This window comes from Achroia grisella, unplaced genomic scaffold, assembly GCF_030625045.1.
Source record: "Achroia grisella isolate CSIRO2021 unplaced genomic scaffold, CSIRO_AGI_Agris_v1 utg15124, whole genome shotgun sequence".
NCBI classification, from domain to species: domain Eukaryota; kingdom Metazoa; phylum Arthropoda; class Insecta; order Lepidoptera; family Pyralidae; genus Achroia; species Achroia grisella.
Genome location: NW_026712647.1, coordinates 116,821 through 185,037, shown reverse-complemented (window position 1 = coordinate 185,037; position 68,217 = coordinate 116,821). Strand labels below are relative to the sequence as shown.

Below are 68,217 nucleotides of genomic sequence, written 5' to 3'. Positions count from 1 at the left end.
AATGCTTTCCTTTAAACAAAATCAGCTGATAGTTCGGCTGGCGGCCAGGGCCGGTGCCACGGTAGATACACTGTTACTTTGGTGCCTCCGCTGCAGACTTGCGCATTGCGCCTGTAAACATATCCGTATTGATATATCGCTATTTACCAAATGTTCCATGAAAACTCTACAGGTCTACACAATTAATATTACCGGTGTTTAACAAAGCACTTAATAATATTTGGATCTAGTTTTCTCAATAAATTCAGTGAAGTATTAACAAATACTTCATGAGTAAAGATGCATGTAATCAATTAAATTTATTTTCAAAATATTGAATACTTTTTTGAATTTTGTGTACTAAATTTATTCAAATCCTTCCAGTTGTTTTTGCTATAATCAACGAAACATACGCTCTTTTCGATTATAAATCCAAAGGTTGTTAAATATTGAAAGGGTTCTCCAAAATGGGGGTTGATTGAATGAATCTTGTTAGAGGTTTTAATGCAAGTAATTTTATATAATATATACTGGTAATAACCATGTTTTACAATTTTACTTGCAAAGTCCATCATATAATTTAAAGTGATCTTACAGTTGGCACCAGAACGAATAGCTTTATAACCATTGCCTGAATTAACCGAGCATAATCGAAATACTTTGTTGTATCGCTTATTAAAATTGTAGTTTCAATTATAAAATTTTATTCAAAATTATCCAGAGCTACTGTTATGGCGTAGAAAAAAAATATTAACATCCCCCATATATAAATTGTCTATCAGCCTTTCACCTTTCTGTTACTATAATTTGAAGTTGTAAACGAACTTTTACTATTTCATTTCAAATATTACGTTTTTTATTTGTTATTACGTTGTTTCTCTATGGTTTTATAGTTGACGATAATGTTTATGGGGCAGTTCGCCGTTATTGACGTATTCTTCATTAAATGAGCCTTACTTCAACTCGCCATTTTATTGTACGGCTGTAATACACGTTGCCATATTTTTGAGAGGGAATAATGAGTTATGATATAATACTACGTATGATAGTAAATTTGGGTTGAATCATTTGTCTACGTCAAACTGTTTTATTCATCTATAGTTTTATTCCGATTATTTATATTGATATAATCAGTATAACAACAGTTACTGTAATAGAAATAAAATTACTTTTATCCCTTACGTCTTCAATGACTTAAAATGCATCTCACATTTCAGTTAATAATTGTTAATGACTGAAATGGACTGATTGACCAGGATAAAAATATATTTTTATGTTTATCTCTATCCCAAATGCTTCTAATATTCAATTGTCATGATATTACTTAAGACAATTGAGCATTACAATGTAACCTACCAACTTTCGCATTAACCTATTATGGCCCAAATGGGCAAAATTTGGCATTCAAGTTTGAATTATTGCCGTACACGAAAGCGGCCAGAAATAATCTGGGCTGAACCTGACCTTATTATTAGAAATTGCCATTTTTGAGATAAAGATATCCTAAATGAAATTATTACATCCTTGTAACTTTCTATCTTCACGTCAAAGTCTCTATCGCACCGCATCGATCGATCAGTGGTATTGATAGTGTAGATTATGCATCGAATTTCCAAAATTGTTGTTGCAAATCTACCCTAATCTAATGCTCGATCATAGTCCTATGTATTCATGTCTACTCCGGTTAATTTAAGCCCGAATTAGTCGCTTCAGTACTGCCATCATTCAGAGCGTAACTTTGTCGTCGCAACCTGAATGTGCGATCGTCTTTACTACAGTCTTCTCTAAATTGCATGCAACAATCGTTACCATTTTATCAAGAACATATGCAATTTCATCTAGTATCTCTTTATATTTCTCGAAATATCCATTTCTATAAAGGGTTTCGTTAGTTTAGGATGCATTACCAGTTTGTAGGTACCGAAATTTTGGGCGCCGAAATCGTAGTAGAATGCGATTGTAATACCATGATGAGAGGTAAGATCTCTTGATCTTACCTCTCATCTTCCGTCGAATACGGATATTCCACAAGCACGTGTAGTTTATTACTAAAGATTTAATGTACATTAAAAGATAAATTGACATTTTGATTAAGAAATTCGTTAGGAATTTTAATCATTTTGTGCATTCTTCATTCTTTTTTAAAAGTTAATATTAATAAATAATTCACGTGCGGACGTTTATCTTTTAAATATTTCCAAACGTATTTGTTAACTAAATTTACCAACAGATATCAGATATCTAAACTAAATGATTTTCTTTAAAACAACTGTTTAAAATATACACCATCAGTGTGTTGGTTTCAGAAATTCGATACCTGTTTGTATAGTGGTGAAATTGGGGTATTCTTTGCTTATTCAAAACCCCTACTGTCAGTTGGGTTTGCCACGTGGCGATTCACTGATTCAATTTAATATATCTTCACGTGAGACCCTTTTCGATAGTCAGAGAAATCCAATCATTTCATAGTTTATAGGATTATTACCGTATGACGGTATATATAGCTGTATCATATGGTTTATTTATATGCTGTCAAAGTGTATACCAGCAAAATCTCTAAAAAATCCTACCTGTCTTGAACTGCAGTAGGTTTTATACTAGAACGTGTATCTAAAGTTGCATTAGCAGGGTCCCACCAGAATTGGTTGAGCAAGGAGAGAAATACGAGCGGCGAATGTAAGATTGATGATTAAAGAGTGGTGATCACAAGTCCCGGGAGGTCTCGTAGTTTACCTCTCTGCCACACGATGTTTCGTTGTACGATGAATCCATGGAATGCTGAGAAGTTAGTCTCTGAGCTATTCTAGGTCATGTACTTATCTACGCATGGAAAGGGAATGAATAGGGCGCTAATAATTTTTGTATATGTTTAACTACAGAATAAGAGGCATTCTTTACATCTTAGTTCACAGGAACGGTAACTATGGATATACTGAGTTGATATTATCACGGAGTGGTATCGATTCTTAACATATCAGACGACGCGATATCCATAGTGTTGTACATAGACGACGGTTACCATTTACAATTAGATTCGTAGTATGAACTACCTGCAGAGGTTTTCTCGAGACTACAGCTTGGTCTCGAGAAAGCCTCTTAGTCGGCAACGCACACAAAACACCTCTGATGTTTCAGGCGTTCATTGGTAGATCGTGTAATGAACTACCTGCCGAGGTTTTCTCGCGACTACAACATAGGGCTTTCAAGGATATATTAAGATTTCTTAAGGGTCGGCAAGGCGCTTCTTCTGGTGTTTCAGACGTCCATATGCTACGGTAACCGATTACCATTGGTCGTACGCTTGTTTGATGTTTAGCAGTCAGATAGTTTGAAATTCGAATTATATAAAGAAATAGATTAGAATGGTATCAATATACCCATCTCTCCGATTCTGCACTGTTTTGCTGATTTCATCGTACTCATTATGCGTGTGCACGCATGCGCTTTCTTACGTTACCATTACATCTTCTTGATTATTTGTGGCAATGGCCACAAGTTTTATCATTTGCATTGTAAACATGGTTTCTCTGAATCGTTTACATTGGATTTGCAATAGATAGAATACTATTTAATTGATGCAACCTCTATTACCATACAGATATATTTGGTTTCTTTAACAAAGCGTTGTGTTGATATTTTAGTCCTTAGAACAAATTATCATGTGGTAACATTAAAATTGTTGACTAATTACTAATTTAAATAAAAATATCTTACGATATTTCACACAGCGACATCTAGTTCTAAGCTAAACAAAGCTTGTGTTATGGATATTAAACATCTGATAGATATATTTAGATTTTTTTTTGTTAATTCATACATAATATATACAGAAACCACCTAGAAAAATTACTCATGAATAAAAATGGTAGTTCCGTGCGAGGAATCGAACACGCCACCATCGGAAGTAAACTACTGTGATAAATCGCTAGACCACAGGCCGTCAAATTTATATACAAGATTTGTTATCGTTTTGGTCTGCATTTCCGTAGCCAGTTAAACATTTTCACCAATTACTTGCTTATTTTTTTACTATTCGCATTGCCTATTATAAAGTACTTACGTTACACAGTAATAAAACAAATGCACCGGAATAAAAAATAATAAGTTGGAGTACTTCGCAACAATATCCCACCAATTTGGACTGCATAGCTGCACCGCGCAGTGAACACGCAACTTGCGTACGCGCTGATTCAGTCTGCGAAGCGCGGGAGTCGCGCGTACACGCCGGAAATCTCGTGTACATTCGAAATTCGAATACCAATTCCAAATACAAAAACGTGTCATGTTTTTTAAAATACAAAAAAAAATGTAATAATTGTGAACTGTGTTTAGCGGCCAGTGTTTTTTTTTAATGGCAAAGAAATAAATGATACTGTTGATTAAATAATTAATTTGTAAAAGGAATGTGTAGAAATCGTTTCGCATCATTGATTGAGTACAAGATCATCATGGTGAAGTAGCTGATGGGTAGTGTACTTTGAATTTCAAGCACCAGTGGTCATTGTTCTATGGTGGTTGCGCCGGCGGACCGATACGGCACCGTTAGTTGCAATTCTCAATGTTTTCCTTTTACTATTGTACATACAATCGTAATTTACAAATACACTAATCATTTTTGCTAAACGTTTATTATAAATGTTAAAGATGTCGTACATAGCGAAACGTGTTAAACATATAAACCGTATAAATAATGAATAATGCATAAGATAATTTTATCTAGAATCTACAGTATAATTAAAATCAAGCTTGATATTTAGAATACCCTGTATGTATGGGATAGCTTTACGGTCAGTAATCACAGAATTGCAAACCAGACTAACAAAATATTTTAAGCATTTCTTAAACCCCGAATGCTCCCCGAGATCCTCATGGCTTAGTGGTTTACCTCGACCTGTCAAAGGTCGTAAGTTCAACTCGGATCAGAAACCAAAAACGTTCTATCAAATTATGTATATTTCCGACTCAATCTCCAGCGATGGAATACGGAAAATAAATTGAGTTCTTAGAAACGGTGATAGGTTCTTTGCGTTTATACGTATTAATATGTGCGAATCAATTTTATTCGCCAAAACAACAGTTTACAGTGCCCAAACTATTTTTTTTTTTATTACAGTCGTAGGCGATTTTTTTTTTTTTAGTGAGCTAAGTACTAACAACACTTAAACACTTAGAAAGTGAAAAAAAGGTGTGCAGAAAAGAAAATCTGTCGGAAATGAGCTTTGTTTTAAAGACTACTCTTACAAGAAAAGGCACTCAGTGAAATGAGTACTTAAAAGTAGTCGATATCGTATGTATGTACAAACCTCTGTCTCCAAAGGCATAAGGTTCAAAATCGTTCAGCGGACATGTTACATAAATTACTGTGAGATCCACAATAGAGTGTTTGTTCATTTCTAAAAATTATACCATCCACTTCGTATGGGTGGTGGTGACTACCAGTTATTAGAACATTATGATTTACAAATTATCATGACAACATGCAAATTGACCCTGTCTAGGATTATAAGCAGAAGTAACTTGACTGATTATTCCAAGTATTGCTATTTTATTCCTATAGAGCTGAAATTGGCATGTCATTTTAACCAAACAGGCCCTAATTTGTTCACCAACTTCTATATCAGAAACGTTGACAGTTGATCCCGCCTAAGTCTAGGATTGCAATCCTGGCGATAGGAGCAAAGGACTTGTCAGTAATGTGGACTGAAGACCTCATTGTCAGCAATGTCCAGGTCAGGTTGACCTCCAACCAGTTCCCACTGAAAACCATCGTGATAAATCCAGATAAATTTCTGATGACTTGCCCACCACTGACCTGACTTAATGTTCACTTTATCATCCTCAACTGGTAACCTGTAGCGTAATCCGTTAGCGCAGCCTGATGCAGCATTCCAATTACATCCAATAAAAAATCCTGAGATAGATTTTTTTGTTGTTTTTAAAAATATATTCGTAACCAATGCTCAAGGAAAGTATATTAAGGTTTCTAAAGGGTAGGAAACGCGGACGTGACACCCCTAGTTTTATGCGTCTATAGGCTACGGTAACGGTCGGCAGGTGGACCGACGATCTGGTCAAGATCGCTGGAAGGCATTGGATGCGAGCAGCGCAGAACCTATCGTCAGGGAGATCTTTAGCCTATGTCCAGCCGTGGACGTCTTCCTGGTTGCGATGCTGATGATGATGATGATGAAAGCTGTATATAAGTTAGACATACGGATTTAAGTACAACAATTTCACGCACTAACCCACTCTCCTACTAATGTAGAACTGTTATAGTTTATAGCTTGGAAATCACCATTACGTACTTACAATATTAAGGTTAATCTATCACCACGAAGACGTACAAATGCTAACGGTCTCCCACTTGTTTATTTGCGCATCTACATTCATATGGTATATAACTGTGCAAATGACGTTCATTTGTCATCAAAAGGAAATGTATTATTTATATATGTTATAAGATAATACATTTTATATATATATTTAATAGGTACGGATATAAATGAATTAATTTAATAATTTAAATTGATTAATAATGTATATAAATAATGCGTATCTACATTTATATGGTACTCTGTAATGACGTTCATTTGTCTTCATGAAAATTATATAAATATATATATTTATGTTTATTATGTGCGTCACCTACCATTTTATTATCTTTAGTTTCTCTGTACACCCAAAGATAGTCTAGAAGAAATTTCTTAGCGATAGCACCGTGTTTTGTATCAGTTCTATTTTATTTTCTGTTCGGTGCAATAGAGATTACCTATACATCTATACATATAAATAAATTGCAATTGTAGTCAGAGGCATTAGAAGAGGTCTAGTAATTACATGTAACGATATTGCAAATCTTCCGTTTACCCAACATATACTCTGTAATTTCACTAAGACATTTAACTCTCTGCAACCCAAACCCAATTTACAACATGAACCGGTGAAATTTATGAGAAAAGCTGCTCATACAGACGTCACTGTAGATACCTCGGATAGATTTGATTTTTATATTTATTTATCAAAATAAATTGCATTTTGTAGGATGACCTCTGTTGTCTAGCGGTTTAGGACACCGCTTTACTTCCGATGGTCGCGGGTGCGATTCCTTGCTCCACTATGCAAACATGTTTCCTCGGACGGTGCAAACATTTGTATTCATGAGTATGATTGTTTGATCTGAGTGTTTTTATGTATATATATTACAAAAAAAAAAAGTATATAAGTATTGACATCAGTTGTCTAGTCCCCATGACACAAGCTCTGCTTACCGTGCGACTAGATGGCGCTGTGTTAATTGTCCAGAGTTATTTATTTATTCATTTAACTTGAGTTGTTCGCTGACTGAGTCATTCTGGCTGACACAGTGGTTATGCAACTGTAAAGGTCGACAACGATTTGACAGCCGTACAGACAAGCATTATATTAACGTTATTAATATCTAATATAATGGACATTTTCTGTGTAGTGACGAAATATCGATATAATGTACCTGTCTGTCTATCTGTCATAGTATTTATCTCAACGTGACTAACATAGAACAGACGCATTGATGTAAGACATTGTAAGTCTCGAAATAAAGACAACACAAAACTTGGTTTGCGAAGTAGATAAGCTAAGGTAGAGAATTTATCCGACAACTGATTTACTATTTTACATAGATAGATAGATAGATAGATAGATAATTTATATCCTAGAACATTGTTTTCTTTACAAAGTAGGTCTTACAATAAAATAGGGTACAAATTGTAGAGAATTTATCCGTCAGCTTGTTTACCACTCCAATTACATCCTCCGCATCTCAAGGATTGACGATAGTTTACAAATAGAACCTTTGTGGTTATTTCCTAGAAAATTCGGTAATTCTATTTTTGTTTTATTTATTTATTTTAAAAATATACAAATATTATAAAGTTGATTAAACATTGGACCCCGCACTAGGCGAACCTGTATCGCAGGAGTCCAAAAAGAATTGCGAGATGATTAATAACATCGCGCAGATCAGCGAGTAGGAGTAGATTTGACATATCATAAGAGCCTGCAATAGAGACAGACAATTCGTCTGTCTCTATATGTAGTTAGATTTTATAAAAAAAACATGCTAGATCAATTGTACATCACATAAATAAGGTAAAATATGGGCTGACTTCATAATCATCGTACTTCATGGTCACCCCCGCCAGCGTATACCGCTCAATCCTCATGTTAAGAAGGACCCATGCCCAACAGTGGGATGATATAAAGCTATTGGTAGAAATACATTAAACGAAATAATTTCGACATGTTATTCGTAATCTAATTTTAGCAATAGTTTCAAGTGGAATATCCAATTCCAATTAAATAATAATCTCAGGTCAAATCACACAGCGCGCCATCTAGACCCAAGTTAAGCTAGCTAAAGCTTGTTTTATAGGTACTAGATAACTGATACATTTACATAGTTTTTTTTTGTAAATACATACATATTATTATTATACATAGAAAACACCCAGACTGATACAAACAATCGTACTCATGAATACAAATGTTTGTGCCGTGCGAAGAATCGAACCCGCGACCATAGGTCATAAAGCGGTGTGTTAGACAGCTAGACCACCGAGGTCGTCTAATTGTAATCGTATATCAAGTTTCGGGGAGCTAGATCTGAGATAAATTGGATTGGACATTCCCATATGTTGCTGAGTATATTTTATAACTTAGCCCACGACTTTGGTAGATTCAAAATACTTTGATTACATGATGCATAGTTATGGTGGGCATAGCGAGTGACAAGTGTTTTTTAGATTACGGTAATATAGTTAGATGTGGTACAGGAATGGTGGTTCGCCAACATTATCATCTTAAAACCTATGTCATTTTTCAATCCAGTACAAGAAAAAAAAGAAAAATCTGTATTCAAAATAAACAATTTTGAACAATAATAATATAGTTATTATATAGTAAAATTGACATTTTGCGGCAACAAATATATTTTTTGTTTCCTAACCGTAATCTTACAGTGTGGTATTGTTGGTCCAGTCTATATGTCTACATGACTTCTTGGAAACAATACTTGCATGCATTATTTATTATACTGTGAGCTATGACGTGTTCAACAAAAAATTTGTACAATAGCGACCACTATGTGGCCATGAAAAACATTTACATTCAGCAACGCGCACGTGTCACTCCTGTTTCAGGCGTATGTTTGATTGCTACCATCGTAGTATTTTTTTTAACCTTCTATGGTGGCAAACAAGCATACAGCCCATCTGATGGTAAACGGTTACCGTAGCCTATTAACGCCTGAGGGCACCAGGGGTGTCACGTGTGCGTTGTCGACCCTTAAGAAACCTTAATATACCCATCTTGAAAACCCCATGTTGTAGTCTCGTGAGAATTATTATATATTCAGTATTACCTAAAAATGTAAAAGAAAAACTTGTTGTTAACAGTTCACATGATTGTTCCGTTGCGTCCTAACAGAGCAGCTCAGACAATTGTCATAAAATTGATCTAGAATGTGCAGATGAATGTAGGCCACTTTACAGCCCGGATAATCAATTTATTATAGTCATGTGAACAAAGTAGGTTATAAACATTCATATTAAGATTATAAATGCAGAAGTGAGTTTGCTTGTTGTGTTAGTTATATACCTCAATTGTTTAGATAATCATAATGGGTTTGTTATTTAACAATCAAATCAAGTCAAAATAATTTATTCATGTAAGACATTTTAGCCGCTTACGAACGTAAAGTTTTGTCCATACCATCCAGTTCAGTATACAAAGTATTCAGTTAAGAAGAACTACCTTAGCGCTGATTTTCAGACAGCCCTCATTACTTCTTATAAATCACCATGAATATGGGATACCTTCATCCGATTAATTACAGACAAGCTGAGAAAGGCGCAGGTAGAAGCTATATCTAAAATGTAGCGTCGTCTTTTTTTGTTATTATACACGTACAGAAAAGAAAATTTTAGAAATATGAATGAATATAAAACCCGCTTTCCATAACAATTTACGTTGGAGGGGCACCAGTGGAGGATGATAATATGAACATGAGGTCAGGTTAGTTAGCGTATTATGACAAATTCACAAGAAATTTATCACGATGCTTTCCATGGGGAACTGCGTGGAGATCAACCTGACATGGTACATTATTCGCAATAAGATCATCAGTCCACATTACTAACAATGCCCTTCTCCCTAGAATATAATATTAACCACATTGTGGAATCACCTTCCAGCAATGGTACCCGATACGATATTGAAACCTTCAAGAAAAGAGCTTATTCCTTTAAAAAGGTCGACAACGTACTTGCACCTCTGGTGTTGCGGGTGCTCATGGGCGGCGGTAATCACTTACTATCAGATAAGCCGCATGCTCCTTTGTCCCCGTGTTATAAAAAAAAGCTAAATGAAAATGGTTAAAGATATATATAATAATATTCTTGGACAATTCACATAGCGTAATCTAGTCCCAAGTTACTTGTGATATTGGTACTAGACTCCTAACATATATACATATATACTTTTTTTTTTTTTTGTAAGTACATACATAATATACGTAGAAAACACCTAGACCGATACAAATAATCATACTCATGAATACAAACGTTTGTACCTACCGTGAGAGGAATCGAAACCCCGCGACCATCGGATGTAAAGCTGAGTGCTAAACCACTAGACCACCGAGGTAAATAATAATAATATATAAAGCTAGATTTGTAGATACTTAAAACATAAGATAATACTCAGCATATCAAGTTTATTATTGTAATATATATCTGAATAGTTACTTGAGAATAATGTAAAATGATATCCGCAGCGCCGCCCACAAAAACATCTGTTATCGAGTTTGTGTTATACACAATCTGCGGATAAAAACAATTCAATTTGCTCAGGATTTAGTAGCTTAAGTTACTCTTTATAATATATCCACTGAATGACAAGCTACAAATTGGTCCATTCGTTTCAGAGATTAGCAAATAAACACATACAAGACAGACAGACAAAAAAAGATTATTTTTCAGTAAGCTGTATTTACTTTCATACATTTAGTGCAAAATGCTGTAAACAGTGCAGTGATGCAAACAGACACTTCAAGTCAATTTGTTTGTATAGATTAAATCTTGACTAAACATTCAGAAAAAAAACGCAGCTTGATTATGTAATGCAGTTACACACAAATATAAAAGATATTAAATTTGATGGATGTGCGAATGCATGATTAATTTCGTGTTGCAAATACAATCTCAATTGTATAGCTAATACTAATATTATAAATGCGAAAATCTGTCTTTGTATTTCTGAAAGTTTCAAGATTTATTTTATTTATAAACTCTTTATTCCACCAGTAGAATTAATGCATTAGAATTATACAGAAAAGAGAGATATATATGTACAAAAGGCGGTCTTATCGCAAGAAGCAATCTCTTCCAGACAACCTTTACGAGTAGGTAGAGAAAATACAACAAGAATAGAAGAGTAGAAGAATATATGCGCATAAAGGTAATAATAGAGATAGGATAATACCAGTAAATATTAAAACAAACTCACATTATACTATATATAAAATATATACATACATATATAAAAACATAAAATGTAAAGATTAATTAATCCTTGAAACGTCCAAGCCAGTTGGCTTGACAAGTCTTAAGATTTCAGTTGAAAATAAGTTTATCACGAACATATTAAAACAAAAAACAAAAAGACAGATAAAATCATGGACAATAGCGAGGCGTATTATAAAAAATCACAGATAGTTCTTTGAAACTGGTATTCGTAGTGCGTCCAACCCAAATATTGATTACATAGTTATCAACCTGCGCAGACGCTGAGACGCCGCGCCGTTGGCCGATACCGGTCTCTCGCACGAATCATGTAACCGACCGAATACTTTTTCGAATCTCCAAACAGTTGATTCACAACTCTCGGAAAGAAAAAAACTAAGACAACTAGCAATTGTTTATTTATTCAAGACGGAATCGAGAGTGGGCTTGAGTTTTGATTAGAAGAAACCACCGGACTGGTATGAAAGTGTATACCCTGTTATTTTCTTTTTAGTTTTTTAATTTCTTAAAATGTATTAAGCTAGAACTTCAACTTGAGTACAAATATCCGCTCTATGGCTTTTGTTTCATGACAGTATAAAAATTGTTTGGAGAGTATTTTTCTGGAAACAACTACGATATTTACAATTCGTGCACTTAATTTTTCATTACATACATATTCAATATTTTTATTTTTTAATCCTTATAATAGATATCAAGTATTTCTGAGTCTATGGTGCTAACTATAAGTTCTGTGGCTGAATATTGAAATTCATATAAATGGTTATTTAGTATAACTATATGTATGGAAAAGGAAGAGCATGCCAAGATACTTTTTTCCATCTATGAAAATGTCTAATCTTAAATTGTTAGTCATTCTATTTTCATCCATTTTATCATTTTAATAGATAACAAAATTGCTAATTAATTATTCATAATTATGTTCTTAATTGTTTATAGTTCATATTTTAGCTTCATTGGCTTTCGAATTGGTTACTTTTGTTTTACCCCATATTGGTTATTTTCTCAGTGCAAACATTTTTCTGCTGATCACCGGTATGTATTTAGAAGACATTAACTGTTTTATAAATAAATGAAGCTTTGTAATAAATATCTGTATTAATAACAGCCAATGCACCAATATTCTTATTAGTTTAACTATAGGACACGTCTTGTGGCCGCTAGCGCCATGTTCACATCCAAACGGGCGAGTGACTCACTATGGAGTAGGTACTAATTATAAACAACATTATTATCGTATCTTACCGCCCGTATGACGGTTGCTTCACAAGTTAGATAATTGTTTTTATTTATAAAACCTAGGTCAAGATCGTGATTCAATTTTACTTTCCACTGTAAAAGATCATAAGTTTTATACTGTTGAATAATGTAGAGGATATTAGCGAAAGTTAATATTTTAGGAGGCTGGTGAAACTTCACTTGCTATTATTTTGATATGAGAAATTATATTTTTATAGTAAACTGAAATAAGCGTGATGAATTATAATATTTTGTCAAAATCTATTGTTATATGAGATATTAAAGATTATTTTACTGATGTAAATATTATTTTGTTTAATCTTAGGAAAATACATAATACATAATGTATTAAACTAAATCACAAAAAGCGAATGCATTTATCATAAGAGGAAAAGCATTTATAACGTTAGGAAATCTTGGCAGTATCTTTGTGTCAGTTGTTTTGTTAATATTTACAGTAAATTATGTTTATATGCAATAACTAAAAGGATTGATTATTAAAATATATTAACATTTTGGCTACAAATTAAGTGACTACTCAATAATGTCAAGAAATCTGTATAGAGAATTGTCCTATAATCAATATCTTTGAAAGGCCCACTCTTTAAAATGATACAATCACTATTATCATAACATTTACGGTCTTGTCTCGAATCAACCTGGTGTCTGGAATTTAAACAATGGATTTAAACAGCATTGTCTGCCATTATCAATAACATTCCGATGTCAGCTATAGTTTTACTTTTTGCTCGCATAATAAGTGCACTTTCGCTAGCATTATAATCGATGCGCCTGAAAATATTTCTTTAGTTTGTTTTATATACAATTATTTCTTCGAATTCATATTTTCATCACAGTTTTATTCTTGAACTTGTTGTCTGTTTTTGCTTATTAAAAATCTCTTTTCTATCAGATTGTGTTAAATTGTGTAAAATCGAGAAGAAATCCATTTGCAGCAAACTTTATGACCCTGTAGACAATGCACTATTGTATTTTTATATTATAGTTAATTATGTATATCCACAATACGTTTTTTTTGTGGTGTAAATAAATACTTTTAAGCTTGGTTACGATTTTATTATAAATTTAGCTGTTTCTGCAAAATATTATAGTCACCCCAGACAACTGCGCTGATGCACGACGTTGAATTTTGAAATGTGTGTGCTGCAAAAAAAGTGGATGTTTCAATGTTCCATCGGCTACATAAATAATACATCTTACATACAGAAGAACTAACCATATGTAACAATTATTGTATTATTTTAAATCACTCTTGCGTTATCTTAGTCTATAAGTGAACGATTATCTTTCGTCTTTACATAAATTAACAGAGTTGAGACTGTTACCGTTTCTTGTTGTAAATTCTCTAGCTGCATAACATGAACGTCAATCTTTATTCTACACTGTAGCCCACACACTATCGTCTTCAACTTGAAGTAATTACATCCTGTTGCAACTAAACATTGTGATGGTCAGCCCACGCTCCTCATTCGTATTCTATGTTGGGACCTTCAAGCGCTTTATTTGGAAGTTAAGTAGTCGAATTCATTGATTCAGCATACTAATGTTTATTGTATAAATATTTTAAATATCATATGAAATGTTTATTATCTTCCGTTATAATAAATATTACTATTTTTTATATGACAAATTGCTTAAGCAAATTGACGGATTTCTTTCATGGACTTTATTTATAAGTCACTAGCTGGCTTACATTTACTTGATATTTATAACCATATTTCGCCCAATTTACGTATCTTTCTTAATTACTGCCTATGTTTTATTCTAATGTATAATGTAGCTACATTGTTGTAAAGTTTCATCAAAATTCGTTCAGTTGTTTATGCGGGTAAGAGTAACAAACATCCATCCATATTCACAAACTTTCGCTTTTATAATATTAGTAAGATAACTGGACTTTATAAATAAAAAAATTTATTTGTAAATTTCAGTTTATTTTACTATCATCATCCAAGTGGGTATACAGAATAATTATTGAATAAAATATAAAATTATACAATATACAATCAATAACTGCTATATCTGTACCCAAAAATAAATAGCACTAACATTTGTTACTAACTCATCAATATATATATAAAAAAAAATGTTATTTCCTATCAAATCATCAAGCTTTGTGCATTTTCAAGAACACGAAGATTTGTACGATCTGATTAAATAAACAAACGGACAGACGTTTAGATTACAAGCGACTGCTGAAAGTGAATGCTGAATTTGATTGTATTTTGTGTTACGCGTTATTTTTACTAATTTTAAACCACTTTCAATGGTTTCCACTTTTAATGGTTCTTTTTTATCGAAGTGTTTACCTCGTGTTGAAGTAGTTTGTTTTTATAGAACAAAATCTTGTACTGTATTTTATCTAATCTTATTTTATTTATATTCTTCGGAGAAAAGATATTGCCTATCTTGATATTACCTAAGTATGTGTTTTAGTTTGTCTAGAATTAGAGTTCCGTGTAGTAAAAATATCGTACCAAATGATATTATTGTCACATTTGACGGTCTCGGTGGACTAGCGGTTTACTTCCGGTGGTCTCGGGTTCGATTCCTCGCACGGTGCAAACATTTGTATTCATGAGTATGATTGTTTGTATCGGTCTGGGTGTTTTCTATATATATTATGTATGTATTTACAAAAAAATTTATAACAATTCTATGTATTTATATCAGCTGTCTAGTACCCATAACACAAGCTCTGCTTACTGTGGGACTAGGTGGTGCTGTGTTATTTGTCCAAGATTATTTATTTATTTATATTGGATCAAAACTACATGTACAGTAGGTTCGTGAGTTCACAGACAACCGCAAACCAAGCTAAGGAAAGCTTGTGCTTCGGTACTGGACAACTGATATAAACAAATACTTTTTTTGTAAATACATACATAATGTACGTAGGACACCCAGACCGATACAAACACTCGTACTCATGAATACAAACGTTTTTATCGTTCAAGAAATCGAACCTATGACCATCGCAGGCAAAGCGGTGTGCTAAAACGTAAGACCACCGAGGCTGACGAACATACTAAGCTATTCACTAATATTTTACAAAAAAACTACAAAACGTCTATAACAACAATTTATCCAACATCTTAAATTTCCACCGACATTAGCCCAGGGTCTAACCAGGCCGTAATTTCCTATTTTCACGCCGCATCATCGCGTTCATGTCAGAATTGTTGACCTCATCCGGTAGGAAATTGCCAAGTGCTTCCCCGCTATACAAAAGCGGTGTCACGGATTCAAGGCTATTCATGGTAACTAAGGGACGTCCGTGTCGCAGTGTCTAGACTTCAAGCATAAAGCAAACTATAACCTTGAGGGTTATGACATAGCTTTATAAAATTATTGTAGAAATTTGTCGTGGATTTCGTGCGGTATTAGTTCAATAATTTGCTTCTATTCTTGAAGACAATCCATTCATCATATCTGCTATGGTATAGGAGAAATAACGACTCATCAACATAAAATATATTACTAATTTTAGAATGGAATGAACTTGGAAGTAAACACTAGCGATTGCAAAAAAGTCTTTCAGTATATGCGAAGATGTCTCGTAAGTTAGAGTCTATGATTCACGCTCTAGTCGCAATAGTGTTATCTTATAAATACGAACATAAAGATCCAATAGATAAGCCTGGTAGCTCAGATATTCAAGATGCTTTATACAAAAACAGAATCAAATTAAGGAATTCTTTCTTTTTTAATTGAATTAACTCCGAATCAATTTGATCGATTCGAAGATAAGTGTACACACATATCTACATAAAACTACAGATCATCTCGATGACATATCAACCTTTTTCGTACCGATATTAATAGTATTCATACACAGATAAATAACTAATACAAGAATTCAACAGCATGTAACAGTAAGTTATATAATATCATTATAACTCATGTCTGACCTTTAGTCAGCGTTTTCTCAGAGATAACAGATACAGTTTATTTCGTAACAATGTACCAAGAAATTTGTCGTATGTTGAGTGAGTGTTTTATGTAGTTATATTATTATGGTACTTTTTATAATAACAGTAGAAACATCCAAATATAATCTAATCTAAAATAAAGCATAGTATATTCATGTAGGTTCATAGTTCATACAAAACTATTATACGTAATTTTTTCTAGTGAATAATAGAAGCAACGAGCTCGATTGCTATTCTTTAAAAAATATGTATATTAAAAAATTTTGGGTAACCGTAAGCATTACACAAGCACGTCACTAAAAACGCCTTCATTTATCATTTCAGATACTGTAATACCATAGCTTTATACGTGATGCGTGCCTCCACTCTCACTTTCAATGAATGCCAATTTCTTATCTACGAACCATCACGTTTCTAGGCTAGTTAATTCCAAAACTAATTTGTCATTCTTTTGTTTATCTTTTCCATAAATCAATGCCTATCCCAGTTTTTAAAGTCAATTTATATTATTTGCAGCATGTACTTTCATGGATTTGTCTTGCCATTTTTTATAATTTCAAACATTGTATGTTTCACTTCTTAATATACTCGTAAATTAAATGGAACGTGAGATTCTGTTTATTATTTATGTATCTTGAGAAGAAATTGAACCAGTTAAAACCATCATTGTATTAAATATGCGTTGTTATTCGAAACTTTGTTTAACACTCACTGACTGACGACTGCCAGACTTCCTTCCTTTTACAATGTAGTGAGCACTAAGAAGTCATTTCCTGAATTTCCCTCGGGGGATAGATAATGGGTTCGCACAGGCTAAGACGTTACTAGATCTACTGCAATGATGAGTGGTGTAGACTGGTTTTTTACTATTACTATTAGATCAAAGGTCGCAAGTTCAATTGTGGTCCATATTAAAAATTTCGAGTCAAAAACAATCTATAATTTGGTAACACCATAAATGTAATAATAGATATGTAAATAAATAAATAATCGGAACTACACCTGTAGGTTCACTTCCTACGTTGGATTCAAATATACCATATGTGTTTATGTGATGTTTTGTACTGATCATGATTCACAATTCTTCATTGGGATAACAGTCGTATATACATATATTATATTATATATTGTTATTGTATAAATAAATGTATTTTTTATACGATCAATAATCTAAAAGCGATGCGAAGCGTTACGTATTTAAGTACCGTATCAATATTCGGTTTCCAGAAATAACTGGCATACATCGTCCACAGAAATATTATACCACCGGCTGTTAGACGATACATATTTCGCACGTTGTTACGTATATATGTATTGTCTCGTCTTAACACAATTATAATTAATGTTCAGTTCCTTCACGTGCATAGTTCATAATTACTCTTTGTTACATGTTATTAGGTAAGTCGCATGTGTCATTATTGTTTCCTAGTTCATGTATCTTATTATTTTTCCTACCACACTATAAGGTTTCGTTCTTGTTACACATAATGATATAGTAATTAGTTATGTACATGCCTTTACTTTTGCTGCAGCCATACTCTGCCATTTCACTTTCTATCGCGTTCGTATTTCATGCTGCAGCGTTTATTTCTTTCGTGTCGTCTAATTAAATTGTAATTGCTTTCTTTAATATTTTAAGTGATGTTGTGTAATTAAGTTCATTACTCTCTAAAAGGAGCTTCTTAATTGTAATATCTACGTTATCTTGATGTTTAGGAATAATCTAACGCCGACGTTTGATTAAGTTCATTGTTTTTTTTATATTACCTCGCTTGACTACAAACTCATATTCTTATATTTCATTTTATTAAATATCGTAAGAATGTAACAAAGTAATATTTAATAACTTTAAATGTCATTGCCTAAGTACGCTTTAGTACAATATTGCTAATCTCGTTATTAAAATCTTCTATGAGTTGCTTATGGTGCAATCTTCGTTATAGATACTCCAATTTCAATTAATAAGAATGAGAGTATATTTTTGTCCCCAAGTACATACTCACATCAGATAAAGGTAGTAATACGAGTATGTATAGCATATAGTTATGGTATTAGATTATTATCTCTAATTCTACCGTCGCTCGTTGACACTTCATTGTCACATCAAGAATAGAGTATCGCACTTCCATGTATGTAACTTAAATATGTTTCTATTTTTTACAATCTAGTTGATAACTGCATCACTAAATAATTATTGTAAGTATATTTTTATTTTTTTATAATGCTTTGTTCGACAATATAGAATGTCTGTATTCTTTGAAATATTGTATTATTTTATTAAAAAAATATCGTTTATTCACTTTCTGTTCTCGATTTTGTTTAGTAAGATATTTGACAGGTTTCAGTGTCAACAACGCTCTATTTAAATTACTTCTACATGTATTTATATTTTTTTTTTTTTTTTTTATTTCCTTTTTGTAATTATTTGTTTCTTTTATGCACAATAAAGAGTTTTATTATTATTATTATTATTATTATTATTTTTTGTTCAATATCTCGTAAATGTTTTCCATTCCTAGCAATTAAATCAAAGAGCACTCAAAGCCACTATAAATTAGATTTTGCTCATAAAATTGATAGTTTCATTGATGTCTCTCATTCACTAACTTCCAAACACGCCAGCGTTCATCATTAAACTTTGTAGTATCTTTGTGTGGTATCTTCACTAGCTTACATAGACGTTTATTACCATTCCACTTGTAGTGTACAGTTGGAACTAGATCGGAATCACCCACTGTGAGATACATGTTAACTTGTTGACGGGATGGGTGCATCGTAACTTACCATTAAACAGTTCCTTAATGAATCTGAATGATTTATATTATTCTCCTCGGGATATAGTACCAAGAAAACTTATTTGTCATCACTATGTACAGTCAATGGTATATCGGTTTAACAGGCCATCTTACTACTGTTAGCCGTGGGTTCAATTCTCACACTGTATAATTATATTTTTATTTACTCTATTGTTTCTTGTTCAGAGCGACCTTAGGTCCTGCAGTGAAATGTTAATAATTTGTTTTTTGTAATGTTGTAGTAACCATATCATACGTACTGTACTGTACGTTAGTTATTGTTTTTTTCCTTTATCGTCTTTTGTTATTGTGTCACCTTTGTCCCTTTATCGTTAGGGTCAGAGAATGGTTACAATATTTATTCTGTTTACATATCGAATTATTTCATTATTTAGTATTATGAAGATATGATTTGTTTGTAGTTGATAAATTCAAACCACCTATTGAATTCCACATTATTAATAGTAACATATTCGGGATTAAAAAAAATACGAATCCCCTACAAGTCTACGGCCTCGGTGGTCTTGCGGTTTAGATTCAATTCTTCACACGATATGATAATTTGTATTCATGTATATGATTGTTTGTATTGGTCTGGTTGTATTTACATTATGTATGTATTTCATCCGCTTAATGTGGGACTAGATGGCGCTGTGTGAATTGTCCTGGGATATTATTTCTAGTATTCGATAGTAATACTAGGCTAATATATTTCTCCTATCCTAAATAGTCGTGCAAAGGCAGAGCGGTTTGTTAGTTCGTATTTAATTTAATATGATTTACTTCTGGACGAGAACGTTAGATATAATATGAAGGTCGTATTGAAGCATCAGCACGAGTAATATTATTATAAGTAATACTGCATTGCAGATCCGATGCACCAATCCGTGCACTTCTTGAATATCATCTAAGATTACAAAATTGCGCTTCAAATGTAACTCTTAATAAAGTTATCGTTGATTTGTAAATTTATTTCCATCAAAATCTGAGCGTGTATTTTGTTAAGCTCCAGTAATGACGAATTGCCCCAACATATATGTAAGTACGTCGTCTGACCGACTTAAATGGTTTTAACTAGAGACTCTATGACACGTTAATTAATAAACGTTGTTACAGTATTAATGATTATTTTAATGAAAAATATGATCATTAGTCGTATTTCGTACAGGTTTGGTGACATACATACATCACTATGAATTTGACTGACCCCTTGTATACTGTATAGTATTTTTTGTAACATCTTTACCTAACCTATGACCTACAATAAACATATTTGTATTATTGTCGACGGTCTCAGTGGTCTAACGGTAAAATACCCCGCTTTACTTCCAGTGGTCCCGGGTTTGATTCCTCGCATGATGCAAACATTTGTATTTATGGGTTTGATGGTTTGTCGGTCTGGGTTGTTTCTATGTAAATATATTAATATGTATATTGTGTGCTTTTACGCAGGTCTAAATCGTATGTTCCCAAATAATACAAAGTACTTAAATTGTTTCACTTCACTTCATAACAATGTGACAAATTACTTCAATTAATAAAATTATGTCATTCGAAACGTAACATTTTTTCTTTGTCTGATCTTTACTGTTTTTCTCTATGCTCAATAGAACTATCATCATTTCGCTACGGCGTGCCATTATGTTTTATTGTTGCGTTTTCAATCTATGCGAGAGTTCTTTCATACTATCCTCTACCTCAATTAACTTTCACTTTCTATAGAGTAATCTTTTTTGGTAATAAATCTATCCCAAGATTATCAGTATAAACCATTTGCTGACGTTTGTGTATCATTCGATTATGTTTTGCATTTAGTTCTGCAACAGTTATTCTTAAAACAACAATCAGTGAAAGATATACAACAGATGCTATTTCCGATTCAACAGCAAAACGCCTTGAATGTAATTACCGGATATAAAGTTTACTTCTACAGCAATTAAAGTTTTCGTAGTGTTATTCTTAAACCAAACCCGCAATGATTTACTACTACTATAAATGTTAATACATTTAAACGAATATATAAAATTGAAGGTTTTGTATGTTTGAATACGCTAATTATTGAAGTTATTAGTCGAATGTCAAATTTTTTTAGGCTTCAAACAAATTATTTGAAATCTTATAGGCTAGTAACTTTTACCTTTGTACCTTATTTTACCTCCATCCAGAATTTTTTTTGCATAAAATATCCGTCCCGTGATACATCTACTTTCATATCAAATTTTATTGAGCGAATCTCAATAATATTTAGTTTCGTGAAAAACAAACAGACAGACAGATACGCTTCCATATTTATAATATCAGCATGGATTTCATTTCACACTACGATATTTAGCATCCAGATTAAAGAAAAAACCAAAAGAACCACTTTTAGCATAGCATAGGGTTACTAACATAAACTGTTGCGTGATAACTTGGGAATACCACCCGGCTTTTTTTTTTTTTATTAAACTACGTGGCGTAGAATTTCGCCGACCATGATAGTACTTACGTACAATAGACTTATTAACCTCATCCATCACGTTTATACCGAGCTAGTCTAGACCCGGCGTCTCAGTCCAATTACGATAATGGTTGGGTGCATCGCAAAATTCCATAACCACACTTTCACCACTGTAAGTGCCCGCTTTGCTTTCATGTGTCTGATGCCTACAAAGAATGAGACATGTCTATTCTATTGTCAGTTAGGATATCTTGTCACTTTTCCTTCCTTCCAAATAAAATCATTTTTGTTATGCTTAGTATATAGCATGACGTTTTACAACGGAAGAGAAGAGCGGCGACGCGTCACCTAACAATGTCTATTGACTTTTTTGTGTCCTTACTATTCATATACTCCTGATTTTTTTATGTTCTCTACTTATTCACAATCAATAAGAACGTTGTATTTGGATTGGTTAGTATATGAACGAATCTGCAGTCCATTAACACAACTCTTTATTTAAAGAGATTTTGTAGTTAAAAATTAACAACAGGAGTTTTCTTCAGAATATGTGTTCTTTTTTGTTAAAAGGTTGCCTAGGTTAGCTCCTTAAAGAGAACTCTCATTCATCAGACATTAATAAACTTCTCACATACTATGTGGCATCATCCTCCACGTTGATTTATATTAATGAAGATACAACCTACTACCGAAGATTAAATCATAACATAAATAAATTATTATTTAAAGTTATAAATTAATCTTCGGTAAAGATGATGATGGCATTGTGTGAATCCCCATCTAGGCTAGTAGTAACTAAACAGTGCTATGGATATATTTTATACAACTTATGTAAGTCATTGATTTTTTTTAATAAATACACATAATATGCACAGAAAATATCAAGATGGCCACCATACTCCATAATAGAATTTCCTGTGCCACCCGAGAAATCTAACCCGCGAACATAGGCAGTAAGGCGGCGTGCTAAGCTACTGACCACCGAGGCCGTAAAATGAACCATAGCACAATCTGCGTATCATTTAAAAGTTCATTGTATAGAATTAACTACTCCTTAACCATTAAGGCGATAATGTCTTTAACAGTGGAGTTCTTTTCAAACGAATGCACTATATTTAAACCGACTTCCTGTAACTAAAGAGTTTTGTCGTCGTACGTGTGCTCAGTTTCGTTTCCCCCTTGTCTAAACTTTTTTTACAGCACGTGTACAACAGATACAGTTTGGTTTCAGTAGGGATTATGTTTGAATTCTAATTATAACATAAAATTCATAGCGCTAACATTATCTAAATTCACAAAGATTCAGAGCATAGCGGTTCTTCTGTTCATTGTCGCATGCCTGTATGGCTAATCCTTGTTAATGTGTATTTACATAGAACAAAAATTTATTTAAAACAGCGACATCAAGAAACTTCTTGCACATTTTTCTACGTTCCGAATGAGTGATAGAGTAAAGATTATTTCTATTCTACTCTGTAATCTACTTTTCTACTAAGAAGTAACTGATAACTAGCTAATAATTATAGTGGCTAATTTGCCTGGCTATCAATTTTTCAGTTAGTTTGTCCTCTTGGCAGTAACTATTATATATATTTATGAGCAGAGATTTGACCAAGTTAGACTTTGTGTAGTCTGTCCGCTTTACACATATACGATTATGGACATCTGTATTATGGCATGGCAGGGAAATTACAAGATACATAACCTTCGACTTTAGAAGTGACAAAGTTGGTATACCACGCAGAAATCAGCGCATATATCCACTTTCGATGTGATAAACTGTACGATTGTTTACTAAACCAATTGCATAATACTGGTAATAGTTTTTGTAACATACAGCTCCCAAGCTGGTTATTTTTCCCTAGGCCATCCATAAATTGTGCCACGCGATTTGTTATCACTGTTTTCGTTAATTGAAATTTAGTGTTTAAATATTTATATTGTCTATTCGATTTTTAAAATATGAATTTAGAGAAAATCCGTGTCAAAAGAAAGGGATTCTTCCTTCCCACCACGTTGTCAGCCAATGTCACTTTTAGTCAATACTCCTCCCTGCTTTTAACCTATGTCCTAAGTAATAGTCCCTTTCGATGTTAAAAAGCTCAGTGTTTACTTTATGTTGACTTGTGTTATGCCACTTACGACCTAATTTAATATTACATTCAACCGCACCTCCGCACAAGCCTTGTACGTGAACGTAATCATTCGGAACATCGACCTTTTTGCTAACGTTTTCAATTACGTAATCCGTAAGTTCGTTGACACTGAATAATGCATCATTAGGTGCTTTTGATGACCCACTTTATCTCATTTGGACCGCCTGTTTGTTTTGACCAAATCTGGTCGCCCTTTAACCATATGTGTAGCAGTAAACATTTGTGTTTTCACTTATCTAGTGTAGCATATGACACTTTCAATTAAAGCAAGCTTTAATAAAAAATGTGTTGAATATTTTGCCGACGTGTTTACAAATATTTAGCGACCCGCCCGCTTTGCACATGTACAGTTATGTAGGGAGTCTTTCTTTTTTTCTAATAAAATTCAACGCATGTTATTTCAAAATGTAACTTTGTACAAGTCAAAGTACGTTAATTTGGCTAAATTGTTAAAAAAATTAAAACACTTTCTATCTTATGTGAATTATAATGGAATGGAGCAACCGCATACGGAGTACTAATAAAGAATGATAGATTGACCGAAATCAGATCAGTTAACGCTTCGTATAGATAGAATAAAGATAAAATTCGTCTAAGATTGAATTTGTCGCGATGACCAAGAGGAAATCGAACTGGCATGGTATGGGCCACTATTCCCCATGACTAACACTGTCCTGTGCCCACTATCTTTTCTATTTATAGGCATAATTTAGAAAATGTGATAGGTTTTTTATCTACCAAGCTCAAATTTTAACATAAATTTGATTGAAGTATCTTAAGGCTAGTAGAAAAGGGTCATCGAGATGTCGTCAAAGCAAGCTCGGAAAAGGGGTCGAGAGACTTGAAATAACCACGTAAATTTTATGTCGCAACGGCGTTGTCTAAAGTTTTCTGTCTATTTTTATTTTGTATCCCATAAAATGAGACATGTTTAACCTTGTACACATCCAAAATAAACAAATATACCGGATTTATTTTCATCATTACATTTACGAGCGGCCTGTGTAATGATGTATTTTTATTCATCTGTCTGTCACGTTTTGAGGGTAACATGTTTACCATATGGTATACTGCAATGTATTTTGTAGCTTGTTCATAGGCAAAACTTAATGTCGCTGATAGTAACAGTGAATCACCTATTTTGACATTACACAGATTGACGTTAGGTCTATGAGCATGTACATTCCTAAAGTTTTTTGTAATTGGTCTAAACACTTAAGAATAAAAGCAGTATATTTCGGATCTTCAATACATAACACGGGCGTATCTTTATCATCAAACTCTGGCAATATTCCAGTATGAAAATAATCTCTCAGCAATAAATAAAAATTGGTAACACCTACAAGGGCCTTTCTGTTTCTAATACACGTTGTTTATTGGCGACCTATTTTACATTGCGATCTAGCGCAAGAGCGTTATGTTCCATAACGTCACCTCGAAGTGGAACAACGGTTTACGGCGAAATTTTAGTGCTTACAGTTATGAAATATAGTGGTGGATTGTACGATTTGAATAGTGATAGGGTATTTATAATGCTACTCACGACGTTATCCAATACACCCACATTCACTTTGTATCGGCCTCCGGCGCAACTACCATAGATCTTTCTGTTTTTTACAATGTTGTAATTGTAGCTTACAATAATTTAGCATGAAACATATACGAAATATTTAATACATAAACAGTGGAATATAAAAATGAATTCACGTGACTATTACAAAGTTACGTACAGCACTATAGACTCTGATAGAACATCAATCGACAATGTTCTCGACAATGATACTGAATTCAATGCGAATCAGTTCAAGTTGTACGATGATTTCACAACGGATCTGCGTATTAATTTTAATCCAATAAGAAACAATTACCATGAACTGGCCAGGACAGATGGTAAAAGGAGGGGCGATCCTAATGACTCCGGCGTCGATATGGAAAATGGCAACCCTCTAGATGACGTAACAAGGTCTAATAACACTGATTTGGTAAGTACTTTAGCTGTATGAATCGATTTCTCCTTTTTAAAAGGGATAGGATTTGATTTCACGTTTCCTTTTGTGTTATATATAGTTAAATAGAAAATGTATTATATTTTAAAATAATAATACAATTATGGCCTTCGACATTGATTTGATGTAAATATCCAATAAAACTATTATAGCTATTGTACTGTTTTATCCATTACTAGCCAGTCGCCCCGACTTCGCCCGGGTGTACATGTATTATATATATAAACTTTCCTGTAGAATCACTATCTATTAAAAAACCGCTTCAAAATCCGTTGCGTAGTTTTAAAGATATAAGCATACATAGGGACGGACAGACAACAACAGCGACTTTGTTTTATACTATGTTATGATTATCTGGCAATTTTCTTAATTAGAATTGTAGCAAAACACTCTGGAAGTTAATATAGTTCTTAGTAAAATTAACTTTATGAATATAGATCGTTAATGTGGAAACAAAAGTTGTGTTTTTGTTTTAATTTTTACCACAAATATTAATTTTATATAATTAGGAGATCTATGTGGTAAACAATAGAAAATTTAACCGCTCATCATGCGGTTTTAAATTGTAATAACTGCATCTATTGATATATCCTTGATATTGTTTATGCTAATTGCTATTGTTGTGTGTTATGACAAGTGGAAATACTGTCTATTAGTTTACACTAGAAACTAGGCTATTGAGGCACATTGTCTATTTGATATATCCGACAAGTCACAATAACAGTACTATTTCTATGCCAAAAGTTCTTAACATATACTACTACTAGGTTTTGCTAAAATTTGTATAAAATTATAGAATCAATAGAGTATCTATTCTTTTTGTTATTTGTAAATATAATTTTATGTTTAGTCTCTGAAGATTTGAGAAATGTTTTTGTTGTTTCTAAACAACTATTTGTAATTAACAACCATATTTTAAATTCATTCAATCTATCTGGCGTTGTTCACATATCATGTTTTAGTTTAATTATTCAAGCCACTAAACTCCTAAGGGAACTTATTTGTGCCACAACAACTGACGTAATGGCCCGGCGTAACTCATTATGGCAAGTGACTCACTGTGTCTCGCTTGTAGATATTATGTCATCTCTGTCTGTTTATAATTATGTGTATCTGTTATTAAAGCTTTCAATTATATTCAATTAGTTTTTTCGAAGTTTTCTTTAAATTACAGAAGTATCCTATAAATACTATAGTTTTGTTTAATTATTAATACCCATTAACAGCACTACATTCAACGACTTATTCATTGGTATTTTACACACGTTCAAAAACTCCGTTACGTTCCAGCCTTAGAGTTTGTAATATCAATTTACTATTTCAACACACAATGTATTTTGAACATCGATATTCAATTATGATGTAAATTGATCTCGCTAATTATACAAAGATTATTTTTTGTATTCGCTATGAAATGCCTGTGCGTGCTCCCGCTTTCGTGCCAATAACCGGAATTTTTTATGCGTCCACAAATAAGCAATACCTTAGCAAGCGTTCCGACCGACTGACCTTGACCAAGTGATTAACTTCATTACTTTTTTCGGCATTCGTCTTAAGCTGATTACCTTACAACACTTGCAGACCTTTACCTTGACTTCTTTTCCCTTAAACAGTCAATAAACTCTCTCTTGGTTTGTTGCAGTTGGAGAACGAAGTGATGGTAGATCCCTGGAGCAGCATGGACTCCTCCAATTCACCGTTAACTGACTCCGGACCATCTGCCAGTGAAGACTGCACTCCTTCTACCTCAAGTGAAACTCCTCGCGGACCTTTAGACGTGTCTCCTACTTCGCCCGATTCGCGCCGCCTACAAATCCCAAAAGATGTCAAAACACTTCCTACTAGAAACGTTCTCCCGAAGACAACAGACAAGGCGCGCTCTCGGGACCTGACACTAGATTTAGAGACACTAGAGTCCGACTCGCTTCCACGCCGCCCACATTTCCTCGATGAAGATTACCAATTACCCTCCAAATCAAACATCGAATGCCGAATTCCAAAACCACATTTTCTGGATCATTCTCCGTCGCCCGACGAATTCGACGAGCGTAGTGATATAACAAATCCTAACTTTCTTGATGACGAAGTCGATGGCGATGATAGTCTTGGACAGAAAAAAGCCGGTGCTTTTCCAAAAAGACCACAAAAAATTCAACCTTCATATTTGGCCCAAGATGATCGGCCTCATACAACCACTTACAGAAGCAGTCTACATTATGGCCTTGAAAGTGTTGCAAGATCGAATGAGCGCGACAAACGAGCATCCCAACTTTACAGAGGGACTTGGCCGGGAGAAGGCGACGTCTGGACGAGTCATGATGCTTCCAGCGTACGCAGCTTCTCTAGCAATGGATCAACAGAAGGTGCCAGGCCTTCTTCCAATTTAGAAAATAAAATGGAATGTGTTTACTCTTTAATTTCTCTTTTGAGTTTATCACCCGAAAATAACGCTGATCTAAGTGGGCCTCTACTAGAAATGAGCCGTTCCGTGGAAAGTTGTGTAGCAATGAGACAATCTGGATGTATCCCTTTATTAGTCCAGTTAATACATTCAAAAGTGCCGAGGGAAACTCGAGACCGTGCTGCTAAAGCACTACGTAATATTATCCTCACGCAAACGGATGATAAAGCAGGTAGAAGGGAAGCGAGAGTATGGAGATTGTTAGAGCAAGTTAGGGAATATTGTTATGTGTTAGAACAAGTTGTGGAAACCAGAAAAGATGGGCGAGAAGTAATAGAAGACGATGTTAGTAAACATCCGAGTCAGAGTGTCGCCGCTTTAATGAAATTGTCTTTCGACGAAGAGCATAGACATGTTGTTTGTCAATTAGGAGGCTTGCAAGCGCTTGCCGCTTTAGTTAGCGGAGACCAAGCAGCTCATGGTAGTAGAACTGATGACAACACTTGTCTTACTATGCGCAAATATGCTGGAATGACCTTAACTAACCTTACATTTGGTGATGGAAACAACAAATCTCTATTATGTTCCTTCAAAGACTTTATGTTAGCTCTAGTTGAACAACTAGAATCTCCCAACGATGACATGCGACAGGTATTCATTTATTTATTGATTTTAAAGTGATAATATTTTTTTATATAAATTTTTCATTATTTTCATTAATTTGTATTTTATTATTATAGGTGACAGCCGCAGTACTCAGAAATTTGTCTTGGCGTGCTGACCCCAACAGCAAACAAGTTTTAAGAGAAGTAGGTGCTGTTAAAGGTCTGACGAAGGCTGCTATGACGTGTCAGAAGGAAGCTACTCTAAAATCAGTGCTGTCGGCCTTATGGAATTTAACCGCCCATTGCTCTATGAACAAAGTAGCTTTGTGCTCAGTAGATGGCGCCTTGGGATTCCTCGTGGATATGCTCAGCTATAATTCACCGACGAAAACGTTAGCGATAGTGGAAAATGCAGGTGGCATCATGAGGAATGTGTCAAGTCACATTGCCGTTCGGGAAGATTACAGGCAAATTCTCCGTGAGAGAAATTGTTTAAGTGTCTTACTACAGCACCTGAAGTCTCCAAGCTTAACAGTAGTGAGCAATTCCTGTGGTACTTTATGGAATCTCTCTGCAAGGTGTCCCCAAGATCAAGAGTTTTTGTGGGAGCATGGGGCTGTACCGATGCTAAGAAGTCTCATTCATTCTAAACATAAAATGATAGCCATGGGCTCGAGTGCCGCTCTCAAAAATTTACTTAATTCAAAACCAGGTAAAAATCACATTATATCATTAGACGCCACGGCAAGAAGTATGAATCTTCCTGCGCTGCCGACGCTTGGCGTACGAAAACAAAAAGCTTTAGAACAAGAATTAGATCAAAATTTAGCTGAAACTTGTGACAACATCGAACCAGTTACATCGCCTACAACAAGTAATAGAGAAGAAAAGAACCTCTTCACAGCCACTGAGAGACAAATGGCTTTGAATTTGGAAAGACACAGAATGACATCCAGCTCTCCGTTAATGGGGTCTTTGGCGTCGCAAATATCGCTAAGCCACAGTGCAAACCTGGCGAGCTACCTGAGTTGCAGTAATACTTTGTTAAAAGGCGCGCTGGTATCGCGTTCCACGACAGGTGGGAGTTCTAATACTGTAAATAGATCTGAGAGCAAAGACTCTGTTACAAGCACACATTCAGACTCCGTTTTCGAAAGGGTCATGCGCACTGGGAAAGTACCGGTTCCGACACCGAGAAATAAAGACTTAATGAAGAGTGAAAGATTGAGCGATGCGTTCAAAGTAGGTACAAAGGCACATACTAAAGAAAGCAGTTATCTCCGGTATCCCACTCAACCGCCTATACCACCTCCGAGAAGTTCGACAGACATGAGAACAAATTATACAGAATCTGGTTATGACGTCGACCAGGATTCTTGTGACCAACCAGTTGATTATAGTCGAAAATACTCGGAAACCAAATCAAATGATACTGAATCTATTGACAACAAATCGAAATCATCAGAGGTGTGTAAGAAGTATTCTAAAAAAGAGAGCCCGAACACTTTTGGGGATTACCAAGAGACTGATCTAGACCAGCCGACAGATTACTCCCTACGTTACGCGGAACACCAGTCGGAGACCGGTTCAGACTTATCAGAGCCACCAGGTCCATCAGACACTATCAAACACTTTGCAACGGAGGGAACACCTTACGAAACTCCGATTATATTCTCGACAGCTACATCAATGTCGGATCTCAGAGTGATCGGCAAAGACGGCAAGCAGAAGACAATACCGCACACGAAAGAACACCCAGAAGCAATGACCCATTCGGACGAGAAGGACACTTGTTCCATAGAAGACCCGCCTAGACACGACAACGACAGAGCGGCCACCACGCCCCAAGCCTCGTCTGCAGCTGAAACTAATCAGAAGAGGGAGGTATTTGACACCAAGTTTAGCTCAGGAATGATAAGTCCTGAGAAGCCAGTAAACTACTGCGATGAAGGCACTCCAGGTTGCTTCTCGAGAGTCAGTTCCCTTAGCAGCGTCGGGGAGCCTACCGAGGAAGACAGTATAGCTAAAAAGAATGCTATGGCTACTATCAACGTGGAACCGAGTCCTCAAGAGCCCAGCTCTGGCAGTATTTCGAAGGATAAGGAAGGTTTGTATTTAACTTTACAATTCTTTTTTCTTGTACAATATGATATACAATCTGACCTTACATGAAATAAATTAGAATTTTAAATTTCTAACAATACATATATTACAGTATAGATATAAGTAATTGCCCAAAAAAGATGCGTTGTCATAAGATAGCCTATTACATTAACGTTACCATTTTCTAATTTATATAATGCCATGTAGTGCAAAATTATAAATATATAATTAAACAATTATATTTGTATGCATGTTTATTTGTTAATTGAAGAAAATAAAACACCAGAACACTCCAATTGCGCAAAGTGTTTTTCTATGTAATTAAAATATTAATATTCCATGTGAGTTTACGTAAACCAAACATAACGGTTGTATTTTTATTTTTACCTATTGCAGGATCGAAGGCGGTCACGTTCGCGTCGGAGCCGACGTCGCTGGGCGCTGGGTCACCGCGGTTCGTGGAGGACACCCCGCTCATGTTCTCTCGGTCCAGCTCGCTGGGCTCGCTGCCCGACTGCGGCCCGCACGATGACCAGGGCTCCGTCTTGTCGGAATTCAGGTAATACACGTACCAGAATACGTCATCAGTCATTAGAATAAGTAAAAATTTTGTACCCCTTTTTAAGAAAATTGCGCGGACGGCATAGTATGAAATTTCGCACACTTATAGTTAATTAGCTGTCTCGGCAAACGTCTTACCATATAAATTAAAATGGCTATTAAAAATACGGGTTGGTGATAAAAGGGTGATATGATAGGGTTGTATGTATTGTAATGTCACATCATAAAAAAATAAAAATGTCGTCCAAAAAAATAAGTGTTAAGGTTTGGACAACCCTTATTACTTAGGGATATGAAAAGTAGATAGTAGCAATTCGCAGACCTACTGAATATACTTATAAAATTTCATAAAAATCCATCAAACCGTTTCGGAGGAGTATGGTAAGTAACATTGTGACACGAGAATTTTATATTTATACTAGCTTTTGCCCGCGGCTTCGCTCGCGTTAATTTATCCCCTTAGGGGTGGAATTGATCAAAATCCTTTCTTAGGGGATGCCTACCTCATAATAGCTTTATGCATGCAAAGTCTCAGTCCGATCGGTTTAAAATTGACAAAGTTTCATACAAACTTTCATCCCCTATTAATCCCCTTGGGGGTAGAATTAATATAAATCCTTTCTTAGCGGATGCCTACGTCATAACATTACCTGCATGCCAAATTTCAGCCCGATCCGTCCAATGGTTTGGGCTGTGCGTTGATAGATCACTATGTCAGTCACCTTTGAGTTATATATGTATATATAGATTTAAGATATAGTGAAGAAGTTCAGAGTGCTAATATATTTTTTAAATTGTACCTGAAAACTACCTTAATGTACTACCGAGGCCGCAAATAAAGTATATTTTTTGTTTGTTTTTTCAGTCGGCTGCCATCTGGGTGTATCTCCCCGAGCGAAATTCCGGACTCACCAGGACAGAGCGTGCCCGCCTCACCGCCGAGCCTTGCGAACCTCACACCAGGTATGTCTCCAGTTATATCATCATCTTCTTTATCCCATATATTTGTTGTCGGCGTAATAGGTTTTTCTCTTCCATTCATCCCTGTTCGTCATCCCAGTCGTCTCGTTATTCACTCCCTATCCTGCTATATCATCTTACACACTGACAGTTTCTTATATTATTAAATTGACGACCTCGGTGGTATAGCGGTTAGCACACCGCTTTACGATCGATGGTCGCGGGTTCGATTCCTCACAAGGCACAAACATTTTGTATTCATGAGTATGATTGTTTGTATCGGTCTGGGTGTTTTCTATGTATAATAAGTATGTATTTACAAAAAAAAAATATCTATGTATATGTATTAGTTATCTAGTACCCATAACACAAGCTTTAGCTAGCTTAACTTGGGTCTAGATGGCGCTGTGTGAATTGTCCTGAGATTATTATTATTATAATAATAATAATTATTATTATTATTAAATAGTTTACAAAGTGAAGTACTCAGTTTCGTTCACTTTAATTTGTAATTTGAATTAATCCTTACTGATATTATAAATGCGAAAGTAGCTCTGTCTGTCTGTCTGTCTCGCTTTCACGTCAAAACTACTGAACCGATATAAATGAAATTTGGTACACAGATAGTATAGATACTGAGAAAGGACATAGGCTACTTTTTCAAGCGAAAAAAGGGTTGTAAGGGATTGAAAGAAGAGATGAATAATTGTATTGAGGTATCGTCATTTTAGAAGCTTGAAACTTATTTTTTGAGCTGTTAATAAATATAAGTAAACGACACTTTTTTCTTTAACTTTTTTGGGTTAGATATTTCACCCGAACGAAGTCGCGGGCACAGCTACTAACTTATAAAAACGGTCAATCCCCAGTCCAATTAAACGGGGATAGAAATTAAAAAGGCCTGAGACGAGGTTTGAGACTAAAGTTACTTTCCGTAAGGAGTTGGCCTTCAGCCACTCCATAAGTTCTTCCATGTGTTTCTTCCATCTCAACTTGCCCCCAAATCGTTCGGTGAAGCTGTAAAGACCAGCTGCGGCTGATAGCATTAAACTAGTCCGGAAAAAAAAACAGTGGCGCTCAGTGCATATGCGGCTGCGTGCGCTAACTCTCGTCTAAACGATTTTAATTTTTCCAGATTAATATTGTTATATACTACTAAAAAATCTATAAATCTTTAACGCCTATTTCTGCCGTTCAACAACTTGCTTTAGTTGTGTCTCAGAAGGGTCAATGGTGATTATACTGCATGATAACTTGGGGACTAAGTCATCAATCCGTAGGGCAACGGGTCACATGATGTGAGGACCTTATTGCTATTTATGTATATCCAAAGATGACGGTTGATATACGTCAGCTGTATGTCATCCAATAAAGCATAAAAATATACGAAATGTTTAATATAATATTTTAAAATAAAATGTAGTATTACTTTTATAATGCAGTAATATTTAGAACTTACATTAGGTATACACATAATCTTATATACAAAATTCTCGTGTTACAGTTTTCGTTCCCATACTTCTCCGAAACGGCTTGACCGATTCTCATGAAATTTTGTGAGCGTATTGAGTAGGTCTGTGAATCGGCCAACATCTATTTTTCATCCCCCTAAATGTTAGGGGTAGTCCACCCTTCATTTTTTTTTTATTTTAAGGCAAAACAATGTTTGCCGGGACAGCTAGTGTAATATAAGAGATATGATGGATTAAGTGATGTTGCGGGTGAATAATAAGATGTTGTTGGTCGAGACGATGTATATTACAGATGATGATAAACTGACAATGTGTACACAGAAATAATGATCTTATATACTAAATAACAATAGGAAAATGTAAGGTGGGGTGACACAGTTTTAGACACAGCAGTGCTTAGTAGACAATATTGAATTTGTCTTACTAGACATTATTAAATGCAATTATTATTTTGATGTATCTAGGTGACTGTGTCCCATAAGTGACATTATACATAGCAGTCAATTTGATGATTTCATTTAATAAATTATATAGATATAAACATTTTCTTATAAATACTTTGGTGGAGTATATTGGCATACATCACAGGCAGCTAAAGGGGAAGCTTTACGACCTTTAGCTGACTTACCCATCTAGTAGTTTCTGATGCAATTACTACAAGTCATATTAAAAATCAAAATGTAAAATGTAAATAACAAATATCTGAATAAAGGCTTTATTATTATTATTATTATTATATATATTAAAACCAATTTTATAACTGTTCATACAACTTACTGAGAGAAGACTACAATACTATCTTGAATTTACGTATTATGGTCACTGGGGTACATTGACATCTATGCAAAACAAATTAGAATTGTTTTTCTACTATTTTCCGGTTCTTGTACGTTTGTTACGTATAATTACCTTTTGTTACGTGACTCAGTATTGTTGACTCATTATATTAATGATCAATTCTATTCAGTTTCTAAATACTACACTACATTCATTAATGATCATCGAGAATTTATATAAACAAATGCGCGCTTACTCGTTTATTAAAAAATTTTAGTGTTCAATGAACAGAGGTAGACTTAGTAAAGTTAAAATGATAAAAAAATATTAACTTAGTAAAGTTGTCTGTTCGCTTTGTAAGCTATGTATGTGTTGGTTATATTGTATGATAATAATAATAATAATCTAAGGAAAATTCACATAGCGTCATCTAGGCCCACGTTAAGCTAGCTAAAACTTGTGTTATGGGTACTAGACAACTGATACAAATACATAATTTTTTTTTGTAAATATATATATTATACATAGAAAACACCCAGACCGGTACAAACAATCATACTCATGAATACAAATGTTTGTGCCGTGCGAGGAATCGAACCCGCGACCATCGGACGTAAAGCGGTATGCTAAACCACTAGACCACCGAGGTTGTCAAATGATGATATGAGACAATGAAATTACTGGATACGAAGCATAAAAACTCAGTCCTCAGGAATTGCCGAGTATCTCTGCACTCCAGGTTGGCGGGTAGAGAATGCTATAAGCATTAAAATTTTGTACAATAGGCTACTATTTCATTAAAGTTTAAATAAATAAATGGTCACGTATGAGTGGTGTCATGGCTATGTAGTTATTAAATACATTTATTTTGTATAATTCGTAGTCTGGTCGCTGAATTGTCAACTAGGGATCCAAACTAAATCCAAACCCTATTAATTGCCTGATGGTGCTTTTTAGAGAGAAACAAGTTTGGCAATATGTGTGTAAAGCCGATAACGGTCGGAGTTTGATCAACTAGTGGGTAAGGTCTTTTTTGGATGATAATGGAATGGTGCACCCGCCTGTGCTAACGGTTTACGCTGGCGGGGCACCAGTGAAAGATGATAAGATGAGGTCAGGTCAGCCCATCGTGACAAGCTCACCAGGAATTTATCACGATGGTTTCTAGTTGAGGTCAACCTGACATGGTACATTGCTAGTACCATGTTCCCCTTTCCCCCAATGGGGAAGGTCGTAACACTCCAAGTAGCACACATTCTAATACTCACGAAATGAAACAAAATAATATAAATGCATTAAGTGATGAAATGAACTTCAAATCAAAATATCTTTAAGCAAAATCTACCGTTAGTTGAGTGCGTTCAGATAAGTACTGATAAGAAACTTAGCTCTTATTTTGAAATGAGTTTATGATTATGAAGTCATTTCTATATTCAACTAGCTGAGCCAGCAAACTCCGTTCCGCTTCAGAATTAAATAATATGTCATGAGTTTTTTGAAGTTTAGTAAAGCAATAAATATCTGAACGAACCCTGTTTGACAGGTTAGGAACATTTTGTATGGGAAAATAGCATGTTAGCGCAGGCGCACGCTCCATTCCATTATCATCCATAAAAAAAACCATTCTAGTCGACTTTAAAGATTTATAATTTTTTTCTGTTGGTGACGATGATGTAAGGAAATGTACGATGAGCAGATCGTTCGCGAGCGGGGGCGCAGTCGTCGCAGGCGACGGAGGCGACGGAGGCTGCGGGGGAGGCGGGGGCGGGGCCGGGCTCCGTGTTCGAGGAGCGCGTGTCACAGTTCGTGGTGGAGCACACGCCCGCACTCTTCTCCGCGGCCACCTCGCTCAGCAGCCTCACCATCGACGACGAGCCGGCGGTGAGTGAATTAATGAATGAATGAGTAGAATTACTTTTATTAAGTAACATTTTATCTATGAGCCCCACTAGGCTGCACTAGTGCACCTGCTATATCCATTAGCTGTCTTTACACTATGCCCACACTTGTAATATTTCCGTCAACACTCGGCAGCCTTCCATTTGTTTACGTCTCATAATTAGATTTAAGTACAGTGTAAACTCTATCTTATATTTCAAATGGCGGACATCTGACTATGGAACAAAGGAAGTAATAATAGAGTTATTGATAATTTATAAAGCATTGGAATAAAAAAATTAAGATATAAATCAGAATGTTAAATGACATGAAATATACACGCTAAAGAGATACAACACATAGTATAATGATCACAGGCAGGGGCGGATCGTGAATTTGTGGGGCCCTGGGCTAAATCTACTTAGGGGCGTACCTACCGAACCTAATTATATTACTCAACTAAAAAAATACACCGACCAAAAACAAGCGACCAGAAATCCCCCGTTCCTTTCCATAGACGCGCACTTGCAAGGGTTGACTGATCTCAGGGTTCCCAACCTTATGATAGGTTTTTTAACATTCTAGATATTTTTTTATATTCTAAATATCGTTTCAGTGGGGACTGGGGTCCCTTTGTACCCTCAGGGCTCTGAGCTACAGCTCAAAAAGCCCTTAGGTAGATCCGCCCCTGATCACAGGATTGCGCGCCCTGGCTTTCCAGCGCTAAATCGCACGTACTCTTGATTGCTCGTGAAAAAACGTGTCGTGTAAAAGCACCTAATGTTGACCACATTATGGCTTCACTTACCGATCATTCGATTAGTTACTCTATTTTCGCTACGTGCTCTATGACTGTATTGATAAAGAAAAAGATATTAGTTTTAACATATATCTTTCGTATCCAGAGATCTTACTTTTGTCTATTGAGATAAAAAGCTAATCCAAAAACTCAAAAAAAATTGTGACCAACTTGTGAGTACAGTGTATCTTTCTTTTTATATCGGAGTTATGAATTTACAAATTTATTAAAATAAATAAAATTTCTAAAGTAAATTATTCCTTATAACATTAGCTATCTGCGAGTAAAAGGCTCAGCAATGGAAATGGGTCCAGCCGTTACAGATTTAAATTTTCAGATTAGATGTTTGAGGTGTGCATAGTTGGTATGTAATGTGATATTTATTGAAATCCTTATCCTTACCAATATTATAAAAGTGGAAATAAGGATGTTTGTTACGCTTTCACGCAAAAACTACTGAACAGATCATCATAAAATTTTGTACACACGTTCTTGAAAATATTAGAATGAACATAGGATACTTTTTATTAAAAAAAAACACTTTTTAAAAAAAACAACAATAAAATCTCAACACTATGCTACTTTAGCATCATATAGCAGCCCGTAATGAACTTATGCGAGCGAAGCCGCGAGTAGAAGCTTGTATTTTAATAAATAATATAAAAATGATCAACGATCTGTTTATGTATATGTATATATATATCTGTTTTAGAGTATCAAACATTTATCTTCTAATAGACATTATTACAATATTTATCACAAAAATACATGTAATATTGTTATCTCTTTCCAGCAATCAATACAGCTGCCTGGTATGACACGTCGGGAGAACAATAGAATCATCACAGATCAACTGGATATCAGCTCGCAGGGTGACAGGTAACAAATATCAAACATATTACACACCGAGACAACTTGAGTGTATTTTTATCAGTTCACAATAAATACATTAATTCTTATTAATATTATAAATGTGAAAGTTTGTGAGTACGGACGGACGGATGGATGTTTGTTACTCTTTCACGCAAAAACTACCGAACGGATTTTTATGAAACTACAGTAATATAGCTTATACATTAGAATAACACATAGGTTATAGTTTAAAAAGATATGTGGATTGGGCGAAGTGTAATGATAAATGTCAAGTGTGATGCAGACGAAGTTAGTATTTTGATATTATTGGGTCTTCCATGTTTATTTTAGCTAGTATTTTGATATTGTTGAATTTTAATGTCTTCCAATGTTTATTTAAAATATGATAAAATATATCTCTCTTTAAGAGCAAAACGACTGACCTTTCCGTATATTTTTTGGAATATTTTTTTAAAAGTGCTTTCAAACATTAATTTACGGATATTATTTCATATTAAAATATGATAAAAAAATAAATAGCCTAAGATATCATCAACACCTTTTTTTTTTTTTTTTTTCTCTTTTAAGAGCATGACGGAAGTTTCGGAATGAGCAAACATCTCTTCTTACTGATGAGTTTTAATACTGTGTTTGGAATGAGCTAAGGTTAATGTTTTGGAACCATGGGATACGAGGGGTTCACTTTGCATAGTTCTGTACCATATGCCCTTTTCCGTTGATCTTTTATTGAAATATTCTCGCCACATATCATGACATTTTATTTTAAATGTATGTAGAATGAAAAAAGGAACCCATTGCAATCTGAGATCCACTCCACTGTTTTTAATCTCTTTGATTTGTTTAAGCACAGCATAAGCCTTCGATACTCCTCTGTAACCAGAGGTGCATCGAGTCACATGCTGCAATGCACTTTTGCTGTCTGTCATAATAACAATTCTGTGAGATCGCAATGAGTTCCACCGACTTATTTTAGCTCGAATTCTGTAGCTTGTAAAGTGCTTATTAAGTTTTTTTTAACAAACATTATTTTTATTTATAAAATCCATTATATTTATAATTAATTTCCTCTAACACACTATTTTTCAGGGTATTTATTTCTATTAGTTTTTTCGACTTCGTTCGCGTGAAATTTAACAAAAAAGTTAATTATAGAATTTTTCTAAAAAATAAATAGCCTAAGTTACTCCTTATTACATCAACACCTGTTAAAAAAAAGTGCCGTCAAAATCGGTCCAGCTATTTCAGAGATTAGCCGGTACAAACAGACAGACAGTCAAAAATTGTATAAAATGTTATTTTGGTGTATGTACCGTATTTATGTATAAAAATTGTATAAAATGTTATTTTGGTGTATGTACCGTATTTATGTATATTCATACGCATGTAGTAAAAAACGGTTATTTCAATATTACAAACAGACACTCTAATGTTATTTATATGTATAGATGAATTGATCAATATTAAGTTTCAGACCAAATTCAAACGATTTCGTTCAATCTTTATGTGTGTTCTTTATATTTTTATGATTAGGTTTGCTCTTGTGTTGATATCCCTAACTATGTCATATTATGTTATCTGTGTCCCTAACTGAAAATTCATTTAGAAGTAGGTATTGTTTATTTTATTGTTCTTAGTAATGTGGATTACTAACCTTGCTATCAATTTACCATGTCAGGTGGACCTCCACATATATAACATAGAACCTTATCACTGGACCTGTAATTTGTCCGATTACAAGGTACCCCGGACTATAGGGGACCCCTTAGGCTGTTCGTTCTTAGTAATGTGGATTACACAAGTACTTGTTACACAGTCACTTCTAACTAAAAGTTTATTTTTTATGAAAGAATACATGGTTAGTTTTGAAATAGATCTTTTAATATATATATATATAATAAATAAAATATATAGTTTTGTATTTTTTTTTCAGAGTTCACATACAACCGCGGCCAAACGCAATTGACAACTCTAATGCACTAAAAGGTAATTAGATCAAATCAAAATATTTATTCGGAACGTGTGACCCGGGTGTAGGTTTAAAGTGCCTCTTTGCCGACGTCAATACTCACCTTCATCGCTCATGTTCTTCCTAACCAGACAAATCTGGTCGGAGACTGCTAGTGTAGCTTTAGATATACGTTCTGGTATAGAACTCACTGCAGTTCTAGATAGGCAAAAGTCTTATATAATAGAAGATTGTCGAGAGATTCCAGGTATAATTTTCGCTCGCACTTCGACCTATATGCATATAAATTAACCACATGGCCTTTTTTCATTAATTCGTTGATGTAATGTTTTATTAATTATAATTATTAAGCTTAGCAGAACTTGTGTTATAAGTACTAGACAACTGATATAACATGTCCATTTCTCAGTTAATTCGTTATTAATTCTTTTTTTGTACAATTCATACTTCGCATGTAGTCCCAAGCTAAGCAACGCGTGTGTTATGGATAGCAACGCTTGTAAATGCATGCATAATATATGTAAAAAACACCCAGACCGACACAATCATACTCATGAATAAAAATGTTTTTACCGTACATAGAATCGAACCCGCGGCTATCGGAATTAAATCGATTTGCTAAACCACTAAACCACCGAGGCTGTCATTTATTTGCAAATAATGTTATAATTTATATTTAATTCCAGGCACGCAAACACCCAGTGACGTGTGTCGAGTCTACTTCACGGAGGACACGCCCGCCATCTTGTCGAAGGCCGGCAGCAACTCAAACCTATCCGTGTTGTCTATAGACTCTACACCCATGCAACCGCCCATACAACCCCTTCAAACCATGCAGTCCCAAGCCATACATACTACCATACAACCCGCCAACGATTCGTCAGACAGTTCCAACTTGAGCGACGCGGGAGATCTGCTTGAGGAGTGTATACAGAAAGGCATCGCGAAGGTAAATGGTTTTTTTCATTAGGGATGTTAAGGAGCTCCGTAACCGTAACCGAAACTATCGGATATCCGATATAATAAAATATTCGTAACCGTAACCGAATCCGAAATAAAAGTTTCGGATAATATCGGATAGGAGCTGAGCCTAATTGAGACACGTTATGTAACCATTTTATTAGCTATTTGTATTTTACTTTTGAAATTCCTTAAAAAAATAATATCCATAACTGAAAATATCCGAAAATAACGGATAATCCGAAATATTTTCATATCCGCATCCGTATCCGTATCCGGTATAATAACCATTCCTATATCCGAAACATATCCGTATCCGAAATTTCATATCCATAACATCCCTGCTTTTCATTATCTATATCCGTATATCATACTATATCCGTCATACTCGTGAACGAGCGCTGCTTGTAGGGACTGCTCTATAATTAGTAGTAGTCATCTACTACACACTAATAATTAGTTGTGTATGTAATATTTTAACTACTAATGAATCAGTGCTAGTTGATAGTTTTAATTCACAATTTTCAAATTAAAACTGTAAAGTTAACAACAAAATTATTTAAAAGAGCAATACGCATTCTTCTTGTGATGATGTTTTCCGAATGTATGGTAGATTAAAAAAAAATAAGTGATGACTATTCAAAACGATAGTGTCCAACACTAAGAATCTCAAAAAGCTGGCAACATACGCTATATAAAGTTTGTTTCTGAGATATTATGTGTGATTTTATTTTTGTCTGTGTAATGTGTGTCTGTACTATCTAATATTAACTCTAATAGAAATAGAAATAGAAATAATCTTTATTCAAATAAACTCATTACAAGCACTTTTGAATAGTCATATTTTGATTCTACCACTCATTCGGAATGCAGATTCATCACAAGAAGAATGAGCAAGAAACTTGTGTGTTGCTCTTTTTAATAGATGCTTTTTTTATATAAATAATTACAGTGTAACAAGTAAGAGGCATGCGACAATCAACATAGAAATCGCTACGCACTCATTATTAGTGTAATCAGATAATAATTATATATTCTATTTATGTATATGTATTCTATTTATATGTATATATATATATATATATGTATATTAATGGTATTTGTATGTATGTATGTTTAGTATTCATATATTATCTAACTTTTTATAGTGCGCCACCTACCTTCCCCTTACTCAATTCTTCTATCTCCCAGGTTGTCTGTAAGAGATTGCTTTAAGCGATAAGGCCGCCTTTTGTTTGCATATCCTTCTTTTTTTTTTATTTCCTTTTTGTAATTATTTGTTTCTTTTATGCACAATAAAGAGTTTTATTATTATTATTATTATTATTATTGTAAGTGCTATATAATAAAACTGTAATACTAATAAAATGAGCTATAAAACCTAATAATAAAATAAAATATTATTATTATAAAAAAATAGCGACTATAGGTGAATTAAGCAAGTTATATACTCATTTATTTGGTGCAGGTGGTGAAAAACAAGGGTCCACCGTCGGACATCTCCTCCAGCAATATGTACGACAGAGACGATGTATACGTAAGTACATGATCTGCTTGTAGAGTTAGTGGTCGCATATTAACATTTGTATTCATAAATATGATTGTTTGTATCAGTCTGGACGTTTTCTATGTATTTTTTATTTTTATTGGGTTGTTTGGGCTATTGTCAGATGTGTAGCACCTGTAGCACTGCGTACCTACATAGATCTATTGTGCTCGCCCTTTTCAGAGTTCGCTACCTAGACCGTCAGGGACAAGAATTGAAGGATATTCTTAGGAGCGATCGTTTTTATCTCCTCGGGAAAGAGTGTAAACTTTCCAAAGGAGATATTTCGTTTATGCATGAGTGGGCTACAACCACATAGGATGTGTAGCGGCGTTTCCTCTTCAGTTTGGCAGAATCTGCAGATACTTGTCGTGCATTTTCGTGCTTTTCTATGTATACTAATTATGTATTTACAAAAAAATAGCTCTGTATTTATATTAGTTGTATATAACACAAGCTCTGCTTGGCTTGGGACTAGATGGCGCTGTGTGAATTGTCCAGGGGTATATTACATTATTATTATAAACTATGTTCAACAGTTAGCTGTAAGTTTTTTGTTGGATGATAATGGAATGGTGCATCCGCCTACGCTAACGGTTTACGCTGGCGGGGCACCAGTGGAGGATGATAAGATGAGCATGATGTCAGGACAGTTAGTACAACGTGACAAATTCACCAATAATTTATCTGGATGGTTTCCAGGGGGAACCGTGTGGAGGTACAACCTGAGATAATACATTGCTAGCAATAGGGTTATTAATCCACAGTAGCATTCCGCAGAAAATGGTGATGAACTCAATCTATGTATTTGTATCAGTTGTCTAGTACCCATAACACAAGCTCTATTTAGCTTGGGACTAGATGGCCCTGTGTGAGCTCTACAGATTTTTTTTTTAAACGAGTTCACACTGTGTGTGTTATATTGTTGCAGCGATCTCTGCCGCCGTATCTGCGTTCGTCCACTGAAACTGTCAAGTTGTCACATGAACACACCAGAACTGTTCGGGACAGGTAAGAAGTTTCATTCCTCATTGCCTATTAAATACGTACAGCAAATCTATTAGTTGGTGGTCGGTGGTCTAGCGGTTTAGCACACCGCCTTACTTCTTTCTTGCGGGTTCGATTCCGCACTGTGCAAACATTTGTATTCATTATTATAATTGTTTGTATCTGTCTGAGTGTTTTCTATGTATGATTTACGAAAAAAAAATCAATGTATTTGTATTAGTTGTCTAGTACCCATAACACAAGCATTAGCTAGGTTAACTTGGGTCTAGATAGCTCTGTGTGAGTCATGAGATTATTATTATTATTATTAAATACGTCATTAGCATAAGCTGATCATTTTCCGTTTCCTTCCTTCGTCAGATTTTTTTATAAAAATATTTTTATTCCGACCTTGTGATATAATCTGTTTCATTTCAAATTTCATTAAGTACCGCTCAACTATAGTTATGACCTAATGCTGTGAATGAATAGAGTGTACGGTGAGTTTAAAAGCGTTGCTGTCCACAGTCCACCACCGCTGCCGCCCAAGCCGGCTGCCGCAGCTCAACCGCCGCCACGACCACCGCCCGCGCCCGGTACGTTCACCAACTAGTTATTTTTATATTTATTTATACAGGGTTTAAAAGTATTTCCGCCTACACTAATTGTATGCTGACGCTATCCGTTAAAATGTGAAAGTGCTAAATTCAGAAAATGATGCTAAATTTGTCCACATTCTCATATTGATATGATTACTACTGGGCTATTTGTTTACTGCTGTGTGTATTAATTATAATAACCATTCAAATTATTATTTTTCAGGCCGAAATCATGAAAGTTCTCTACCAATCAAAATACAAGGAAATTCATCGGAGAAATCAAAGTTGCCCATCGCCACAAACTTGCTGAGAAACGATTCTCAGAGCTCCCTCAGCTTGGACTCATTCGGCTCCACTGACAGGGAAATATTCGAAGAAACAGTCAAAGCCGGTCTATCAACCGTCAACCCGAGAGCGACCACCCTAGACAATAGTAGGGGCAAGGCACATTCAGTAGAACGACCAGCGGAATCGATACGGCACGGGCGACACCACAAATCTCTGGACCGAAGCGACAAGATCCCCCAGCACCGTCCCAAGATCAAGGACCCGGAGTTCGAGAGAACCTCGCTTCCGGGGTGTACAACTTGAAGCCGTCGAGTAAGATGAAGAAACTCGAACGGGACCTGATCGGTATGAACGCATCTCCCCCGGCGGCCAGTCTGCCCGACCGCAGCAGTTCACTGTCGTCGCTCAGCAACGATTCCTTCGGTTCCACGGACATGGAGGTGTTCGAGCGGAGCGTTCGTATGGGGATGTCGCGCGCGCACCGTCGTCGCGACGAGCGGAAACGCGACACGACGCGACGGCGGCAGGGGGGCGCGCTCGAACGCATGCAGGGGGACGAGTACTCGCGCGACCGAGCCATACTCGAGGAGGCCATCGCGCGCGGCGCGGGGGAGGGCAGGGACGCGAGGGGGGAGGCGAGGGAGGCGAGGGGGGAGGCGCGGGAGCAGTCAAAAAACGTCCCGGCGCCGTCTGCGGCGAGCGCGGCCGCAGGCGGGCGCGCAGGCACCGCGCCAAGCACGCCCACTGGGTGTGACCCCCCGCCACCGCACCACGGATCCGCGCCACGCGCCGACCCACACACGCCACGCGCCGACGTACCCACGCCACGCGCCGACGTACCCACGCCACACGCCGACGTACCCATCGCAGACACGGACGCTCAAATAGCGGATGCGGACACGACTTTAGACTCGGTGAGGACGTTCGCAGCCGACGGTTCGAACGAGTGCCTCGTCCTCGCAGCCGCGGACACGACCGGCGAGTCGGACGGGAGATACGACCTGGACGTGTCCAACGAGTCGTACGCGGACGTCGGCGACGGCTCGCTGTCGGACGCGGGCTCGCCGCCGCGGCCGGGCCGCCCGGACGTCCGGCGCGGCGAGCCGTCCGGCCGGACCGCGGACACCTGGAACGACAACACCTGCCCGGACGACGTCACGTTCCCCACCATCAGCGGGTCCGTCCACATGGTTTCGTCGATCAGGAGCGAGGTCGTCGATGCCGGGATGGCCCTTCCGGATCTCCTCGAGAAGAGCGAAGGCAACATGTCGTTCTCCCGTCCGGATTTAACGAATAAGCTGGACGGTGAGAACACCGAGATGCGACGACTCAGGACCGAAGAAAAAGATGGCGATGTCATGTTACTACACAACGGCCTCGAGCCGAGTTTTACCTCTTTAACGGATGACGGGGAACACAGATTCGACTCGATAATATCTGCCGCCATCGAAAAGGAAGCTTCCAGATTAGCCGCTCAACTAAAGAGTTCGCAGTATGTTATGGAAAATAGCATCACATCTCTAACATCTCTCGACTTGGACAATGTAAAGCCGCCTTCTGATTTAGGCAGCTTGTTATCCCTGAGTGTCTCGGGTCAATGGGACGAGTGTTCCGGTCAAGTATCTAAAAAATCGCAACGCAGTCGCAAGAAATCTCTGCCGGTCGCTCTAATGGTGAAACGAGCCCTGAGCAATTCTTTCAATCTTGGTAGCTCGGAGCATTTAGACAGCAACCCTATTAGTTTCTTAGATAATGTAAAACCTCCCTCGGAGATGGAGAACCTCGATATGGAAAGCAGTATGATCTCGGTATCAAGTATAGTCTCGGAAGTGGCAGAGGTTAAAGAAAAAACTCCTGTAGTGTTTGATTTCAAACAGCCAATACAAGACTTCCCGCTTTACCATAACTTCACAACTGTCTTCCAAGACCTGGATAAGGTTAATCCTCCATCTTTGTTTGATGAAATGGCAGAGTCTACATTAGAAATAGACCAAACCACCGCACAAGAAGTTCTAGATGATTGCGTCTCTAACACTTTAAATGTTGTAACCGACATTCCTTCAGGCTCCGAAAATTGCACCCCAATACCATCCGATATAAGTAGTGTGGAATCTACGCCAAAGCGACAAAGAAACTCTAAATATTTAACACCAAAAGAAAAAAGGGTTGTATCTAAAGATAGATATCAAACATACACAATCATTGATAGCGTAACAGAGAACGAAATTGTTCCAGAAATAGAGGAAGAATTTGTGACCTGGACTAAGTCGGAGAGTGATGCAAGCGGCCCCTCTGACGAGTACTATACTGCCACTTCAGATTCGAAATGTAAGAGGAAACTCAGTGCCAAACAAAGAAGGTTAGAGGACAGAGCTAGGTATCAAACACAAACCGTTGACATACATAATATTTTGGCCCAGGAGTCATCTCAAATCAAAGTAGATTCCAGTATAGAGAATCTGAAACAGCGTCTAGCAGCAAAAAAGACAATGAAACAGAAACGTATAGAGGACACTGAAAGATTCCGAACTCGGACTTTGAGCGAGGACATACCACCGTCGCCGACATTCGTCACGAAAGATGCAAACTTCGAAAATGTTGAAACAACCACGGGATATGACAGTTTGTCGTCTAATGAAATGAATCATCAGCAGATACTTGATGATAAGCACAGAGACGACGATGTATTCTCCAGAGATGCTGACAGCGGACACAATGAAGACGACTTTGAATTGAATTCCACACAAATGCAAACGTACACAAGGAGTTTCAGGAACTACTTACCCGTTATTGAAAGTCCATCAGCAGTCGATATGTGTGTCGTGAACAATCTCAAAAACATAGAGATGACTGCATCTTATAGACGCACTTTACAAATGCAAAGTGACAAGAGTCAAAACCCAAGTAGTAGTGACTTCGCGAGCTACGAAGGGGATAGTAATTCTGAAGATAGGGTACAGTCTGAATCAGATACAGAAACACCAATGTCTCGACCAAAACCCAAGATAATTAAACCGTCACGCCGTGACGAGAGTTTAGACAGCAATGACTCGCTCGAAAAGGAGCCAGAATCTCCTAAAGTTGTCAGAGGTAGGAAGAAAGCTATGTATGTATCGCCGTATAGAAGAAACGTGTCTACGGCTAAGAAACCATCGACACCTCCTAGTAAAAGCACAACAAAAACGACGACGCCTTCCGCAAAAGGCTCTACGAACCTAGCTAAACCTCTAATGACTGCCAAAACTCCAAACAAAACTCCAACCTCTTCCAAAACACCCAGTGCTAATACGTCTCCCAAAAAGTCTCTTATTAACAAGTCTCCTTCCAAAACAGCTCCACAAAAACCGATATCTGTACCTCTCGTTGCTACTAAACCATTGCCATTAGAAAGACAAGGTACATTTACAAAAGAGGAAAGCACTGTTCCACCTGAAGATCTGCCTAAGCCCGATAAGAAGAACGTACCTCGATTAGCGAAAGTTTCGTCGCCGACAAAACCTAACCCTAATACGTCACCATCTAGGTTACCGCAGCTGAGTCGTTACTCGCGGCCGCAAGCAAATCGAAGCAATCCAACGAAGCAGCCGAGTAAAGTGTCTAACATAAAACGTCAGTCAGAACCACTCATGAAGAATTCGCCGTCAAACCACAGTCTCCAAAGCAATGAGAGTGGCAAAACAGTAACTTTAGGATCTCGTGCGTCAAGACAAGGCAGCACGTCTAGTGTTAACTCCGTACAGTCATCGAAAGCGAAGGAAGTTGAGAGCAAAATAGCAAATTTGTGGAAGAAAGTAGAACAGAACAAGAAACAACCTACGAAACCTGACAAGAGGGTGTGGATAGAAAGCGACAAGACTGAAACTCCGAAGTTAATCAGGAGTTCTACGTTTGAAGGACAACCGAAACAGAGCCAGGTATCGTCGGCGCCTAAACAAAAATCTGCTATTGGCATAAGAGTATCACAGATACCGAGTTTACGACCTAAATCGACGCCGGCGAAACCTACTAACCAAGCTAGTGTTAAGAAACCAGTTAACTCAAGAATATTTACTAGAAAACCTATTAATGGGCAATCAACGTAATTTAGTGAAGAGACAAGAACGATATCCCTTGATCCCTTGCTTGAATTTGACCAAAACAATACAAAAATAAACTGGGAAATGTAACTCTAACAATTGATTGATATATGGTCAATTAAAAACATTGGCATGATTATTATGTCTTTGAAATTTTAAAACAATACAACGCAGTATTGATTACTGTTAAACTATGATTAGAAAAATTAGTTATTACAATGTCTTTAAATATGCAATGGGTCGGTTCTTAGTGTATTCGGTATTAGATTAATGTATGTTTGAATAATTGAACCCGCAATATTTATTTAACATTGAGTGAAACCAAATTAGCGTTTAATTACGTACTAATTTGTATATTTGTTGCATTTACTCATATAGGATTTAATTTACGTTATACGACCATCCCGTTCGGTAATTTTGTATTAAATATACAAACATATAAAGACAAATCATTATGTTTTTTAATGTGTTTAAATATATTATATAATATACTTGATGTATTGTAAGTGAAATTTATATTTACATATTTGAATAAAGTGTCATCTGGAGCAATATAAATATATTACTATGAAAGTGGATCGAAATTTCATACTATATCTGTTGTACATTATGTCACAAAATTGTTATAAAAATGAAATCAGACCGTCATAAATTGATCAATCAATAGCATAACTCATACTTTCTCATTACTATTCACATTATATTATTACTATACAATTTGTGGTCAAGAAATATGCAATTTTCTTGCTGGAAATTATATCTATGGTGAAAATATAATTGGAATAATCATTTGTAAATATTTCTCATGGTTAAATCTATATGATAAGTTTTACCGTACTACGATTTGTATATTTTTTCATATAATTATTAATATAAACGAAATGGCCGCCGCTCTTCTGAGTGAAAATGCAGGCATTGATGTAATGTCGTAATTTTTCACGTCTAGTCAGTGAAACGAGTGCGCGGGAAGACATAGGATTGTAATTTTTAAACGGAAACGTGTAAGCGACACCAGTGCATTGTACCGTAGGTTTATATTAGCTGGCTTCCTCTAGTTATTGCTCACAGCTTTGTTTAAATTTTCATTATCCGACATGCGACGGTGAGTGGAAGGTGCCGAAATATCTTTCGTGTTTTCAGGAGATTGTATATGATTTTGAATAGGTATAAGAATTACCAATATGGAAATATTTTAGCATAATATAATTGCTTTACATACAGTTTGTACGCCGACAAAAGTTTATAATTACATTACTGTAGTTAGCGACAGAAGTATTTTAATTAAATCATTGTTTTTAATAGTATATAACCAAGCGTTATTTCCCACTGTAGTGAATCCGCCATGATTTTCAATAAGCCAGTTTATGTTAAATTAATACATACTTAATTAGTGATAACTAAATGGTAATAAATGATATTTACCGAATTCATATGTTTTTATTTTAATTAATATACAATTAAATATATTCCCATATTGTAATACCATTGACTGTGTATATGTACTTACATAACTCGAACGAATTTATTGTTCTATAATTTTACGCACAACATTGCATAACACAATTTATTTTTTAGAGTATTATACATATTATTCATGTTTCGAATGGATAGAGTTTCTAATGGATAAAAAAGTGGAGGACTCTCCATCCATCAGAAACTATACGCTAATGGTAAGACAAATTGATTGAGGATGAAATATCGCCCCTTGTAGCTTCTCTACCAGGAATTGACCACTATGATTTACCAGAGTACATTACATAGTGCGTTGCCAGAAATAGTATAACAGTAACCATGTCAGGTTGACTTCCACGCGGTGTCGCCTTGAGAACATCGTGGTTAATTCATAGTGAATTTGCCACGACGCTGACCTGACTTCATGCTCATCCTCCACTGGTGCTCCGCTTGCATATGCGCAAACGGGTGCACAATTTTATAATCATCTAAGAGTAAAATCCAAACATATTTATTTAAAGCATTACAAATCAAATGTTATTAACTGTAGACATTAAAGCTAGTGCGTTAAGAAATGAGTCTATAACCGAATATTACGGAAAATTGAATTGAAAGATTACAATTAGAAAATTTTAAATTAAGGCAATGCAAGATTGAAACTATTTAGTACTGTTAATTTAATATATGTATACGTTATTGTTGTTCTACAAAATTATTTAAAGGAAATAAAAGAAATCTAAATGCCTAATCTCCTGTCCTATTCCAACGGGGATCGGAATTACAAAACTTTCACGGATATAAACTAGCTGTGCCGGCGTCTTCATCCGCATAAAATTAGCCTGTTATTCTGATGTAATGTTGATGTGTGTTAGTATAAGCTCTATTACTACAAAGTTTTATCAAAATCAGTTCGGTAGTTTTTGCGTGAGAGTAACAAATATCCATCCATCCATACTCACAAACTTTCTCGTTTATAATATTAGCAAGAGGGGGAAGGGGATTGTTTGTAATGTGGACTATTGACCCCATTGCTAGCAATGTACTGTCAGGTTGACCTCCACGCGATTCCCCCTGGAGAACATCCTGATAAATTCCCTGTGAATTTGTTACAATGGGCAAACTGAGCTGACTTCATGCTCATCCTATCATACTCCACTGGTGCCCACCAGCGTAAACCGTTAGCGCAGGCGGGTGCTTACTGTTATGTTGTTCTTACTTATTCACTTAAACCATTGTTATTTATTTAATTATACTTTATTGAGTAGCCATTACAATCAGTTTCCATTCTTACTACTAATGACATCTATCACTAGTGTTGTATCAACAATCAATAATCACGCTAGTGATGTACTCTTACAACATCCCCCTTTCTTTTACAAAACAAAACTTTAATAATATATAAAATCTTCAGATACAGGTTTTCTTATTAATCTACCAGAACGAGAACAATTTTCATTTAAATTATTATGATTAGTTATATTACTACTTTCATCATCAATTACATTATTCTCATTATGATTCATTGATACATTATTTTCATTATACATTGAAACCTTTTCATTTTCCATATCATTATCATTTTTCACACTCACATCACTATAACTATCATTTACTTCAAATTTTCCACATTTATTTAAATCCTTCCTATTTCTTGTTATTATCCTACCATCCTCTCTTTTTACAATGTAAGATCTTGGTCCTTTACCTTTCCCTATCACTATTCCTCTTTTATACCAACCTGCAGAATTTTCATTTTTAATCTTTACATAATCATTTTCATTTAATATATTTAATTTTCTACTTCTCCTATCCTGATACATTTTCTGTTTATACTGTCTTTCCCTCAATTCCTTAGTAAAATCTTTCTTAACAAAATTATCATTATGTATGTATGGTAATATATTCCTAATACTTCTATTGAATAACATTTCTGCTGGAGTTGTACCATCTTGAGATACAGGTGTATTCCTATACAATAACAAACCTAAATGTATATCTTTTTTCTCATAAATTAATTTTTTTAATATGTTTTTAATAGTTTGTATATATCTTTCAGCAAGACCATTTCCTTGGTGATGTTTTGGGCTTATGATCTTGTGATCAAAATTCCATTTTTTACTAAATATTTTAAAGTCTTCACTTGTAAACTGACTACCTGAATCAGAATATACTATATTAGGTATCCCATATCTAGAAAATATTTCTTTAATACCCACAATTACACTTTCTGTTGATAAATTTGATAATTGCTGAATCTCAACAAATTTACTATATGTATCTACTAAAAGCAAATAAGGTTTATTATAAAGAAAAAATATATCAGTGGCTACAATCTGCCATGGATTGTTAGGTATCTCTTTACATATCATTGGTTCTATACAATTTCTATTTTGAAAAGTTTTACATGTATCACAATTTTGAATAAGATCTTCAATTTCTTTTCCCATATTCGGCCAAAATACTGACTTACGAGCTATTGCCTTACATTTTTCCATTCCTAAATGTGAATAATGAATTTTTTCAAGAACTTCCTGTTTCATTGTCTTAGGTATTACAATTTGCGTACCCTTAAATACTAAACCATCACATTCACTTAACTCATCCTTATAAGTATTATAAATTTTTGCATCACTATCAATATTACATTTATTATGAGGCCAACCCTCTCTTATATATTTCCTAACACAATTAAGTACTCTGTCCTTATCTGTTTCTTCAACTAACTTTTTCATTTTCTCATCTGTAATCCTTTTACTTTCTACTATCATAGCAACATGTGCTTTTATATCTGAATCTATCATATCATTACTATTTTCTTCCTTAATGTAGGATCTACTCAATTGATCAGCTAAAAATAATTCCTTACCCGGTTTGTATTGAACTTCAAAATCATATGGTTGTAATGCCATTTTTATTCTTTGTAATCGAGCAGGACATTTATTTAACGGTTTTGAAAAAATAGAAACTAAAGGTTTATGGTCAGATTCTACCACAAATTGTTGCCCAAATAAATACTGATGAAATTTCTTACAACCATTTAAAATAGCAAGACTTTCTTTCTCAATTTGACTATATGCCTTTTCAGTTTCTGTCATAGACCTTGAACTATATCCTATTGGTTTTCTATCCTGTAAGATAACTGCACCTAAACCATCTTTAGAAGCATCCACACTTAAAACAATCTTTTTATTAATATCAAAATAAGACAATATTGGTGGTTCAACTAACATTTTTTTCAATTTATCATATGCAGTTTGCTGATCAACAGACCATATAAATGGAACTTGTTTTTTAATTAATTTACGCAATGGAGCTGTTAATTCTGACATATTCGGAATGAATCTTGAAACATAATTGATTACACCTAAAAATCTTAATAATTCTGTTTGTGATTTTGGCACTTCCATTTCTTCTATTGCCTTAACTCTATCCTTATCTACCTTTATACCTTTTTCTGTAAAAATATGTCCTAAATATTTCACATGAGACTTTTTAAAATTACATTTATTAATATTAAATTTAATACCAAATTCCTGAGCTCTCTTAAGTACTTTTTCAAAAATTTGATCATGCTCTTTTTCTGTTACAGAGTGAATAAGTAAATCATCAATATAAATCTCTACTCCTTGTATATCCTCAAATATTTTACTGAACACACCATGAAATACTTCTGGACTAGATGACAAACCAAACGGTAATCTGTTATAAAAATATCTGCCATAGGGAGTATTGAATGTAGTGAGCTCCTTAGAGTCCTCAGAAAGCTTAATCATAAAAAAACCTGAATTTGCATCTAATGTACTAAATATGTGACTACCCTTTAACTTTGAAGCAATTTCATCTAATGTAGGAATTAATATTTGTTGACGTTTTATTTGAGAGTTAAGATATTGTGGATCTAAACAAATTCTTAAAGAACCATTAGGTTTTGTAGTGATAACTAATGAACTAACAAATGTAGTAGGTTTTTCTATCTTTGAAATTATATTTCTACTTTCCAATGTATCTAACTCATTTTTCAACTTTTGCATTAATTTAAATGGAACATGTCTACACGGTTCAATTTTACCTTGCGCTCCTTCTTTCAATTCAATTTTGTATTTGAAATCTTTAATTTCTCCTATACCCTTAAATATATCTTTGTATTTATTGTATAACTCCCATTCATATATCCCTTTTACAACATTAATTTTATCCATACTAATATTTCTATTTAGTAAATTAAATTTTTGAATAGTTGGCAACCCTAAAATTGGTGTAAAGTTATCATAGCATACTTGAAAATTAACAATCTGTTCCCTTCCATTAAGTTTACATTTTAAATCAATTTGTCCAATAGTAGGAATTTTTCCTCCATTAAAATTAGTTAATGTTAGACTACTTTTTTCAAACTTAAACAGTTTCATATTATTACAAATTTTCAATGAAATTACATTACATTGTGCACCAGTGTCCAATTTAAATTTTGTACTTTGTCCTTGTTGCACAAAATGTACCATTTCAAACCAGCTTGCCTCATCGCTGTGAACATCAACTGAAAACAATTTAACACTTTTTTCACTATCACTCTTTTCTTCTTGACTTGCCATTACAGTTCTGATTTTTCCTCTGCAATAGCACATCTTCTTAAAATGCCCTGTTTTGTTGCAATTTGAACATGTTTTCCCATATGCTGGACAATTATTTCTTTCATGTTTGTATCCACACCGCTGACATATAAAATTATAATTAATCTTATGTCTGTTACTGTAATTTTCTTGATTATTTTGTGTCATATTTCTGTTTTTCTGGTTTTGATAATTTCCTTTGTGGTAAATTTTATTTTGATTATTATTATATACTTGTTTGTTAAATGATGAGTTTCCTGATGAGTTATTACTTCTTATATTTTTCTTGATTAAATTTATTTCCTGGCTGTTTCCTATCTGATTCTCCATTTGTCTTATGTTTTTATTTGTAATTTCCGCTATTTTGCAAATTTTTAGTGTTTTATTTAGATCAATGTCCCCTTCGCTTAATAATCTATTTCTTAATTTCGTATCTTTTATTCCGGCTATTATTCTATCTTTAATCATTCTATCTCTTAGTTCACCGAAATTTCATTGCTGAGCCAGTTTTTTTAAATCTGTGACGTAGCAGTCGAATGACTCATTTTCATTTTGATTTCTGTTCATAAATATATGAGAGTATACGCTTTCATTTCTCAATGGCATGAAATGGTCAACAAATTTTCTCATAACCACTTCATAGTTATTAATTTGTTCCTCATTTAAATCAAAAGTACTATGGATGTCTATACCTAAGTCACCCATGCAATGTAACATAATTGCTATTTGGATATCTCCCGGTTTATTATTCATACCAGTCGCTTTCCGGTAAATTTCGAATCTTGTTTTCCATTTCGTAAATTCCTCCGCCTCTAATTTTTGAAGAGTTTCTGGGGGTTTTAAGCCCATAAAACTATCCTCCATTTTTTCCTTTGTTCTAACAATGGATGATGCAACTTACTTGTTTTTGTATTTTCTGCAGACGAATCACTGAATTTACTTTATTTTATCTTTTTATTTATTACGCAGCGCCATGTTATGTTGTTCTTACTTATTCACTTAAACCATTGTTATTTATTTAATTATACTTTATTGAGTAGCCATTACAATCAGTTTCCATTCTTACTACTAATGACATCTATCACTAGTGTTGTATCAACAATCAATAATCACGCTAGTGATGTACTCTTACAACACTTACCATCCACTAAAAAATATATTACTAATATTTTTTTTAATTCACCTCTCTTGTGGCATTTCTTAAAGTTAATAAAGGATGGTCAGTAAATAAAACACACGATCTAGTCAGATTGTTTATAATGTTTAAGAATCAATTCCATTCGGATTGAGTGGCTTCTACATGAAATGGAAAATAACATGCATACAACTTCAATACGTGAATAGCACTATTATTATATGTAAAACCTATTTCCCTTATAATTACTCTGTTTTATATAACATACAAAATATAATAGGTATATATCAAAGTGTAAAGTCAAAATGTAGCTATACAACAAAATCTATTCAACTGTTTATCTACTATGGAGGCATGCAGAGGTAGTTCGGTACTTTATTTAATAGGTAGTTACTTTAACGTTATCTTACGTTACACCAAAACAATGGAAACTCATAAGGTTTGGCATTTATTATCTATGAAAACGATATAAAATAAAAAATCTGAAATTTAATAATGAAATAATTTGAATACACCAGTAACTTTAAATGACATAACTACAAAAATTATGTTATTGAATAATTTACTCTAACGTGAAAGCATTAAAGTTTCTTTTCCAATACTTGTAATTTTTGCTTTAATCCAGTTTATTATAAAGCGAGTGACTTGTATAATTTTGTGAACAGCCAAGTAATTTTATGTAAAACATCAGACTCAGATCAGACCGTTTTTGGTGGCGGCGCATCACTATGATATGTGATAGCATAATACTACTAATTTGATGTGATGTGCCACTCAAGCGACTCCCCGCTTCAAGCATATCATAGCAGTATCAGAGAACCGCCATGGCTCACCTTTTTTTTTTATATGGTTGCTTTTTTATGTGATTGGAATCACAAACTGCCCGGTCCACCTGATTGTATAATAACCGTCGCATATATGGACAGCACTACAGACATAACTTTATGATGCGACTCCTGTGATTATGCGTTACCATTGAGGTGGATAAAACTATCATTTCTCTTATTCTATATTTCTACATCCATTTGTCACTTTACAACCGAAAAACATCTTACAAAATAAGTTGCTTGGCGGCTGAAAGGTAGTGAGGCACGCGCATAAACGACATTTACAATCTAACTTTTTAATAGGCTGTTCAAAAAATTATTTTCTGAAAATTACAGTACTATCAGCATAAGTTACTAAGGAGCAGGGCATTGTCGACTAGATACAGTCCAGGAGTAATCTAACATTGAGGATGATGCAGCTGGAGACAAGTCACAACGCGAGTTTCAAGGCGTTTGTCGGCCGGTCCCCACCAACATGCGCCCACCTTCATGAATGAGAACCCCGAAGGGGCTGGTGTATCGGCGCTACTGTTGCAGATTGCCGTCCTCAGCGCCATGACCACACAGACGATTTATATATTTTATAATTATTTAAATATTAGTCATATATATGTTAGTCTACACGGTATTTATAATATGGCCCATTAGTAACCTGAATGAAATAAATAAAAAAATAAGCTACCACCAATATGAGTTTCACATTATTTCGATGGTATATTTAACCATTTATTACATGAGTACTTAACAAGTTATGTGGTACATATAAAGGAAGATGTAACAGTGACTCTATTTACAATTAGAAGCTTGACGCACGAAAATACATTTTGTATAACACCTCGTTTGAAAAATCAAAGCAAAAGCTGAATTATTCTTTACACCGGTAAATCGATACATTAACTGCCTTTAAACACACATTCGTTCACGTGCGATAAGAAGCGCGCGTGTTTTAGCGCGGGAAAGACAGCGCGCGCAATCGTGGAATTTCATTTGACTATTCCTTGTATTCACTTTGTCGCGCTTGATTGCACGTATGTTTCAAATACTTATTTTTAATTCCACAGACACATGTAAGAATAACTCTATAATTATATCTTTGACCATAGTCAGATGTCCTCCATTTTGGAATGATAACTATTACAAAAAGGCGCAATGAATCTTCTTTCTCGCGTGAATGAAAGTGCGTGTAAAGGCTATTGAATAAATATAAATTCTGCGCATAAACAACTTATGCCCTATCTGTAGAGCCAATATAATAGACACCTAATTTAAAAAAAAACACCATGCTGCCAAGGGCTTTTTACTTGATTTCTGCTGTTAGTCTTTTTTTCTTCTCGACTATTATCATAGGAGTATTCAGAGGAATAAGACCACCGTCGACAGCGTGGAAAACACGTCATGTCCATATTTCGCTGGTTACATCGGCAACCAACGTGCCAAAGGTCAGCTAATTCATTGAATTTATTATATTTAAACTGTTACGGTGTAAAGAATAATTAGAATATTTTATATACAAATTATTTCACGATACCCAAATAATCGATTATTATTATGCCTGAAAATAATGTCTTATACAGATTACAATATGCAAATGTCAGAAGCACTAAATAGTAAAAAAAAATTTAGCTTACTACACGAAACATCGACCGGGCTAAATGCAAATTTTACAACAATCACTTACTGTATTTATAAAACATACATTTTACATGAACCGGTAACATTTTAAATATTAAAACAAAAAACATATTCTGTGCAAACTCAAAAACACATGTCACTTAATAAAAAATAATGACAATTAATGGAAATTAAAAAAAATAATAATAGGACAAGACATTCAACGTATAAAGTTTTAACCACTTGATAGCAGAACGAAAAATATGTAATAAAAAACTAATTAGATATATTTAGGCAATACTCGCCAACTTTTGTCATACGAAAGAAATTGTTTTGGATTTAGTATCGAACATTTAGGATCAGGATGTAATCAACATTTTAAGAGCCTGATGGAAGATCGTGAAAGTGGCAAGAGCTCCAACAAGAGCGTGACTCTTAAATTATTAATGAATCAAACAAGTAAATGTAAATATACCTCTTTACAATATTTTAGCGTTGTACAGTCAATGCTGTATTTAATGTAACTGCAGTAATTTTACTGAGTACAGTGCAAACTGATATAAAATTGGTAACTATTAACTAAGAGTAAATAACTGTGTTGCTATCGAGTTAAAATAAACGTTCAAATTTAAAAATATACATGGAAAATACTACCGGTTCCGCTTATTATTGACAGCAATTTAAAAGTAACACTAGAGTACAACGAAGACCAAAACACAAGTTTTTTTTAAACCCGGTCAAATCCTAACACCTTAAGACAGATTTAGTTGGGAACTATTTGTACACAGTCGGGTATTGGGGTAGTATTAGACAACCATCAGTTAAGTCGGATGATGTATATCTCTTACTAATCGAGCTATCAAATAACGCTTCCGTTAAAATAGAACCACAATACCCTGTGCTCGAGTCTAACCTAACACCTAAAAGCTAGGGACAAATACGGTCGCAAAGGAGACAATTTAATAATTTCTTAAATTTATTTTTTACAACAGCAACATTGATACTAAACGATCTCGCAACACAGAAAACATTCATATTCAGAAGATACCGCACATTTTCTGTTCAAATCTAATACTATTACACTCATTTATTTTAAATATATGTATTTTTTTTCCAAATATATTTTATATTTATAAGTTTTTCAAACTCTATATAAAATATTCATATTGTTCCCTTTGCGACGAAATTTACATCGAAATGTTCCAATTATTATGAATATAGAAGTTTTGAATAAGTACTATTTATTAATATGAGAGCCTCTGTAGAGGTTAACAACGCATTTATTGTATGACTCCATTATGCTATGTAAAATTCTTACTGTAAGCCCGCGCTGTGGGGACAGCGCGGCGGGGCAGCGGGGCGGCGGCGGGCCGGCCCCGCGCGCTCCCGCCCGTGGGGCCAGCCCCCGCGGGGTCAGCCCCCATGGGGCCAGCCCCCGTGGGGTCAGCCCCCGGCCGGGCCCCGCGGGCGGCGCGCGGGGCCAGCCCGGCCGCGCCCCGCCGTCCGAGGAACCAAACTAGCGTGGTCATCCATGTGCACTCCACTGCCCGCCGGGACGCACCCCGACGGCGCGGTGGCAGTGCGCATATGATTATTGTAAATTCAAGCATGGTGTCAATTCCGACTAGCTCATGCGTTACATCAATATATTATATCTTTCGAATATTTATAATTTTGCATACTGCTTGCCTGCTCGAGGCGCCAATCTTGCATTTTGTCAATTTCGTGTCAAAGCCTATGTTTTCCGCTAGCTACAACGTTATCTATTACAATTTTGCTTCCGCGTTTCTGACTTTTTCCGCATTATATCCCCGACTTATAAGTCAAATTCGAGTTCAAAGAACTCATAATACCTAGCAGTCTTTGGATACCTCTATCACTAAGACCCATCTTCTCGCACTTGTAAATACATATTTCCTCCAAAATATATTTCGGAGTTAAACTTTTTATATTTTTTTTCATCAATATCTCTTTAAATATACTTCAACATTATTAGATGCAGTACTACGCCTGCTAATTTAAGTAACACTGTCTCGTATATATTTTTTTACGGTGAAAAGACACCATTTGTGTTTCTGTTCGCATATGGAACCCACGGAACCCTTCTATCATAATGCCTACATACAACGTGTGACAGAATTCATCCATACGCCAATCCAACCAAATCCAACAACTTGAAAATGTATGCATATTTTAAAAAGTGATACAGCGTTTATATACCTTATTTTTCTATAGGCTCTTCATCATAATTACGACAAAGAAAGACAGTTTGTTCAGTATAGATAAGTTTAATTTACACACATATTACACAGATAATAAAAAAAATCTTGGACGACTCGCACAAAATGAGTCAAAAGAAAATAGAACCCGTGATGATCAGTAGAGAAACTAAACCGCTAGATCACTGACTGTGGATTGCATAAACTCTGTCACATATTGGCTATAGTACCCGGTACCAGCGATACCCTAGTTCCATATGCATTCCATTATGCGCGAGTGGTCGCGTCCGTATAGAGCCGCACGTCTCCGCGCGCTCTTTGTTAATATTTAATCCTTCATAAATAATCTTTGTACTCGTTCATTACATTACGGTCAATAATCTTAACACTAAATATACATAAAAATATCACAGCACTATCGATTCACTTACACTAAAATCACGTCGCTTTGCGATGTAATTTTTAATATAATAATAAAAAAGGAATCGAAATTGAAATGCACGGGCCTGCCGCCGGTCCGGAACGAGACGATTCAATCCACACACGAATATATACATACAGAGTGAAAACTTATTAAAGATTCCAGTGCTCATTAAAGAGCTCTAGTAATGTTCCCTTTCTATCATTTATCTAATGATATTGAAATGGAAATTAGACATTTGCAATTGCGTACATTCACATCATATTTGCAACTATTAGATGGTTTCTATATAATTGCAAAACTTTCAATTACAATCGGTTTCAATTAAGAAATGATTGTGACAATACTATATAATCAATAATATCTCCTGGAATATTATTTATAGTTGCATCAATATACAATATATATAACTAAGAACAATAAATACGTTTAAATCTAGTGTGATGTTTCATATTATTAATGTTTGTAACTTAGTAACAGTTAAAAAAAAAAGTAATTGCAGTTTTGTATATAAATTGCTTTGTTTTATATGAGGCGGACTTATACATCCTAATAAAACCTACAAAATAAATATATACAAACAATTCCTTGCAAATATGCATAAAAAAACATGGGTATCACAGTTTCATAAAAAAAAACCTTCCTAGTGACGGCTGCTTACACTCTGTATATTTTATAGTCTGTGGTCAAACGCTCGCGTACTTCTTAAACATTAAAATTCGGAATTTGAAAATTTGTAATTCCATTTTCAAATATGCGGACACCATTTTGTGAAAGTCCCATAAACACCGGCCGGCGGCCTCCATATCAAGCAAAATTGAAATGCAATTATTAAGTGCCGCAAACAATACCAAATATTTACAAAGCTGTTGTTCACCAATATATCTTAATCTAAACCTTTGGATCGAGTAAATCGAAATTATAATTATAATCGGAATATTATGCTTTCTTGATCGAGATTAGATGTTTCCTTTTTGTGATGACGATACTCATTTAAAACGTATTTTACGACTTTGCGTACGATCAAAATGGCACAAATATACATTAACATTAATAGTAAATTTATATGAAACGATGAAAAATCCCAAAATACTCATCGGATGACACTACAACTTAAAAAACTAAAATGAGGTAGCATAGTTATGAACATGATTAAAACATTACGTAGCACATAACGTTTTGGTGGGATATATGTTATACATGTATAATAACAGTTATATTAAAATATATCCTATGGATTACTGAGGTATATAGACGTTTGTATGAGGTAGAGGCGTGGGTCGGCAGAATGGAGTTCGGCGTCTTCGTTCGCTTCGTTTAAAAAACATTTCGATATTACAAAATAGTCGTATAAATATTAGGTGAATAGCCGATACAGTTCCGCCGTAATATATATGATACAATATATGATTATTTCTAGTGTTGCGTGTATTTGATGGTCCATGATTGGTCAATATTGGCACACAAACGTGTGAAGCGTGTTCCTACATATTTGTCTATGATTGTCCATATTGGAGAGATCATCTACGGCATATATTGTTCAGAATACATCAAGTTTTATAAAAAATATTATTTTATATATATTAACATATAAAAATATTATTTTCGGACTATTTTTGTAAGTAAGATAATATGTTTAGGTAAATATTAAAATAGTAATATATTTGTATTTTATCTATGTTTAATTGGAATAGCAAATATGGTTATTTCCCACCTAATGGTAAGTAACAAACTTTATTATATTGTTCATGTATATAGAAACGGTTGTAACACGACATCAAGTCATCATATGATGCCAGTGGCACCTCATATCTGATGCCATCTTAAAGACTTAGGTATAATGGCTACATGTCCTGTAATCACGCAGTCGAAAAGATTGACAAATTTATCTTTATAGTATATATATGCAAAATTAATATAACATTGCAATGTTTGATAATGGATAGTCCGTCCGTGGGGAAGGAATTGTTAGTAATGGGAAATAATAACCCTATTGCTAACACTTTTCCATGAGTTCCCCCATCGTGATTACGTCCTGCTGACTCTATCACGATGGACTAATTGACCTAACTTCGTGCTCATCACCTATCATCTATGACCTATGACCTAACGTCATGTTCACGTGGATCTTAGTAGTGTATACCGTGTAAAACGTAGGTGGGTGCACCATTCTATTACCATCCTTAAAAAAAAGACAATGGACAATCATATGATCATATACTGGACCATCATGGACGATTATAATGTGAATATATAAAATTTCTATTGGATACTGATTCAATAAAGGTTCGTGTTCATAAACGAGAAATGTGCGGCTTCGGTAATGTCTGCATACCCGAGCTGGTGGTCCGGCGGCAGCTTGGTGAGCACGGGCGGCTCCCAGGGGGCGCGGGGCCCGCGGGGCCCGCGGGGGTCGAAGGGGTCGTGGGGGTCGCAGGGGCCCAGCTGCGTCAGCCGCGGGTCGATGTGCGGCAGCAGCGCCCCGTCCAGGTCGATGACCGCGCCGCCCCCGGCCGCGCCGCCCCCGCCCGCCCCGTCCCACACGAAGTCCGGCCCGTACTCGCGCGGGAACCACACCGACGTGGGCGGATCCGGTACAGAGTATGCTGCAGGCGACGATGGATTAATCACCTATTTATACCATACATTACCATATGCCACCCGCAACTTCAGATGGGCTATATATTCTTTATGGCACTTTTAAATACAGAAATTGAAGAAATTTATTTTTAATGTATAATAATATATTATATTGGCCGCAACTGGTCTTTACAGCTTCACAGGATGATAGGAATACGATATTAATGAAATCATTAATATTCATTGATTCATTGGACCAACCTCATGAATTAATTAGGGCATTGTTTAAAAAACAGATTATCAATTAGCAATATTCAAGAAGGGTAAAAAGTAACAAACAGACAGAAACATAAGGAACAAATAAGATTGCATTGTTGCCAGTGTTTTAAGAAGGAATAAGCTCTCTTCTTAAAGGAATCAATATCGTATCGGTTCAGAAATACCATGGCTGGAAGATGGTTCCACAATGTGGAACGAAGGTTAGATTCTTCTTTACAATTTTAGTACCAGTAGGTCAACTCCAAGCTGCTCAGTTTGAACAATATACATAGTGTTGTCTGGATTTAGAGACACTTTTTATGACGTCAGAATTAGAAACAGATGTACGTACCAGTGATGAGAGCGTCGATATTATCCGATGTGAGATTAGTAAGCTCAGTGATGTCGCTCATAACGTCCAGCGTGGTCGTGGAGTCGTCGTATATCTTGGATTCCTTCTCCATCAGCGCCGGGTCGATCCCGTCCGACTCGATCGTACTCTCATCCGATTCGTACAATTTGCAACTAAACGCGTCCACCGACATCTCCGAACCCATCGAGTCAACTAATCCATCTGTTTTATAACTCTCTATAATCTTGCACTTTTCGTTCGTCTTCTTCACTTTCGGTACGGCCGCTTCGAACACTTCATTGTTATTCTCCAGCACGGGCTTCACGAGGGACTTTGGTTGGATGTTGTGTATCTTACGCAAATGTTTGGACCAATTAGGGGCGCTTGCAAATGATTTCGGGCACTTAACACACTTGTACGGCTTCAAACCGGTGTGTATATTGAGATGCTGCTGCAACTGATATGATTTGATGAAACTCTTGTCACAGTAACTGCATTTGTGGACTCGATCCTTGGTATGTACCTTCGTATGCTCTACTAGACGATTCTTGGCGTTGTACATTTTACCGCAATCTTTGCATATGTGTATAATAGCTGAGAAATGTTGCGGCACGTGTTTCATGATGAGGTATTTCTCACTGTAGCTTTTGTTGCATACTGGGCAGGAGTACTGCTTCTTGCAATGCACGGGTATATGCTTCTCGCAGGCAGTCATTGTGGTGAAGTGGAGGCTACACTGCTTGCACCTATGACTGTCGACTATTTTATGTTGACGTTTATGCAGGATTAAATCTTTTGGCGTTTCAAATCTGAGGAATAAAGGAAATCATTTTTATTTATTTTGCCGGCAAACTATGGACGTGACATTAGAGAGATGGTAGTCACTGGCAGAATAGTGATTAATAACAGACTGATGACTGAGTATCACAGGGAAGAAGGGAAGGGAACGAAATTACAGAAATAACAGTGTCTAATAATAGATTCAACAGACTGATAATGATGCTTATGACAATTAAGCAAAACTAGTGGTCATCCTGTGGTCATAATTCGATTCTAATTAAATTATAAGTTTGAAAATGATTAAAATTCTATTATCAAAAACTATACTTCTATAACCACAGGCACTTGCAGTCGCACTGGCAATAAAAGAGTATCAAAGAATGTGAAATAGATGGTATTTTTTATGAATAATTAAAAATTATATTAGTATTCTGCATTCCGTTTCTATATAAACATTTGTATAAGTGTATGACATATTATACTCTTCCGTCCGCGCAGGTTTCGTAAAAAGTCGTACAAAGGTTTTGATTTAGGTTTCATTCCCGGGAATTCTCGGGTCGAGAATTCCCGGGAAATCCTTGGGTTCTGTTCCCGGGAAATCAAGCTCGAGAAAAGTCGAGAACTCGAGAAATCAAGTACCTATATAGAAATTAAATTGATGTTTGTTGTATTGCGTGGCGGCACAATAATACAAGATATTAAGGTTTTCTTTCATGTATATTGACGCGATATTTTAAGTTTTCCATTTTGTAAGCTGAGTGACCCAAAGAAAAAACCAAGCACATGTATTACGGTTTTCGAAAAACAAATGCATGAGTGAATAGCCGTATAAATTTTAAATTGAAATTTCTAACCAAAGAGGAGATATTTAAGATCAAAGTGGCCAGTACGACAAAACGCTAATTTCATATTTAAGAACCTAATATATTTCAGTATTTAAAAAAAAAATGGCTTCTTCATAATATGTATAATGTTTTTAAATATACCTACTCAATAAAAGTTTTATAATTAATTTTATAGTTAAATTTTATAATTAATATTTAACAAAAAATGCAGTGGTTTTCGTCTCAAATGAAACCACTGAGTTTTTTGACGTTATTGGAACAAAAAATAAACCAAACGTACGTAAATGTAAATTTCTCGACAACCCGAGAAGACCCGAGAAATTAACCTCGAGAATTCTCGAGACCCGAGAAATTGAAAAGCTCGAGAAATCATGAACCCTATTTTGATTCAAATAATAGTAATATTATGATTATACAAAAATATGTAAGCTGTTAAAAAATTTTTAAATATAAACATAAACAACAGTGAAAAAGGGGGTAAAACAATTATCTGTGGTAAAAAAAAACCATATGATGGATCAATACTTACATTTCCTGGCACCCCTCTGCAGGACATTGGATACGCTGTATGGAGTGGGCCTCCCGCAGGTGTTCGCGGAGACGCGATTCGGTCATGAAGCCATGGTCACACTGAGTGCATGTAAATGGCTTGGCAGCTACTGTGTCGCTTGAGTGGAATGCTTCTGTGTGTATCACTAGCAGAGAGAGGCGTGAGAATGTTTTGCCGCACTCTTCACATCTAGAAATTATTCAAATTAACACATTGAGGGACATTAGGAACAAGTGATGTTAAAAAATAAACACTATATATTTTTGTAATTTTAAGAATATTACAAGTATAATTTAACATTTTCTGATTAAAATATTAATTTGAGATTGAATTCAAGAGAAAACACGATCGCTTTACTTCCTTTGCAACATGCATACTGAAGCTGCAAGTCATTTAACAGGTACAAAACAAAATTCTACCACATAAATTATTTCCAAAACATTACACTAGGCTTCTACTTGTATGCCGGTAAATGCACATTTGTGCCAGCAGCCGCAGTGTCCAAAAACGACCGTTTCGTTTTAGACGGCTATTGCCCTCAAGAAAAGAAACAAATATGATGTTAGGAATAAACTACTACTACTGAATCAAGTAAAATATTTCTTATTGTAATTATGACGGCCTCTTTGGTCTAAAATTTAGCAGAGATAATAACAAAAAAAGAATTAGGGAAATCGTCTAGCCATTCACGCATTCAGACGACGAGGGATAATAGGGGTTAATTTTCATATAATTACTTATGTTACATGATAAATATGTAATACTCACTCAAACCGGTCTTTGGCAAAATGATCGTAGCAGTGGCTCCCAAACAAGAAGTATTTCTCATACTGTTTCCCACAAATATTACATGAGTATACTATATCTTTGCCACAGTGTTCCATCGAAAAATGCATATCAAACTCAACTCTATTCTTGAAGATACTCTTGCAGTAGCAGCAGAGGATCCCACCGACGATATCAATGGAGCTATCTTTAGGTATAATGGGTGACTCTGAATATTCCACTCCTGTTTCATATTCTCTGTTGAGTACTTTGCCAAAATGCTTAATCAGATGGTCTGAAGCATTGGACAAGTTGGGTATATTCTCATTGCAAATAGGACAGGAGTAGAACAATTCGCAGTGCTGTTCAATATGCTGTTCACAGCTGTCAATGTTATCAACCTGTTGACCACAACTGTGGCAGTCGTAGGGTGGACTCTCATCGTTTTTGTGTACAATTTGGTGTAGTTGCAATTCTTTTGCTGATGAAAATCTGTAAAGTAATTGTTGATTACTTCATTGGCGCGATGGAAAAAAAATACAAACAAATTAACAAAAAGAGCTATCAGATTGGACTATTGTTTAAAAATAAACAGATTGCCAGTCAATACTATTGAAAAGAAAAAAAGATTAAATAAATGAATAAGAATAAAATATTAAAGAAATACAAACAATTTAATAAATAAAGCACATCACATTAGACTATTGTTTAAAATTAAATGGATTGTCAAGTTACAATATTTATTTATGTATATTCTATAAAATTATTATAATATTATTTGCACAGCCAACAACTTATCTCTGCACAACTCATGGTTGACTGGTAGAAAATGCCATTA

At 35.2% G+C, this 68,217-nt stretch overlaps 2 protein-coding genes across 2 annotated transcripts in view; one reads left to right on the top strand and one right to left on the bottom strand.

The window, feature by feature from the left end:
* The first annotated feature begins 25,817 nt into the window (after positions 1–25,817).
* LOC131840875 (adenomatous polyposis coli protein-like) lies at positions 25,818–49,011 on the top strand. The gene is given in 14 exon segments (XM_059189064.1): positions 25,818–26,102; positions 27,769–29,178; positions 29,268–31,239; positions 31,632–31,794; positions 32,662–32,759; positions 36,702–36,886; positions 38,476–38,561; positions 40,486–40,538; positions 41,208–41,470; positions 42,950–43,018; positions 43,959–44,038; positions 44,543–44,610; positions 44,837–45,172; positions 45,175–49,011. Coding segments are annotated over 14 exon segments (8,877 nt in total). The 3' UTR covers positions 48,984–49,011.
* Positions 49,012–63,526: 14,515 nt separating this feature from the next.
* Positions 63,527–68,217, bottom strand: part of LOC131840880 (zinc finger protein 271-like) — a 6,443-nt gene continuing 1,752 nt past the window's right edge. Inside the window, exons 4-7 of the mRNA XM_059189070.1 lie at positions 67,383–67,871; positions 66,594–66,803; positions 64,440–65,248; positions 63,527–63,855 (exon numbers count right to left, since the gene is read on the bottom strand). Of these exons, the coding sequence (XP_059045053.1) occupies positions 63,527–63,855; positions 64,440–65,248; positions 66,594–66,803; positions 67,383–67,871 (1,837 nt within the window). The remainder of the gene's footprint in view (positions 63,856–64,439; positions 65,249–66,593; positions 66,804–67,382; positions 67,872–68,217) is intronic.